Source organism: Pelobates fuscus, chromosome 10 (genome assembly GCF_036172605.1).
Source record: "Pelobates fuscus isolate aPelFus1 chromosome 10, aPelFus1.pri, whole genome shotgun sequence".
Lineage (NCBI taxonomy): Eukaryota > Metazoa > Chordata > Amphibia > Anura > Pelobatidae > Pelobates > Pelobates fuscus.
This window is the reverse complement of record NC_086326.1, coordinates 148,947,683-149,019,618: the sequence shown is the minus strand read 5'-3', so window position 1 is coordinate 149,019,618 and position 71,936 is coordinate 148,947,683. Positions and strand designations below refer to the sequence as shown.

At 45.4% G+C, this 71,936-nt stretch overlaps 2 protein-coding genes across 7 annotated transcripts in view; both read left to right on the top strand.

Annotated features, from left to right (window-relative positions):
* The window catches only part of LOC134575269 (zinc finger protein 239-like), a 14,387-nt gene extending 7,900 nt beyond the window's left edge, over window positions 1–6,487 (top strand). For all 3 annotated transcript variants that reach the window (XM_063434532.1, XM_063434533.1, XM_063434531.1), the window contains exon 2: window positions 4,860–6,487. In XM_063434532.1, coding sequence (XP_063290602.1) covers window positions 4,963–6,141 — 1,179 coding nt within the window. In that variant the 5' untranslated portion in view covers window positions 4,860–4,962 and the 3' untranslated portion in view covers window positions 6,142–6,487. The remainder of the gene's footprint in view (window positions 1–4,859) is intronic.
* Window positions 6,488–47,062: 40,575 nt separating this feature from the next.
* On the top strand, window positions 47,063–64,023 carry LOC134575212 (oocyte zinc finger protein XlCOF22-like). 4 transcript variants are annotated; one of them, XM_063434464.1, is made up of 4 exons: window positions 47,063–47,171; window positions 59,292–59,480; window positions 60,454–60,532; window positions 62,390–64,023. In XM_063434464.1, exons 1-4 carry the CDS (start codon window positions 47,100–47,102, stop codon window positions 63,829–63,831), a joined length of 1,782 nt encoding a protein of 593 aa, XP_063290534.1. In that variant the 5' UTR covers window positions 47,063–47,099; the 3' UTR covers window positions 63,832–64,023. The 4 variants fall into 4 exon arrangements, with proteins under 4 accessions (XP_063290534.1, XP_063290535.1, XP_063290537.1 ...); XM_063434465.1 differs by lacking the exons at window positions 47,063–47,171; window positions 59,292–59,480 and adding an exon at window positions 57,898–58,226; XM_063434467.1 differs by lacking the exons at window positions 47,063–47,171; window positions 59,292–59,480 and adding an exon at window positions 59,541–59,570 and having other exon boundaries at window positions 60,418–60,532.
* Window positions 64,024–71,936: the final 7,913 nt, after the last annotated feature.

Sequence of the window (71,936 nt, the reverse complement as noted above, 5' to 3'; positions counted from 1 at the left end):
ATGTAGTGTGTGTGTGTGTGCTGGGGATGTAGTGTGTGTGTGTGCTGGGGATGTAGTGTGTGTGTGTGCTGGGGATGTAGTGTGTGTGTGTGTGCTGGGGATGTAGTGTGTGTGTGTGTGTGCTGGGGATGTAGTGTGTGTGTGTGCTGGGGATGTAGTGTGTGTGTGTGCTGGGGATGTAGTGTGTGTGTGTGTGTGCGCGCTGGGGATGTAGTGTGTGTGTGTGTGTGTATGTGTGCGCTGGGGATGTAGTGTGTGTGTGCGCGCTGGGGATGTAGTGTGTGTGTGTGTGCGCTGGGGATGTAGTGTGTGTATGCGCGCTGGGGATGTAGTGTGTGTGTATGCGCGCTGGGGATGTAGTGTGTGTGTGTGCGCGCTGGGGATGTAGTGTGTGTGTGTGCGCGCTGGGGATGTAGTGTGTGTGTGCGCGCTGGGGATGTAGTGTGTGTGTGCGCGCTGGGGATGTAGTGTGTGTGTGCGCGCTGGGGATGTAGTGTGTGTGTGCGCGCTGGGGATGTAGTGTGTGTGTGTGTGTGCGCTGGGGATGTAGTGTGTGTCTGTGCGCTGGGGATGTAGTGTGTGTCTGTGCGCTGGGGATGTAGTGTGTGTGTGTGCGCGCGCTGGGGATTTAGTGTGTGTGTGTGCGCGCGCTGGGGATGTAGTGTGTGTGTGTGCGCGCTGGGGATGTAGTGTGTGTGTGTGCGCGCTGGGGATGTAGTGTGTGTGTGTGTGTGTGTGTGTGTGCGCTGGGGATGTAGTGTGTGTGTGTGTGCGCGCTGGGGATGTAGTGTGTGTGTGTGTGTGTGTGTGTGTGCGCGCTGGGGATGTAGTGTGTGTGTGTGCGCGCGCGCGCGCTGGGGATGTAGTGTGTGTGTGTGTGTGCGCGCTGGGGATGTAGTGTGTGTGTGTGCGCGCTGGGGATGTAGTGTGTGTGCTGGGGATGTAGTGTGTGTGTGTGTGTGCTGGGGATGTAGTGTGTGTGTGTGTGTGCTGGGGATGTAGTGTGTGTGTGTGTGTGTGTGCTGGGGATGTAGTGTGTGTGTGTGTGTGTGTGCTGGGGATGTAGTGTGTGTGTGCTGGGGATGTAGTGTGTGTGTGTGTGCTGGGGATGTAGTGTGTGTGTGTGTGCTGGGGATGTGTGTGTGTGTGCGCGCTGGGGATGTGTGTGTGTGCGCGCTGGGGATGTGTGTGTGTGCGCGCTGGGGATGTGGTGTGTGTGTGTGTGCGCGCGCTGGGGATGTAGTGTGTGTGTGTGTGTGTGCGCTGGGGATGTAGTGTGTGTGTGTGTGTGTGTGTGCGCTGGGGATGTAGTGTGTGTGTGCGCTGGGGATGTAGTGTGTGTGTGTGTGTGTGTGTGTGCGCGCGCGCTGGGGATGTAGTATGTGTGTGTGTGTGCGCTGGGGATGTAGTGTGTGTGTGTGCGCTGGGGATGTAGTGTGTGTGTGCGCTGGGGATGTAGTGTGTGTGTGTGCGCGCTGGGGATGTAGTGTGTGTGTGTGTGTGTGCGCTGGGGATGTAGTGTGTGTGTGTGTGCGCTGGGGATGTAGTGTGTGTGTGTGTGTGTGTGTGTGTGTGTGTGTGCTGGGGATGTAGTGTGTGTGTGTGTGCTGGGGATGTAGTGTGTGTGTGTGTGTGTGTGTGTGTGTGCTGGGGATGTAGTGTGTGTGTGTGTGTGCTGGGGATGTAGTGTGTGTGTGTGTGTGCTGGGGATGTAGTGTGTGTGTGCGCGCTGGGGATGTAGTGTGTGTGTGCGTGTGCTGGGGATGTAGTGTGTGTGTGTGTGTGCTGGGGATGTAGTGTGTGTGTGTGCTGGGGATGTAGTGTGTGTGTGTGCTGGGGATGTAGTGTGTGTGTGTGTGTGCTGGGGATGTAGTGTGTGTGTGTGTGTGTGCGCTGGGGATGTAGTGTGTGTGTGTGTGTGTGCTGGGGATGTTGTGTGTGTGTGCTGGTGTGTGCTGGGGATGTAGTGTGTGTGTGTGTGTGTGTGTGTGCTGGGGATGTAGTGTGTGTGTGTGTGCTGGGGATGTAGTGTGTGTGTGTGTGTGTGTGTGTGTGCTGGGGATGTAGTGTGTGTGTGTGTGTGTGTGCTGGGGATGTAGTGTGTGTGTGCGTGTGTGCTGGGGATGTAGAGTGTGTGTGCGTGTGTGCTGGGGATGTAGAGTGTGTGTGCGTGTGTGCTGGGGATGTAGAGTGTGTGTGTGTGCGTGCGTGCTGGAGATGTAGTGTGTGTGCGCGCGTGCTGGGGATGTAGTTTGTGTTCGTGCTGGGGATGTAGTTTGTGTGCGTGCTGGGGATGTAGTTTGTGTGCGTGCTGGGGATGTAGTGTGTGTGCGTGCTGGGGATGTAGTGTGTGTGCGTGCTGGGGATGTAGTGTGTGTGCGTGCTGGGGATGTAGTGTGTGTGCGTGCTGGGGATGTAGTGTGTGTGCGTGCTGGGGATGTAGTGTGTGTGTGTGTGTGATGTTACTGAACCCCTATTAAAGCTCAGTGTGAGGGAGCTCAGACACTGGGTTAGCTCTCACTGTGCCCCTCATTCTGTTACTGAACCCCTATTAAAGCTCACTGTGCCCCTTATGGTGTTACTGAACCCCTATTAAAGCTCAGTGTGAGGGAGCTCAGGTGAAGTGCCACTACTGGATAAAGCATGGAAAATCACCTAGATCTTGCGTCATAACCAACACAGTGGGCTGTAGTGGTTATGATGCTTGGAATAATCCTTTTATAAATGAGTTAATTACATAATCCAGTTCATACCAGGCACAGCAGGGCACACATTGCAGATCACTATAAGAGCTAGAAGCATGTCTTATGTCTTTGTATTGCCTCCCAGATGCAAAGCACAGAGCTAATAACAATGATTGTCAGGTAGTTAAGATGGAGATGCCCCGTTGCAGGACAAAGAGGTGTGGATTTCTTCATTTTATTTTTCACAAATTCATATTTGTTAATGTGCGAGACAAATGTAACATTAAAACTTCTGTGAAGTGACTGTTCCCCTAAAAGGAATGCTTCTGGGATGGGATGTTAACCAATACTTATCATGAATAGAATTTAAAGCCCATATGCTAAATGCATCGGCTTCTATCTTATTAATGTAGTACACCTCTGTTGTTATATTTGTTTAACGTTTCACCTTACACGCGTTGAGCAGTTGGTTGCTGGTTTTTATCGTCCTGACAACTCTGTTGATATATATTGTGTTAACATTACATTCTCTAGGGCAGTGTTCCCCAACCCCCGGGCCGCGGACCGGTACCGGTCCGTGGATCAAACGGTACCGGGCCGCCCAGGGGTGTTCGAGCCTGCCGGCTAATGCAGGGCTGGCTTTGCCCAAGTGCCAGCCCTGCAATGTGCCTGCGGACCGGAGGGGAGATCAGAGATCTCCCTCCCCGGTCTGCAGGCACATTGCTGACAGCCGGCAGGGGAGGGAGTGAGAGAGGACCCGGAAGCTCTTACCTGCAGCTCCTCCGGGTCCTCCTCTCGCGAGATTTGGAGCGTTGCCGCGGTAACCACGGCAACGCTCCAAATCTCGCGAGAGTGAACTCTAGCCCTGTAACTGGGCTAGAGTTCACCTCACCACCACCGGACCACCAGGGAATCCCCACCGGACCACCAGGGAATCCCCACCGGACCACCAGGGACTAAGAAATGTCCCCCCTCCTCCCAGTAAAGGTAAGAAGGGAGGGGGGACATCAATATATTATTTTTAATTAAATAAATAAAAAAAAAGCCTCCCTACCCTCCTTACTCCCCATACACACACTGCCCCCATACACACACTGCCCCATACACACACTGCCCCACACACACACTACACACACTGCCCCACAAACACTCCCCCATACACACACTACACACACTGCCCCCAAACACTGCCCCATACACACACTGCAAACACTGCCCCATACACACACTACACACACTGCCCCACAAACACTGCCCCATACACACACTACACACACTGCCCCACACACACACTACACACACTGCCCCACAAACACTCCCCCATACACACACTACACACACTGCCCCCAAACACTGCCCCATACACACACTGCAAACACTGCCCCATACACACACTACACACACTGCCCCACAAACACTGCCCCATACACACACTACACACACTGCCCCATACACACACTACACACACTGCCCCGCAAACACTGCCCCCCATAGACACACCGCCCCCATACACACACTGCCCCACAAACACTGCCCCATACACACACTACACACACTGCCCCACAAACACTACACACACTGCCCCACAAACACTCCCCCATACACACACTACACACACTACACACACTGCCCCCATACACACACTGCCCCACAAACACTCCCCCATACACACACTCCCCCATACACACACTGCCCCATACACACACTACACACACTGCCCCCAAACACTGCCCCATACACACACTGCAAACACTGCCCCCATACACACACTACACACACTGCCCCACAAACACTGCCCCATACACACACTACACACACTGCCCCATACACACACTACACACACTGCCCCCATAGACACACCGCCCCAAACACACACACACTGCAACTCTCACACACACTGCCACCCTCACATACACACTGCACCGCTCACACACACATACACACAATTTTGAGTCTGTCTTTATGTGACTGTGTTTGTGATTTTCTGACTATGTATGTGTCTGTGTGTTTTTTTAATATATGTGACTGTTTTTTTTTTTTTGTCTTATTAAATCAAAACAAGCGGGCCACGGAAAAATTATCAAATGTTTACCGGTCCGCGGCGATAAAAAGGTTGGGGAGCACTGCTCTAGGGCACACATGTTTTAATAAAATATGAATATTTTTGTCTTCCAGTAACTCTGCTGCATGAAAGCATCCTGCCCTTCCTAATAGTGTAAAGGAGGATACGTTGGAAATCGAATTGGAATCTAAAATTTCCTAAACACAGGAACACACAATGGATGAACACACAGGAAATACAAACGCACAATCAACCTCTTGTGAATATGGTACACTGAACGAATCTGGCATTGTCGTATCCACAGAACATACATCTTATCATATTAAGGAGGAACCAGACTCATACGAGAATGGCCAATTCACAGACACTGAGAATAATACAACCACAGAATGTATGGCTACATCGATTAAGGAGGAATCGTGTGAAGAAGGCAATCTCACGGACACTGACATATATACAAACACAGAACAAAAACAGACAGAATATCCATCTCATTATAAGCAGGAATCAACTCAATGGGAAGAAACAAATATTACTGATGCAAAATGTATTCCACCCATAACGCATGGTGTTATGGAACATACTGCCAGAGAGGGTGATAAAACATTAAGTCCAAAATCAGAGCCTCCAGAAAATGCGAAATGTTGTTTTATATGTAAGAAATACTTTGCCAGTAGCTACGATCTTGTGCAACATCAAGCTGTCCACAAAGGACACAAGCCAATTTGTCCTGAATGTGGGAAACAATTCTTTTATAAATCAGATCTTCTCATCCATTTGAAATATCACAAAGGACAGAAATCCTATATATGCTCAGACTGTGGTAGACGTTTCACTCGACAAACTCATCTTCTCACCCACCAGAAGATCCACACTGAAGAGAAACCATTTTCCTGTTCTCACTGTGGGAAATCCTTCAGCAATAACTCGCATCTCTCCTCCCATCGGAGAATTCATGAGGGAGAGAAGCCATTTGTGTGTTCTGAATGTGGTAAAAACTTTACAAACAGCTTACATCTGGCTAACCACGAGAAAAGCCACCCCAAAGATAAACCTTTCAAATGTTCCGTGTGTGGAATTGGCTTCATCAGTAGTTCGAACCTTGAGGCCCATCAAGAAAATCATAGCTTGCCAGAATCCTTTATATGTTCTCAGTGTGGCGTTTGTTTTCTAGGTTACTCAGATCTTGTGGAGCATTTGAAATGTCATACCGGGTACAAAACTCTCTCCTGCTCTATATGTGAGAGAAACTTTTCGGATACCACTCGGTTTTTCAAACATCAGAAAATGCATGAAGAGAAACCATTTTTCTGTTCTGAATGCGGAAGATGTTATGTTCGTAAAACAGACTTTATACGACACCAGAGACTTCACGAGGAAGAACAGAATGCATAGGTCTAGCAGGGGAAACCATTTGTTGAACGTACATGGCTGATACTGGACAGTTATCCAATTGTTTTCAGTTGAATTATTTTTCCTGTTGACGATGAAACTGGTTCATATATAATATTTATACAAGTGTGTGTTTCTCTTCTTTACCTGGCTCCTGATACTTGTCAGATGCTTTGATTTCCACAGTAGTCCTCAAAAACCATCAATGGTCTGAATGTTCAAGCCAATCCTTGTGGGAATGTAATGGAAACGTTGACTATATGGTAGCCTGTGAGCTCACTCTTTAAAGAGTCACTTGAACAACACTACCATCCATGTTGTTGTGGTTCAATAAATGTCTCTATCTCAAGTCATTAGAATAGCTTTTATAAGAAAACACTGACCATTCTATAATAATTTTTGATTTTCGTGGTGGAAGTCCTATGTGGCCTTAGCTGGCACTAGGAGTTCTTGTCGGAGTCCAGAGAGTTCAAACTAACCACGTTGGAAGGAGAGTGATGTGTGCCAGCAGTAATTTTGAATGTGCTCCAGATAGTGCAGAATGTCTGTTGTGTTGGGTTTCTCTTTTCCTTTGTGTAATAGTTGTACCAAGAATGATCACGTCTGTTTGAATTATTGTGCAATACCAGTATGTGTATGATTGTTTGACTCTTTGTTCCTTATGTTTTAAGAAGTTTACTTTAGTGTGAAATGCTGTTTGAATTCATTTTTTTTTTTTTTTTACCTAGCCATGTTACCAGTTTGACAGGGCCAGGTTTTTCATTTGGCAGAGTAGGCACATGCCCACCAGAGGGTGCTTTTTTCATGTTTCCATGTGCCTTTTGTGAGCCTAGTTGGGCTGGAGAAGGGAGATCGGTACCAGAAGCTTTGATCAGTGTCATCTGTAGTCCAGTCTGCCTCCTATGCTCAGTGCTATCCCAGATCCTCCTGTGTGACAGGGATCACTTCCCATCTAATAACCTCTTGCAAAGTGTGTGCCTTGCAGGAGGAACAAGGATACACCATTGAGTGGTACATCCTGTATAAGAACTTCTGTATCTCTTATCAACCATTGGAGGCTGACTGGACTAAACAGACATAAGAGAGTGAGTACGTCTCAAATATCCTTTTAAACTCCACATGTCCTAAACACCCCCTTTTCCCTTACCCTAAATTTTACTCCTTTCAAAACCTAAGCAAACTCTTTCATTAGTCCCAAGTGCTCAAAGCCTAAACATGAAAAAATCCCTTTACCCTAATCGTAGGTTCAATTCCTCTTAAAAACTAAACACTCACTATACCCCAATACTAAATTGAAACCAAATCTTACCCTAAATTGAATAATTTTAAACAACCCTTGTCCTAAGTTAATCTTTTTAACACTAAACACCCCATACAATCTAATTCTGAAATGTAACTCTTTCAAACACCAATGTACCCCAACCCCTTCTAACATTTTTAACCCTGCATGTGTTTAATTTGTTTAAATATATTTATACACGCAGTTATCATATTTCTATGTATAATGTTTAGAAATTGTTATGCCTGCAATGTCCAGTTAATAAATTCCTTAAAATCACATTAACTGCCGTTTATTGTGGGGAGCCTACAGCCATCTGACATGTAAATCAGGCCCTGCACTTTGAAGGTATACGTGAGGCAGGTCTTGACAATTTTACGTAGAACGCAAGACCCATGGTAAAACTTAGGAGCAGGTTAAGGTTTAATTGATAGGAGCCGCAGACACAATTAATTAACCATACGGTCCGTATTATATCATACCAGTCATTAACCTGTACACAACAAACTAGTTGGGCCATCCCATACACATGCACACTTTACTACACACACAAACACACACAAGTAAATCATCACCAAGTCTCATTATCCTTTGCTGTTCACTTTTTACTTGTGAGGGAGAGAAAGTCAAAGCGTCGGCCCCTCTCTCCTGTGTGTGTAGCTGGTATAGTGCTCTGTGCTCCAGTCGTAGAGAGAGCCCTTTAACCCCTTAAGGACCAAACTTCTGGAATAAAAGGGAATCATGACATGTCACACATGTCATGTGTCCTTAAAGGGTTAAGCAGCTAACGGGATCTGAACAGCGAAAGCCAAACCCTCTGCACAATTTCTTGTTGCCCTGAACATCTGGCACTGTGTGTTTGTCTAGACCTGTTTTTCAGCAAAGATGGGGTCATCCCATGGCCCTTCTTTATGCATACTAACTAATGCATGTAAACGTAATTACCCTGCAGTGTATACAGTCACCTCTCTGAGAATCATTAGATTGGACATCACCGGACGTGGATCCGGAGGCTGCGGCAGATGAGATGATACTTTATTTATAAAGCACCAGCACATTATACATGGATGTACATGAGGATTTAAGGATTAATTTTACGCAGCAGAGGGGTGGATAGTGCTGAAAGACACAGGGGAGCCTAAAGTACCAAGATAATGATTGCTAAAACGAGAGCTATCCTCTTCTGTCTCACAAATAAGAAGATATATAAAATAAAGTGTGTGTGTATATATATATGTATTGAGAGACTTGTTGCCAAAGGGTATATTTGTCGGCCACATTGTTCTTTGTTTACTGCTTTGATGTTGAAAGTGTGTTGAATAAAGATGGTCAAAGAAAATAAGTGAATTATGGTTTTTGGTCACACTAATTACTGTATATATCTAGCAAGGTATCAATCTTAAATGCACACTAAAGTCACCAGAGCAGCTACAGCTAAATGTAGTTCTGGTGTCTAGTATGTCCCTGTGAGCATTTTAATGTAAACGCTGCCATTTCAGAGAAACCTTACTGCCTAGGATCACCTCTAGTGGCAGTCACTCAGATGGTCTCCTGACTCAGTGCTACCCAATATGCCACACTGACGTTCAGCGTCTCCACACGCTGCATGGAGGCGCTGATTGTTCCTCATAGAGATGTATCGATTCAATGCATCTTTATCAGGAGATGCTGATTGGTGCGACGTTTAGCCGTGCATGCGCAATAGCCTCTTTTGTATGGGAAAGCGTTGGATTGGCTGAGATCAAAATTGATTCTCTCAGCCAATGAGGCGGGGCCAGCTGTGATAAGACCAGTGCGAAAATGGTACATAAAATACCCTTTTTACGGGAGGTCTGGGTACATAAATGGTATTTTATGCTTATAGTGTCAGGAATACACGTTTGTTTTCCTGACACTATCGTGTTCTTTTAATACGATTTTCTCATTGCTGGAAGTGATGAAAACAAGCCATAACTACCCCTAAAATTCAGATTATCTTTTCAGTTAACTTCAACAATGTATTCTAATTGGACAATATTCTTCAGGAGTGCTGAGTGAGGCTCCAGGCACTGTGTGACATCACAGGCTTCTCCTAGAGGTTGTAACTATCCCCCAGCTCACATTTGCCGATAACTCTGGATATGCAATGTTTCAAGAAAATCATTATACCCAATACAAGAAACATTCAAGATCTGTAACCGCGGCTGGTTCCCTTATTTACCACTATAATGTCTTAAAGCATAGAACTTAGTAGGGCTAACCATACAGATATCTTAGCCATAATGTTATATAGATAAAGAGATCCTCGATTTAACATATATAAATAATTGAGAATACAAAATAAAATAAGGATGGTCTTGGAAGCAATAGTTTTGTCTTTTAGATATTTATTATATATAAATATAGACATATAAAATCCATTATAGCAGAGTTTATAAGATTAAATTAAATGCTTGCAAATATCATTAATAGGTTAACATACCCTCCTGAACATGTCATCATGTCAGCCTCTCAGTCATTTTAAGATGGAGCAGCGTCTGTCTCCAAGTCTCTCCTCTGTCCCTTAACATTTAAAAGTACACCTATTTATACCTTAGGTGTCTTCATTTTAGGGTTACCGTAGTTCATATATGAAAAAGTAACACTTCTTTTACTTTATTCATTTTAGGACCTCCCTTAACTTGGCAAACATACAAGGCCATAACTAAAGGGTATATACGTCATGGAAATTTTCCTGACTTGGTTCAAGATGGCATCTTAAAGTCTGAACATCCTTATCTACTAAGGTTACCACAGTATATTACGTACTGAAAGAGTCGTAGTATAGCCTTGAAACTTGTTCATGCGTTATTGTTATTGTAATTCGTCTGGGACAAAATGGCGTAAACATAAATATGCACTGAGGTTATTGCTTAAAGAAACATGTATGAAAAACAATATATTCCATTTCTAACACCTTGTCAATTTGCAATATCTCTTAAAGACAAAGTACACAGTTTAAGAAATACAACATTTCATTCTAAAACTTGTAATATTTGCATTTGCCCATAACAGATCAAGATCAAGTGCACTTGTTCACTAAACCAACTTAAAAGCTTCCGCCCCTCCAAAAAAATAAATCGATAATTTTAAAAACCACTAAATATTGGCACAATTTATTTATTTTGTTGGGGAGTTTTCCAAATATTGTTTATTGAAAACCATTTTTAAAATTATTATATAAAACAATATTCAATGTACACACACACAGTATGTAACCTTTATATTAACTTGGAAAAAAAAGCTTGTAAACTTATGTATCAATTAATTATACGTATATAAGAAAAAATAAACTTCTATAACTCTGAAATGGCCCAGTTTCTGTCAAATGCAATGTGCAACAAAAGTCGCAAATCAATAAATGAATAAACAGGGTGAAAATAAATAAATAACAAAATAGGGGGAGGGTATCCATCCGAAGGTATTCTGTCTGATTACTGCTTTCAGAAATCAGAGAAGACCATAGTAATTACATCTTGTTTATTTTAGACTTCTATAAATGTCAAACGGCATACTGCTAAACAAAAAAAGGCTTAACAATACAAAACAATGTCCCCAATAGAGTTAGAGGATTATCGGGCCTTTTATTTAGTAATTAATAGTGGTGTCTCCAGCAATCATAGCGTAGAGAGGATGAGGCCACTACTAATATCAAATGCCGAACATTACTGAACGGGTGGATCTCAAGACTGTGGTATATTCACCATAACAATGTGTCCTGGTCTTTAAAAGCTTGCAGTGTGGGGCGGGGCCTGACTGCTGAGGGGAGCGGACGCATGTTGCTGCTGCTCCCGCTGACCAACTCGCCTAAAGCCGATTATCGTCCACCGGAGGCAGTAAACTGGAGTCCCGGTGCTCCCAAACGATAGGGGACATCGAGACCGACATGATGACACCACGCAAGTGGTTCTGTGTTCCGGACCCGACCCGCGCAAGTTTGCGGCCTACAAGCATGGTAGCGGTGGGAGAGACGGCCGCTCCCCCACTGCAGGCACACACGGCAAGGCAAAACTGGAAACCCCGTTTCCCCCCCTATGGACCGGCGGGGGTTATCCCGGTCCCCACCGAAGCGACACACAGGGCTATGCGGAAGGCACCTGCCCACCCGGGCCTGGGCTCCGGACGCACCGGGCCTAGCAACTCTGCCGAAGTCCCTAGCCTGATAATTCCTGAAACCGCACAAGCCACAAGCCTGGATTTAATATTCCAACAATTCATGGAAAAGCTGGACAGAATCTTTGCAGCACCCCAAGTACACAACGAAGGTACAGAATGTGGGTCGGGGGAACGGAGACGGAAAGGGCCTCCTACGGGCACCACATACCCTTCAGCGCCAATATCTAGTACCGACCGCCCTCCCGGGCCGGGGGTCATCCGGAGGCTACCTCCACGGCATCAACCACATCGCCGGAAGCCTAACCGCCGCTGGCGGCGACGAACCACCGGGGCTATCCGAAGCGCCCACACAGGGAAGAACTCGGCCTCTTGTGGCACCCGAGTTCGTGGAACCAGGATGCAGACCCCACACGGAGCCTGGGGCCAAGGGGAGACCCGACCGCCCCCACACCCCCCCCCGCACTCAACGCACACAGCCCCTCACAGACAGCGGACAGGGATGGCGGTTCTCGTCAGGAATTGCCAGAGAGGACGACTCACTAAGGCATCATCCCGACCACGATACCAGGCCCGTCCAGCCAGCACTCAGAGCCGGCATAGGCTGAGCATATCGAACTGTATGTACGCTACTCCTGCTGACCTCACAGTGGAGGCAAGACTGGACTCTGTCGGACAATATTTCATTTAACGACTTATTAGCAGTATGGTGCTTAAACATGCAGTGTTTACCTTCTTTTGAATATTAATAACAGATACTCACTGATTACAATACTAATGAGTCTTAAGCTCCCGTTTACCAGTATACAATACCTAGACTAGACCTCCAGCTATGACTAACTAAATTTGTATATCGATAATACCTTTAGTATATAGCCTGTTCCATTTGTTAAACGATGCATGCAACCAAAACAGTCTTAGGTCACCTTTTCTATTTGTTCAGCTTGATTGTCTAGGCCTCTCCTTCTACTCTGTTGATGTACATAAACTTGTGTAGCAGTGTTCCATGCCTGATCAGCCTGACACCAGCTCAGAATACCTGTTTAGCCAGGACGTGGGCCCCATAGCCTGTTTATCCTCTGTGGTTTCCTTGCCATACTACGCATAGATTGTATACCGTATGTTACTCATCAGTTATACGCTTGTTCCCTTTACTTTATTGTTGACGGTATCACCGTAAAGCCCTAAGCTACCTTTCTCACTACTATTTTACGCCGGATCTTAACTATTTGGAAAGCGTACTTAATAAAAAATAATGAGGCTCCCAAGCGTAGGAGATGTATTACTGTGCTACAATGATCCCACTATGTATTTTTGCTATGCATCCCCTCCTCTTCCTTCTGTACCCCATTTAACCCTTGCCTCAATAAAAGAAAGATTGACTAAAAAAAAAAAAAAAAGCTTGCAGTGTAACTCACGTTTAACAATATTTACCTTGATTGTTTAGGTAAAGATTAGAAATAGATATGCTAATTTCAGATAGATTGCAAGCTCTTGAGGCCATTCCCTGCAGCCTGTACATACAGATACCAGGACTTGCAATGAAAGACCTCAAGAGCTTGCAATCTCACTCAAGTTAGCATTTCTGTGTATGAAGAACTGTGTGGCGCAGATAAGCAAGGTACCTGACTGACAGCCGTTTTATTCTCCATAGCAGTGGTAACAGTAAACACTTCTTTACTTGGTTGGCACAGTGGCACAGGCAAACGGCCAGTAATCTTAGTGTGTTACTCACGAGACCCAATCATATCAAACTCTGTCACCTCAGCTTCTGAATGGGGTGGGCTGTTGTCTTCCAGCCTATTTTCATACTTGCCATGTCTCATGGCTGAACTGGGGACAGGTGGAGGGGCATAGTCTAGGGGTTACAGGTAGTTGGGATGTCAGAGGGGCACAGTTTGCTAGACTTTATCTCAATGATGTTCCTGTCCTTTTAACCCTGCGATATAAATGTAATGTGCTGTATTGTAGAAACTGCAGTGTTTACAGTACTGGGTTAAGTCCACTGCACTCACCTAGTTGAACTTGGTCATGTGACGTGAAAGCCCCCACAGCAAAGCATGTCCTTTGGGGAAGTTTGAATGCAATCGCCATGCATGTGCATTGTGAGGATATTTATGGGGTGGATGTGGATGTGAGGTGCAGAGGATAAGATGCAATTTTTTTTCTTTTTTTATTTTTTTTTTTTTAAAGGGAGCTAGTGCATTCCAGTTTAAACCCTTTCCTACTTTAAGACTACGCAAACCGTACGCCAGTTTGTAAATTGCAATTTTGGCATAATGTTGCCAGCGTACAAGTGATCAGGCTGTACAGGGTACATTCAGTCATTAAAGGGTTAAAGAAGCAACCTAGAATATGCACGTGTAATTAATGAAAACACAGTAAGATTGAACATTACAAAAATGGTAAAACAAGCTTGGCCTGCAGTGTGTACCAGACTGCCTTGGCCAGTGGCGGCTCTGGACTTTATGAGGCCTTAGACGAAACTCAAGAGGCCCCCCACTAACACTCATAGTAAAAAAAAAAAAAAAAATAGGGGTTGGGGGTTGGGGGTGAGTGTGACAGAATATGAGTGATAGTATTAGGGGATATGGGATTAATTAGTGGATTCGGGGGGCGGAGCTTGACTCCAAGCGGACCAGACGTACCTGCCAAGAGCTCCTGCATCTGGGGCCAAGATTCCAGGTGTACTGACCGACCACTTGGTGACACTGGCTGCAAACAGCAATCAACCAGAACGGAGGACACCACTGGACCCGGGGATACCCGACTCGAGGTTCCCCAAGCTTGTGCTGTCCAAATCGAGGCTTGCGGCCTAAACCAGTGGGAGCCGCGGAGAGATGGCCGCTCTCCCGGTTCTCTGGCTAGCGGAGGGACGCTCACACATCGCTAGCCCCCCCTTGGGACCGGGGGGGATATCCCGGTCCTCCACAGAGTACTCACCCAAACGTTGCTGGGAAGCAGGGGGCATCCGGCAACCAAAACCTCCCGAGCTGTCCACACGAAGCACACAAGTTAAAACGGCCGCCGACATGACTTACACGACATGGGCCCACATTGAAGAGCGCATTGAAAAAGCCTTTAAAATCCTGTGGTCTCGATTACGTGCTGCAATCAAGAGGCAACCGAAACGAGACTTCCCTCCACAGACATCAGCAACACGGCCAGCACTGGCCAGCACACTCACAGTGCAGCCGGCTCAATGGAGGGGAGGAAAGAGGAAGACAGCGCCTCCACCCTGCAGACGCCACTCCAAGATCTGCCGCCACCCACCTAGACCTCAGCCCACACGGGGACACATACCCAGGCATTGCTCACAATCCCGGGTGCTCTATACTCCTCGACAATGCCAGCTACAAGCAGGAGGGTCCCAGGATTCCATCCAAACCGCAGGAAGCAAACGGACTGTCCTGGGCTGTCTCAGAGCATGGGGCTGGCGGGGTGGCCTTGTAGAATCCCAGTACTTGATTGTACCTTGGGGTAGGCTGTAAGGATCAGTGGGCATAGGATGATGATCCTCCTCAACAGGGCCCCACTCCCCACAGGCATCTAGACCAATATGGAGTAGTGCTCATGTCCCTGCACCCCCCATTTTCAGCAACTTACCGGTCCGAACAACAAGTTTAGTTTTAGTTTTACCTTATTTTGTGCTCATAGTTTATTTTAATCTTGCACCAATCTGTGGCATTAATCTAGCACGTATCGCCTAGATGCTCCGCATGGGCACTGTGCCCTCCCTTAACCTTAACATTTAACTACCACTTAGGCAGTCAAGCGAGTTATATCACCTCTTAGCCACTCAGCCAAGCAGGAGCACACTGGTGTAATCTTGTTCATATAATCCTGCATAAGGTCTCTGAATAGTGCCACCTACAAGACACACTATGATGCTTCCCATGTTTTCGTGTAACCTAGTTTATCTCCTCATAGTGTTTGAAGCTTGCTATTGTAATTCATGTTTGATCCTGTTTATACCTAAAAATTGTGCCTGATATGCATGTGTCCCGCATGTAAAGCGGAAGAAAAGCCTGAGGATTGCCTTTGGGGCACCACAGGCCTGCCTGTATCATTTTCATGCACTGCAAAAATAAAAAAAATGTAATAATTAGTGGATTCATGTGATAGGGTGAGTGGGGAAGAGCGAGGGCTGGTAATTGTGGTATGGATGAAGGAATGAGAGTGACAAGATTAGGAGACGTTAATGTGAGTGAGGCTGGATGAAGGGGGCATGACAATGTGTGTTGGAGGGTGACTGTATGTGGAATTGTGACAGTGGGACGGTGAGAGTGTGGGAGGCAGTGTTGCGACGGGTGACAGTGTATGTATTGGTGACTGAGTGTTTGGGACTGACAATATGGGGGCAGTGTGTGAAAGGAGTGTGAAGCGTGGGTGACAGTGGGGGAGAAAGATTACAGTGTGGAGGAAGGTGACGGGGGGTGGGGAGTGTGAAGGATGGTGACAGTATGGGGAGGGGCAGGGTGTGTGGAGGCTGTGACATTTAAAAAAGCAAGTCCCTGGTGGTCCAGTGGTTGCAGTTTATGGTGGTCCAGTGGGATAGCTATCCTGTCTGCAGCTCCCCCCACAAGAGCTGCAGACCTAGTTCTGACGAGCTCCTGTCAGAGTGTTGCCGTGGTTACGCTCTGTGAGAACCACATTACGTGATCTGCAGCTCTGCACTCGGCGGAGCTGCAGATCGGAGGCTCGGCTCTCTCTATGGGCAGACCATGTGGAGGGGCCCCGCACCCGACGGCATACTGGGCAAGCCACCAGGGCCCTCTCACTGTTGGGTCCTCTGTCATGGACCGAAGATCCGACAGTTCAGCCTGCCCCAAGGTGATTTAGGCAGCCGTGAGGCCCCAGCAAGCGCGAGGCCTTAGGTGGCCGCCTCAAATCTCCTAATTAGAGAGCCGCCTTTGGCCTTGGCACTTAAATAGTCCAGCAATGGGAAACCACCACAGCCAGCATGGAGTCTCCAGCAATCATTTTTTAAGTCACGACTCCTTAAAATACTTCTACTCTCAGCCATCATAAAAAGGAAGCTGGACAGAGCCAGGGGGCATGTTGACTACATTTAAGAATGAGCCTTTTACTCTGAAACAGCTGTGACCAAAGTATCCAATGATTTAATCACTGCAAAATCTCGGCCATTACTCTATCCTAATTCTCCTTGATTATCAACAGCTTCTTCTCATTCTCCATAATCTCGGTCTATGAGATACTGCTCTCTCCTGGTGCTCCTCCTACCTCTCCCAGCGCTTTTTCAGTGTTTCTTTCGCTGCTTCTTCTCCCCAACTCCTCAGTTGGTGTCCCCCAAAGTTCAGTCCTTGGTCCCCTACCGTTCTCCATCTATACTGCCTCCCTTGGTAAACTCATCAGCTCCTTTGGCTTCCAATATCATATATATGCAGATGACACGCAAATGTACCCATCCTCTCCTAATCTCGCTCCACCCATCTTGACTCGTCTGACTGCCTCTTCATTATTTCCAAATGGATGACTGCTGACTTCCTTAATAGAAACAGACACAGTCGGCCCATCTAGTCTGCCCAGTTTTCTAAATACTTCCATTAGTCCCTGGCCTTATCTTATAGTTAGGAGAGCCTTATGCCTATCCCACGCATGCTTAAACTCCCTCACTGTGTTAACCTCTACCACTTCAGCTGGAAGGCTATTCCATGCATCCACTACCCTCTCAGTAAAGTAATACTTCCTGGTATTATTTTTAAACCTTTGTCCCTCTAATTTAAGACGATGTCCTCTTGTTGTGGTAGTTCTTCTTTTAAATATAGTCTCCTCCTTTACTGTGTTCATTCCCTTTATGTATTTAAATGTTTCTATCATATCCCCCCGTCTCGTCTTTCCTCCAAGCTATACATGTTAAGATCCTTTAACCTTTCCTGGTAAGTTTTATCCTGCAATCCATGAACCAGTTTAGTAGCCCTTCTCTGAACTCTCTCTAAGGCATGGTTCGTCAACCTGGTCCCTACCGCCCACTAGTGGGCGTTTCAGGATTCCAGGTGGGCGGTAGGGATTTCCAGGTTGAGTGGGCGGGCGGGTGCGAGCCGGCGGTACCCGTGCGACTGGGTACCGCCGTGACCATTTGCGGCTCCGGCCCGCGCGGTAAACCGCCGTGGCCGCCTTCCAAAGTGTCCATCGGGTGGCCCATGCTGTCAGGGCCACCCGATGGATGCGGATTGTAAGGGGGCCCGGTCAGCGCTGGGCGCTTTAACAGCGCGACCGGGCCCCCTGTGATGACATCAGAGCTGGGAGGAAGTGATTCCCCGGTCACTCCTCCCGGCTAAAACTGAGAGCCGCGCGGGAGGAACACCAGGGAGTCAGAGTGGGAACTCTGACTCCCATCCACCTGAGCCACCACTGGACCCCAGGGAAAGTCACCCTCCTGCACCTTAAAGGTAGGAAACAGGAGGGTGACTTAAATATAATGTGTGTGTGTGTGTTTGTTTGTGTGTGTGTGTCTTTGTAGGTATGTCTTGTGTGTGTGTGTGTGTGTGTGTGTCTGTCTGTATGTGTCTGTCTGTGTATATGTGTGTGTGTGTCTGTATGTATGTGTGTCTTGTCTTTGTGTGTATGTGTCATTGTATGTGTGTCTGCATGTGTGTGTGTCTATGTATGTCTTATGTGTGTGTCTGCATGTGTGTGTGCATGTCTGTGTGTGTCTGTTTGTATGTGTGCCTGTCTGTTTGTATGTATGTGTCTTGTGTGTGTGTCGTATGTGTGTCTGTATGTGTGTCTTGTGTGTGTGTGTGTATGTGTCTGTCTGTATATATATATATGTGTGTGTGTATGTGTCTGTCTGTATATATATATGTGTGTGTGTGTGTGTATGTGTCTGTCTGTATATATATATGTGTGTGTGTGTGCATGTGTCTGTCTGTATATATGTGTGTGTATATGTGTCTGTCTGTATATATATATGTGTGTGTGTGTCTGTCTGTATGTATGTATGTATGTGTGTCTTGTCTTTCTATGTATGTGTCATTGTATGTGTGTGTCTATGTATGTCTTATGTGTGTCTGCATGTGTGTGTGCATGTCTGTTTGTGTCTGTTTGTATGTGTGCCTGTCTGTTTGTATGTATGTGTCTTGTGTGTGTATGTGTGTCTGTCTGTGTCTTTGTGTGTGTATGTATGTGTGTCCTGTGTGTATGTGTGCCTGTCTGTGTGCCTGTCTGTGTGCCTGTCTGTGTGTCGTATGTGTGTCGTATGTGTGTCGTATGTGTGTCGTATGTGTGTCGTGTGTGTGTCGTGTGTGTGTCGTGTGTGTGTCGTGTGTGTGTCGTGTGTGTGTCGTGTGTGTGTCGTGTGTGTGTCGTGTGTGTGTCGTGTGTGTGTCGTGTGTGTGTCGTGTGTGTGGTGTGTGTGTGGTGTGTGTGTGGTGTGTGTGTGGTGTGTGTGTGGTGTGGTGTGTGGTGTGGTGTGTGGTGTGGTGTGTGGTGTGGTGTGTGGTGTGGTGTGTGGTGTGGTGTGTGTGTGGTGTGTGTGTGGTGTGTGTGTGGTGTGTGTGTGGTGTGTGTGTGGTGTGTGTGTGGTGTGTGTGTGGTGTGTGTGTGGTGTGTGTGTGGTGGGTGTGTGTGTGGTGTGTGTGTGTGGTGTGTGTGTGTGGTGTGTGTGTGTGGTGTGTGTGTGTGGTGTGTGTGTGTGGTGTGTGTGTGTGGTGTGTGTGTGTGGTGTGTGTGTGTGTGTGTGGTGTGTGTGTGTGGTGTGTGTGTGTGGTGTGTGTGTGTGGTGTGTGTGTGTGGTGTGTGTGTGTGGTGTGTGTGTGTGGTGTGTGTGTGTGGTGTGTGTGTGTGGTGTGTGTGTGTGGTGTGTGTGTGTGGTGTGTGTGTGTGGTGTGTGTGTGTGGTGTGTGTGTGTGGTGTGTGTGTGTGGTGTGTGTGTGTGGTGTGTGTGTGTGGTGTGTGTGTGTGGTGTGTGTGTGTGGTGTGTGTGTGTGGTGTGTTGGTGTGTGTGTGTGGCGTGTGTGTGGCGTGTGTGTGGCGTGTGTGTGGCGTGTGTGTGGCGTGTGTGTGGCGTGTGTGTGGCGTGTGTGTGGCGTGTGTGTGTGTGTGTGTCGTGTGTGTCGTGTGTGTCGTGTGTGTCGTGTGTGTCGTGTGTGTCGTGTGTGTCGTGTGTGTCGTGTGTGTGTCGTGTGTGTCGTGTGTGTGTCGTGTGTGTGTCGTGTGTGTGTGTGTCGTGTGTGTGTGTGGCGTGTGTGTGTGTGTCGTGTGTGTCGTGTGTGTCGTGTGTGTCGTGTGTGTCGTGTGTGTCGTGTGTGTCGTGTGTGTCGTGTGTGTCGTGTGTGTCGTGTGTGTCGTGTGTGTGTCGTGTGTGTGTCGTGTGTGTGTCGTGTGTGTGTCGTGTGTGTGTCGTGTGTGTGTCGTGTGTGTGTGTGTCGTGTGTGTGTGTGGCGTGTGTGTGTGTGGCGTGTGTGTGTGTGGCGTGTGTGTGTGTGGCGTGTGTGTGTGTGGCGTGTGTGTGTGTGGCGTGTGTGTGTGTGGCGTGTGTGTGTGTGGCGTGTGTGTGTGTGGCGTGTGTGTGTGTCGTGTGTGTCGTGTGTGTCGTGTGTGTGTGTGGCGTGTGTGTGTGTGGCGTGTGTGTGTGTCGTGTGTGTCGTGTGTGTCGTGTGTGTCGTGTGTGTCGTGTGTGTCGTGTGTGTCGTGTGTGTCGTGTGTGTCGTGTGTGTCGTGTGTGTCGTGTGTGTCGTGTGTGTCGTGTGTGTGTGTGTCGTGTGTGTGTGTGTCGTGTGTGTGTGTGTCGTGTGTGTGTGTGGCGTGTGTGTGTGTGTCGTGTGTGTGTGTGGCGTGTGTGTGTGTGGTGTGTGTGTGTGTCGTGTGTGTCGTGTGTGTCGTGTGTGTCGTGTGTGTCGTGTGTGTCGTGTGTGTCGTGTGTGTCGTGTGTGTGTGTCGTGTGTGTGTGTGTCGTGTGTGTGTGTGTCGTGTGTGTGTGTGGCGTGTGTGTGTGTGGCGTGTGTGTGTGTGGCGTGTGTGTGTGTGGCGTGTGTGTGTGTGGCGTGTGTGTGTGTCGTGTGTGTGGCGTGTGGCGTGTGTGTGTGGCGTGTGTGTGTGTCGTGTGTGTGTGTGGCGTGTGTGTGTGGCGTGTGTGTGGCGTGTGTGTGGCGTGTGGCGTGTGTGTGTGGCGTGTGTGTGGCGTGTGTGTGGCGTGTGTGTGTGGCGTGTGTGTGTGGCGTGTGTGTGTGGCGTGTGTGTGTGGCGTGTGTGTGTGGCGTGTGTGTGTGGCGTGTGTGTGTGGCGTGTGTGTGTGGCGTGTGTGTGTGGCGTGTGTGTGTGGCGTGTGTGTGTGGCGTGTGGCGTGTGTCGTGTGGCGTGTGTCGTGTGGCGTGTGTCGTGTGTGGCGTGTGTGTGGCGTGTGGCGTGTGTGTGTGGCGTGTGTGTGGCGTGTGTGTGTGGCGTGTGTGTGTGGCGTGTGTGTGTGGCGTGTGTGTGTGGCGTGTGTGTGTGGCGTGTGTGTGTGGCGTGTGTGTGTGGCGTGTGTGTGTGGCGTGTGTGTGTGGCGTGTGTGTGTGGCGTGTGTGTGTGGCGTGTGTGTGTGGCGTGTGTGTGTGGCGTGTGTGTGTGGCGTGTGTGTGTGGCGTGTGGCGTGTGTCGTGTGGCGTGTGTCGTGTGGCGTGTGTCGTGTGTGGCGTGTGTGTGTGTGGCGTGTGTGTGTGTCGTGTGTGTCGTGTGTGTCGTGTGTGTCGTGTGAGTCGTGTGTGTCGTGTGTGTTGTGTGTGTCGTGTGTGTCGTGTGTGTCGTGTGTGTCGTGTGTGTCGTGTGTGTGTGTCGTGTGTGTGTGTGTCGTGTGTGTGTGTGTCGTGTGTGTGTGTGTCGTGTGTGTGTGTGTCGTGTGTGTGTGTGTCGTGTGTGTGTGTGGCGTGTGTGTGTGTGGCGTGTGTGTGTGTGTCGTGTGTGTGTGTGTCGTGTGTGTGTGTGTCGTGTGTGTCGTGTGTGTCGTGTGTGTCGTGTGTGTCGTGTGTGTCGTGTGTGTCGTGTGTGTCGTGTGTGTCGTGTGTGTCGTGTGTGTGTCGTGTGTGTGTCGTGTGTGTGTCGTGTGTGTGTGTGTCGTGTGTGTGTGTGTCGTGTGTGTGTGTCGTGTGTGTGTGTGTCGTGTGTGTGTGTGTCGTGTGTGTGTGTGGCGTGTGTGTGTGTGTCGTGTGTGTGTGTGGCGTGTGTGTGTGTGGCGTGTGTGTGTGTGGCGTGTGTGTGTGTGGCGTGTGTGTGTGTCGTGTGTGTCGTGTGTGTCGTGTGTGTGTGTGTCGTGTGTGTGTGTGGCGTGTGTGTGTGTGGCGTGTGTGTGTGTGGTGTGTTCGTGTGTGTCGTGTGTGTCGTGTGTGTCGTGTGTGTCGTGTGTGTGGTGTGTGTCGTGTGTGTTGTGTGTGTCGTGTGTGTCGTGTGTGTCGTGTGTGTCGTGTGTGTTGTGTGTGTGTGTGTCGTGTGTGTGTGTGGCGTGTGTGTGTGTGGCGTGTGTGTGTGTGGCGTGTGTGTGTGTGGCGTGTGTGTGTGTGGCGTGTGTGGTGTGTTCGTGTGTGTCGTGTGTGTCGTGTGTGTCGTGTGTGTCGTGTGTGTCGTGTGTGTCGTGTGTGTCGTGTGTGTGTGTCGTGTGTGTGTGTGTCGTGTGTGTGTGTGTCGTGTGTGTGTGTGTCGTGTGTGTGTGTGTCGTGTGTGTGTGTGTCGTGTGTGTGTGTGTCGTGTGTGTGTGTGTCGTGTGTGTGTGTGTCGTGTGTGTGTGTGTCGTGTGTGTGTGTGTCGTGTGTGTGTGTGTCGTGTGTGTGTGTGTCGTGTGTGTGTGTGTCGTGTGTGTGTGTGTCGTGTGTGTCGTGTGTGTCGTGTGTTCGTGTGTCGTGTGTGTCGTGTGTGTCGTGTGTGTCGTGTGTGTCGTGTGTGTCGTGTGTGTCGTGTGTGTCGTGTGTGTCGTGTGTGTCGTGTGTGTCGTGTGTGTCGTGTGTGTCGTGTGTGTCGTGTGTGTCGTGTGTGTCTGTCTGTTATAGTGGACTATAGTAAGTGGGCTACCTACTGGGCTCAGCCTTCCTACTGGGCATTGTTATAAGGACGGTTGGTGGGGAGGGGAATTGAGGAGGGAGAGGAGATGAGCTGACGCACAAATGAGAAATCATATTATGCGCAAACAGAGAAGTCGTCTGAATATCACTGAAAGAGACCTTTGTTTGTTCCTTATGAAAATCGAACCAGATATCAAATATTTAGTCTCGCAGCATCAACCTCAAGGATCTCATTAATCACTAGTAAAGGTAATTTCAATTTACTTTATTGTTTTCTCATTAAACTTTATAAAGTTAAAAACCTTATAAACCTGCATTAAGTAGAAATAAAAAGATAAATGTACGTACATTTATTTTTTGTAAAACACCCTCCTTTCTAAAAAATATTCTGCATTTGCGCGAAAACTGGTGGGCGGTAAGGAAATTTTTTCAACCAAAAAGATGCATTAGTGGGCGGTAGGTAGAAAAAGGTTGACTACCACTGCTCTAAGGTATCAATATCCTTCTGAAGATACTGTCTCCAGTACTGTGTACAGTACTCCAAGTGAGGTCTCACCAGTGTTCTGTACTATGGCATGAGCACTTCCCTCTTTCTACTGCTAATACCTCTCCCTATACAACCAAGCATTCTGCTAGCATTTCCTGCTGCTCTATTACATTGTCTGCCTACCTTTAAGTCATCAGAAATAATCACCCCTAAATCCCTTTCCTCAGATGTTGAGGTTAGGACTCTATCAAATATTCTGTACTCTGCCCTTGGGTTTTTACGTCCAAGATGCATTATCTTGCACTTATCCACATTAGATGTCAGTTGCCACAACTCTGACTATTTTTCTAGTTTACCTAAATCATTTGCCATTTGGCTTATCCCTCCTGGAACATCAACCCGGTTACATATCTTCGTATCATCAGCAAAAATACATACCTTACCATCAAGACCTTCTGCAATATCACTAATAAAAATATTAAAGAGAATGGGTCCAAGTACAGATCCCTGAGGTACCCCACTGGTGACAAGTCCATGCTTCGAATATACTCCATTGACTACAACCCTCTGTTGCCTGTCACTCAGCCACTGCTTTACCCATTCAACAATATTGGAATACAAACTTAAATATTGCAATTTATTGATAAGCCTTTTATGTGCAACAGTATCAAAAGCCTTACTGAAATCTAGTTAAGCAATGTCTACTGCACCACCCTGGTCTATTTCAGTTACCCAACCAAAAAAAAAAAAAAACACAATAAGATTAGTTTGGCATGATCTCCCTGAAGTAAACCCATGTTGTCTCTGATCTTGAAATCCACGTGTTTTTAGATGTTCAACAATCCTGACCTTTAACATGGTTTCCATTACTTTCCCCACTACTGAAGTAAGGCTTACTGGCCTATAGTTGCCCGACTCCTCCCTACTACCTTTCTTGTGAATAGGCACAACGTTCGCTAACTTCCAATCTTCTGGGACTACTCCTGTTAATGATTGGTTAAATAAATCTGTTAAATGGTTTAACTTCTGGTCTTGCAACTCCCGTGTCTGTCTCCCTCCAAGTCAACGGCGCCACCATCCCCTCTACCTCGCAGGCTTGCTGCCCAATTGTCTGACACCGACCTCTCCTTCACCCCTCACGTCCAGTCGACCACCAAATCCTGCCGCTTCCATTTAAAAAACATAGCTCACATCTGCCCCTGTTTAACACCAGACACGGCTAAGGTAGTGGTCCGTACGGTTCTCTCTCGTCTTGACTGCTGCAATCCCCTTCTCAGTGGTCTTACGTGTTCCCAGATTACACCGCTGCGATCTATTATGAACATGGCGGCGAGGCTCATTTTCCTGTCTGCCCGCACCTCCCCCCTGTGTCAGTCCCTACATTGGCTTCCAGTTAGATATAGGACTCATTTTAAGATTCTGGTGCTTGCTTACAAGTCATCCCAGATCAGAGCAAGGGTTCACAAGTTTTGTGCAAGTCTCTTTTGACCGACCACACGCATGATTTCATCCCCATGGGTATGGGAAATGGGCATAGTTAGAGAAAGAACATGCTGAAAGATACAACAGATTGAAAGAGTAAATTTGCTACGTAATTACCATTCTTACAGTGGTATAAAATTCATAATAATGATTAAGATTTATATGAAGAACTATATAATTTTAAAATGGTTTAAGAAGTCTCCTCCATCTATAGTCTCTATCGCAGGAAATTATGGTTAAGGGTTTTATGTTTTGTAAAGTATGTTATGTTAAATGTGGACTTGCTAAATGGGCTTGTTATAATTTTAATAAAGATGACACGCAATATATAAAATATGTAAACTAGAAGAAGATATAGCATTGTATAATATATACAGAGGCTTACATTGATGGATGTAAATATGGTATGATATATAGTGAGGACTATAGGTATGTGATGTTTTTTCAAAAATAAAAAAATTAAACATTATAAAATGAAAATATAATTTATTGTGACAATAATAATAAAAAAATATATGTAACATGCGTGACAATAATCAGTAAATATTTAGATATAACATAAGCATACAATATGGCAGTGGTTTAACACAATCTAAATCGCTAAAACAACAGTTATATGCGTTAGTTGTCAATAAGATTTATGATAGGACACTGCTTAGAAACCAAATACACAAAAAATACAGAACTTCACTTAATTAACTCTTCCACTGCTGGCTACAATCCTCATAGGCAAGATATCCTATTAGATTGCAATTTTACAATTAAAGTAATCCTCATACCAGATCATTCACCATTCCTAGGACCATCCAATAAGAATAATTCTACCAGATTTTACGTTTGCCGAATTGTAACTTTCCTAAAGAAGATTCACGATCTTATATCAGAACAAGTCAATACCTCTGGATAAAAATTTGGTATGCTAACATTTGGCAAATTTACCATTAATATCATTATCTTTATTCCACCTGCAGGAATGTTTTTTTCATAACCATATATTCCTTAGCTAATTATGATTTCTGATAATTGAGATCTGACCAATATTTATCCAGAAATATATTCATGCTATGAGGAAAATTTTTATTAATCTAATTTAATTAAATAAAATGAGCATAGTTACCAGTTAGGTTGTAGATTTTCTATCAGATGTGTAGATATGTCCCGGGAATTTTGAATGCAAGTATTATGAGAATTGTGGAAAATGGAAACGTTTTCAGAGTTCTGAAGTTGTGTTAGTTGGAAAAGAAAATACTAAGAATTAGGTGTGTCCAAGAGAGTGTTTGAGAGTCTGGAAGTGGGAGCCTTGAGTGCAGTCCAAGAGTCAGAATGTAAGTCCCCGAGAGTTTGAGAGTGTCCGAATGTGTCCTCTTCCCTTGTCCTTACTTTTTAAAGGGGAAAATTCTCTGCACATCACTAGCTGATAGGAACAATAGCGAACTGTGGGTGTGTCTTCCCTACAGACTATCATCTAGATTTTGGTCACTAGGTGGCGCAATTACATTGGCCATTTACCTTTTTGTATAATGGGTTAACTATAATTTGTGATGCTTTTTACGTCATTTTGTTATCTCTTATGACCACTATTCATCACAGAACCTGCCAATTTCAAAGCTTTTTGGTTCACTTCTACAAGACATAGCGTCTTCAGTTTCGGTCGTAATTTTAGATTTGACACCTCCTAACCTTGATTTCTCCCTTTCTCTTACAATGGAACTAGTAATGTTCTGTTAATTTTTTAGAAAGTAAAATTAATTACTTAGTGTTACCTGTTATTTGGTGTCTGTCTGGTTTTCTTGTCTTGTTTACATAAGTCGCATTCCTTAGCTCAGACCTGAATGAATAGAGTGATAGAAAGAGAAATCTTGTGTCTGTCTTAGCCTTGTAATACAAAATGGGGTCACCTCTATTCCGTGGGTGACTGGCAGTATACACTTTTAATTTCTGTCTTAAAGCAAAATGTCTACCAGTATAAATATACTGACAGCATTAGGGTCCCTAATGCCTCCTCTGTGACATTGTGGGAGGTGGAGAGATAAGCTCTGCTACCTCCAGTTTAAATGCTATCTATACATATTGTAACCAATTGTTAAAGGAACACTGGAGTGCAGGAGTTGCTGTTTAGATCCTGGGTTCCCTCTCCATCCAGATTAAAGGTGATTTTACTAAGCTTTTTTCCCTCGCTGTGGTTAGCTCCGCCACCCTGGCAGATATCAGTCTGAGACCCATATTGCCATATCAAGTGTACCCCCTGATGGTTAGCCCTTCTTCTATACAATTATAGGACTGCACAGTCTTGATGAACCCACACGAAACGGATAGGCTGCAAAGTAGGGACCTTCTTACTATTTATCATTTATCTAAATTTGAAAATTAACAGATTTTATAGCATGATATTTTTGTTCTGGTGTTGTGCAAGAAAATACACAATACTCTATTGACATTGTATATTTACATGTCCATGTGGTGTGCTCATTTCAGCACTGTCTGAGCTTAGCAAGGCTAGTGATCAGTTGTACAGTGCTAGAGCCCTCATTTTTACTCACATGTTGGGGTTGTCACAGACACACACACACGCACAACCTTACACTCTAAGGATTAATCACAAAGTACAATAAATCAATCAGCACTTAGTAGATGGTTCCCTTATCTACTCAATAATTTAAACTCAATTTAAACACACATAGTGGACTAAAGAGAGTGTCTGCTAATATGTAGCTGCTATGGCAAAACATAACAATGTCTGACACTGTTAGTGAAGTTTCGCAGGCAGTATCATGTTACGGGCCTTGGGATTTTTCAGGCCAATTTCTCTGCAGTGTAGTCTTTGAAAAATGGTGCAATCACCATGGAAACCAGTGAAAGAGTCTACACTTTTATATGTTTGCACCATTTCTTAGAACAGCACTCTTTGATAATACTCCCCCGACATTTCTGTCATCGGACTGCTTTCCATTATTTGGTTATGGCTGTATTCACGTCAATACTTACAGGGCCAGACTTGGACTAACATCCAGCCCGGGCAGTTAAAGGCAGAGGGGTGGGCCAGAAAGGGGGCGGGTTATGCCATCACCAATGACAAGCTCCCCTCCCGCCAAATATGAGTATGCATGTGTGTTTGCTAGAGTCTAGTGTCTAGTGTCCCCAATAGTGAGATACCAGAGAACAAAAGTGGAACATAGCTGTTAAAGTGTGTTTGGCATCTTATTATATTTATACTTTGATATTTAATATGTCCGTGAATAAACCCCTAGACTACGTTTCAAAGTTTTAGCATAGTAAGCTTTTTGGTTGTTTAAAAGTTTGAACTTACAGGGAATTATAATAACATAATATTTTTATAAAGGGGTGGGGAAGATAATATTAACCCCTTAAGGACGCATGACATGTGTGACATGTCATGATTTCCTTTTATTCCAGAAGTTTGGTCCTTAAGGGGTTAAACACAAAACATCACATCACACACACACACATCGGAAACAGGGTGACTTAAACATAGGAATAGTCTAGGGTCCTACATAAAATGTCCATATGAAACCCCAGGCGATGGTGACTACCGTCACAAACGTTAAATTGTGATTTATGTCTCACTTTGTTTTAACCCTTACCCCAAGGTTAAAATAGCTTACCTAACCCTAATTTGGGAACCATTAGTTTCTTTAATGGTTGGATATTATGACATTTTGTTTTGCTTTGTTCACGGTGTCGCCAATTGAAATGCCCTTGATTTCGTTGTTATTTCTGATTCTTGCTGCCAAAGGTTCTAGGGTCATAATGTAAAGAAGGGGGGCCAATGACAGCCCTGTCTGGTACCATTCCTAAATTTAAACCATTGGGAGGAAAAGTCCTGCCCCACTATTTTGACTGATGGTTCAGAATACAAGGCCATAATAAAAGGATTAAAGGTTGCATTATAGATAGGATTATGGGTAGGATTAATGGTTGTCAGGGTACCTGTGGTCTCTACCTCCGAAAGAGGTAGAGACTTAGCTGTTCCTCCATCCAGACGGTCTGATGGCTCCCTTCCCCGCGGTCTATCCGGTCATGCTAGGCCGGCCGCGAGGGAGTGACTGCCTTTTACACCATCTAGGCAGGAAGTTGTCATCAGGACACTCCTCCGGAACGACCTGTCACTCAATTGCTGCAGGACCAATCAGGACGCCTCGGAGGCGTGGTTACTGCTCTGAACAGGGTATTTAACAGAGCTTCCTTCATTAGCTCATTGCCCTGTCGTGGTTCTAGCTTGTTCTAGTCACTCAGTGCTTGTGTATTCTATTATCCCTTTTGGTTTTGACCCGGCTTGTTTACCTTACTCTGCTTATCTCTGTTACCCTTGATTCGGCTTGTCTCTCGCTTACCTGTCTTCCGTTACCCTCGACCTCGGCTTGTCTTTGACCATGCTATACTGTACTACTTACGTTAGTCCGGCCATTCTAAGGTCCGGTATACGTATCTGGCTACTGTTTGTACTCTGCGTGTTGGATCCCTGTCCCGATCCTGACATTACGACAGGGCCAATGGATCCTGCAAGTACAAACAGTCAGCTGGCTTCTCCTGATCCTAGGTTTGAAGCCATGGATCACAGAATGGATCAGATGGCGCTTGCGCTACAGGCTCTGTTATCTCGTGCCAATAACCCACCAGAGGAGATACGTAATACCCCTGTTTCTCCTGTCGGTTCAGGTCTAGAGGTAGCCACAGTGGGTGCTTCTTCTCGCATTACCCCCCCAGTACGCTATGGTGGGGCTCCTGAGAAGTGTCGTGGTTTCTTAAACCAAATTAGTATCCACTTTGAATTGCAACCTCGCTCTTATCCTACAGATAGGGCAAAGGTAGGATTTATTATCACCCTACTTATTGAGAAAGCTCTGAGATGGGCCAACCCATTATGGGAGAACGATAACCCATTAGTTTATAACTATAACGCCTTTGTAACTGCTTTTAGAAGAACATTTGACCCTCCAGGTAGAAAGGTTAATGCAGCCAGATTACTGTTGCGTCTGAAACAGGAGAACCAAACACTGGTGGATTATGCACTAGAGTTCAGGTCTCTGGCGTCAGAAGTCAAGTGGAATGAGCAGGCGTATATGGATGTATTTTTGAATGGCTTATCTGAAGTAATCCTTGATGAGGTTGCTACCAGAGAACTCCCTGAGAATTTAGAGGATTTAATTTCGTTCATCTCTCGTATAGATGAACGTTTAAGAGAGAGACAGAACACTCGAGAGAGGAACCGGAGACCTTCTTTTAGGTTAGCCCCCTGCTTTTCCAAGTCCTGACTCCACGGTATCTTTGCTTCCTGAACCTATGCAGATAGGGTATACCCGCCTCTCTGAGGAGGAAAGACAGTACAGGAGAAGAGAGGGTTTGTGTATGTATTGTGGAGCTAAGGGTCATTTACTCTCGAACTGTTCTAACCGCCCGGGAAACGCTCGCACCTAAGTCTCTCTAGAGGACAGGCCTTGGGTGTTTCTATTTTGTCCTCTACTCCTAATTATAAAGATCACAGGCTTCTGCTACCAGTTTCCTTAACTTGCGGGAGGGAAGTAGTAAGGGCTATGGCTTTGATAGATTCCGGTGCTGCTGAGAATTTTATCGACCAAGCCTTTGCTAGTAAAAACAATTTCCCATCCCAGCTAACGGCCCTTGGCCGTTGAGGCCATAGATGGTAGACCACTACTAGACCCTGTTATCTTTCGTGAGACCATACCCATTGAGTTAAATGTTGGTATCCTACACGTGGAGAATTTATCTCTTCTGCTCATTTCGTCTCCTTCCGTTCCCATAGTTCTGGGGTACCCATGGTTGAAAGAACATAACCCTATTATCGATTGGGAGTTAGGGGAGATACTCTCGTGGGGCCAGGGTTGCCAGGATCGGTGTTTGTGCAAGGTTTCTCCATTAGCTAATATTAACATACAGGAGAATCCTACTCAGTCCACAGAGAGACAAATACCAGACCTTTACCTAGACTTAAGGGCAGTGTTTGACAAGAAGAATGCCGATTCTTTGCCGCCACACAGGTCATTTGACTGTAAAATTAAGCTTCTACCCGGGACTATGCCTCCGAGGGGCCATGTATATCCTTTGTCTGTTCAGGAAAACTCGGTTCTAGAGGAGTATATTCAGGAGAATTTAGAAAAGGGATTTATCAGGAGGTCTTCTTCTCCGGCCGGGGCGGGGTTCTTTTTCATTAAGAAGAAGGATGGCACGCTGAGACCTTGTATCGATTACCGAGGCTTGAATAAAATAACTGTCAGAAATGCCTATCCTATCCCACTGATTACCGAGTTATTTGATCGTCTTAAGGGCTCCAAAATCTTCACCAAGTTAGATCTCAGAGGGGCTAACAATTTGGTGAGAATCCAGCAAGGTCACGAGTGGATGACGGCATTCAATACCCGGTATGGCCATTACGAATACACTGTTATGCCATTTGGACTATGCAATGCTCCTGCAGTATTTCAAGATTTGATTAATGAGGTACTTAGGGAGTTTCAGCATGATTGTGTTATTGTGTACCTGGACGACATACTAATACACTCTAAGGAGATTGAGACTCACCATAGACAGGTCAGAAAGGTGTTACACAAACTTCTGCAACATGGTCTATACTGCAAATTGGAGAAGTGCAGTTTTGATCAGTCTCAGACAGACTTTCTTGGGTACGTGATTTCTGGGGAAGGTTTTAAAATGGATCCTGTAAAACTCCAATCTATTTTAGACTGGCCTTTGCCCAAAGGACTCAAGGCTATCCAAAGGTTTCTTGGTTTTTCCAACTACTATAGGCGCTTCATTAAGGGTTACTCCTCTATCATTGCGCCTATTACCAATATGACCAAACAAGGGGCTGATACTAAGTTCTGGTCTGAGGAAGCTCTTGGTGCTTTTAAGACTGTCAAGGAACTTTTTGCCTCAGCTCCCATTCTAGTCCATCCTGATACGACTCTGCCTTTCTTGCTCGAGGTCGATGCTTCTGAGACAGGAGTTGGGGCTATTCTGTCTCAAAGGTTAGGGGTGGATAAACCGTTACACCCTTGTGGTTTCTTCTCTAAAAAAATTTCTGGGCCTGAGAGCAGATATGACATCGGGGAGAGGGAACTGTTAGCGGTCATTAAGGCTTTAAAGGAGTGGAGACATTTACTGGAAGGGACACTACACCCTGTTACTATTCTAACAGATCATAAGAACTTGTCTTATATTGGGGAGGCGAAGCGCTTGTCCGCCAGGCAGGCTCGCTGGGCCTTGTTCCTCACTCACTTTAATTATGTACTTACGTATAGACCTGGTTCTAAGAACTCTAAAGCCGATGCATTGTCTCGTCAATATGAACCATCCACTATAACTGAACCACTTCTGTCCTCCATAGTTCCTAAGGGGAATATCATCGCGAACACGAATCTCAGGATTCACTCTCCTTTGCTTTCTGAGATCATGAAGTTTCAGCATTTGGCACCCAAACAGACCCCTGGGGATCGACACTTCGTTCCTGCCGCTCTCCAACTGGAGGTGCTACGCTGTCTCCATAACAGCAAGGTGGCTGGGCATCCTGGCATCCGCAAGACTTATGCGCTGGTCTCTAAAGATTTTTGGTGGCCTGACTTACGCAAGGATATTAAAGAATTCATCGGGGCATGTGAAGTTTGTACCAAGACCAAGCTACCCCATTCGCTTCCATGCGGATTTCTGCACCCTTTAGAGGTTCCTGAAAAGCCTTGGTCCTGCCTGGCAATGGACTTCATTGTTGATTTGCCTATCTCTAAGAAGCAGACTGTCATCCTCACTGTGGTAGACAGATTTACTAAAATGGCTCACTTCATTCCCTTACCTAAACTCCCATCTTCGCCCGAATTAGCGGAGATATTCGCCAGGGAGATTTTCCGTTTGCATGGGATACCTTCCCAGATTGTCTCTGACAGAGGCTCCCAATTTGTTTCCCGTTTTTGGAGATCATTCTGCTCCCAACTAGGCATCAAATTGAATTTCTCCTCTGCCTATCATCCTCAGTCCAATGGAGCTGCTGAACGCACTAACCAAAAGGTTGAACAATATTTACGTTGTTTCGTTTCAGAACACCAGGACGATTGGGTCGGTTTGATTCCTTGGGCGGAGTTTGCACATAACAATCTCATTTGTGATTCTACGCATTCTAGCCCTTTTTTCTTGAATTATGGCTTTCATCCTTCCATCCTTCCTTCGGAGTCTTCTTCTCAAGGGATACCGTCGGTGGATGTTCATGTTGCCAATTTAAGAAAGTTGTGGGATCAAACTCGACAAATCCTTCTGCACAATTCTACGCTGGTTAAAAAACACGCTGACAAACGTAGAAGGGCAGCACCGTTGTTTGTTGCAGGCGATAGAGTATGGTTAAGTACTAGAAACATTCGGTTAAAAGTGCCGTCCATGAAGTTTGCTCCTCGATATATTGGACCTTACAGGGTACTGTCTCAAATTAACCCAGTTGCGTATCGTTTAGCGTTGCCTAATGCCTTACGCATTCCTAATTCATTTCATGTTTCCTTGCTAAAACCATTAATATGTAACAGGTTCTCCTCCACAATCGCCCCTCCCCGCTCAGTTCAGGTGGAGGGTCAGGAGGAGTATGAGGTCAATTCCATCGTTGATTCTCGAATCTCCCGGGGGAAACTGCAATATCTGGTCGATTGGAAGGGTTATGGTCCTGAGGAGAGAAGTTGGGTACCTCAGGAGGAGGTGCATGCTCCCCGTCTCCGCAGGGCGTTTCACTCTCGATTCCCTTCTCGCCCTGGTGTATTCCGCCCGGTGGGCGTATCTGAGAGTGGGGGTACTGTCAGGGTACCTGTGGTCTCTACCTCCGAAAGAGGTAGAGACTTAGCTGTTCCTCCATCCAGACGGCCTGATGGCTCCCTTCCCCACGGTCTATCCGGTCATGCAAGGCCGGCCGCGAGGGAGTGACTGCCTTTTACAGCATCTAGGCAGGAAGTTGTCATCAGGACACTCCTCCGGAACGACCTGTCACTCAATTGCTGCAGGACCAATCAGGACGCCTCGGAGGCGTGGTTACTGCTCTGAACAGGGTATTTAACAGAGCTTCTTTCATTAGCTCATTGCCCTGTCGTGGTTCTAGCTTGTTCTAGTCACTCAGTGCTTGTGTATTCTATTATCCCTTTTGGTTTTGACCCGGCTTGTTTACCTTACTCTGCTTATCTCTGTTACCCTTGATTCGGTTTGTCTCTCGCTTACCTGTCTTCTGTTACCCTCGACCTCGGCTTGTCTTTGACCATTCTATACTGTACTACTTACGTTAGTCCGGCCATTCTAAGGTCCGGTATACGTATCTGGCTACTGTTTGTACTCTGCGTGTTGGATCCCTGTCCCGATCCTGACAATGGTTGGATTATAGATAGGATTATGTGTAGTATTAAAGGTTGGATTATAGATAGGATTATGAGTAGGATTAAAGGTTGCATTATAGATAGGATTATGGGTAGTATTAAAGGTTGGATTATAGATAGGATTATGGGTAGGATTAAAGGTTGCATTATAGATAGGATTATGGGTAGTATTAAAGGTTGCATTATAGATAGGATTATGGGTAGGATTAAAGGTTGCATTATAGATAGGATTATGGGTAGTATTAAAGGTTGGATTATAGATAGGATTATGGGTAGTATTAAAGGTTGGATTATAGATAGGATTATGGGTAGTATTAAAGGTTGGATTATAGATAGGATTATGGGTAGTATTAATGGTTGCATTATAGATAGGATTATGGGTAGTATTAAAGGTTGCATTATAGGTAGGATTATGGGTAGGGTTAAATGTTGGATTATAGATAGGATTATGGGTTGGATTAAAGGTTGGATTATAGATAGGATTATGGGTAGGATTAAAGGTTGCATTATAGATAGGATTATGGGTAGTATTAAAGGTTGCATTATAGATAGGATTATGGGTAGTATTAAAGGTTGGATTATAGATAGGATTATGGGTAGTATTAAAGGTTGGATTATAGATAGGATTATGGGTAGTATTAAAGGTTGGATTATAGATAGGATTATGGGTAGTATTAAAGGTTGCATTATAGATAGGATTATGGGTAGGGTTAAATGTTGGATTATAGATAGGATTATGGGTAGGATTAAAGGTTGCATTATAGATAGGATTATGGGTAGGGTTAAAGGTTGCATTATAGATAGGATTATGGGTAGGGTTAAAGGTTGCATTATAGATAGGATTATGGGTAGGATTAAAGGTTGGATTATAGATAGGATTATGGGTAGGATTAAAGGTTGGATTATAGATAGGATTATGGGTAGGATTAAAGGTTGGATTATAGATAGGATTATGGGTAGGATTAAAGGTTGGATTATAGATAGGATTATGGGTAGGATTAAAGGTTGGATTATAGATAGGATTATGGGTAGGATTAAAGGTTGGATTATAGATAGGATTATGGGTAGGATTAAAGGTTGGATTATAGATAGGATTATGGGTAGGATTAAAGGTTGGATTATAGATAGGATTATGGGTAGGATTAAAGGTTGGATTATAGATAGGATTATGGGTAGGATTAAAGGTTGGATTATAGATAGGATTATGGGTAGGATTAAAGGTTGCATTATAGATAGGATTATGGGTAGGATTAAAGGTTGCATTATAGATAGGATTATGGGTAGGATTAAAGGTTGCATTATAGATAGGATTATGGGTAGTATTAAAGGTTGGATTATAGATAGGATTATGGGTAGGATTAAAGGTTGGATTATAGATAGGATTATGGGTAGGATTAAAGGTTGCATTATAGATAGGATTATGGGTAGGATTAAAGGTTGCATTATAGATAGGATTATGGGTAGGATTAAAGGTTGCATTATAGATAGGATTATGGGTAGGATTAAAGGTTGCATTATAGATAGGATTATGGGTAGGATTAAAGGTTGCATTATAGATAGGATTATGGGTAGGATTAAAGGTTGTATTATAGATAGGATTATGGGTAGGGTTAAAGGTTGGATTATAGATAGGATTATGGGTAGGATTAAAGGTTGGATTATAGATAGGATTATGGGTAGGGTTAAAGGTTGGATTATAGATAGGATTATGGGTAGGGTTAAAGGTTGGATTATAGATAGGATTATGGGTAGGATTAAAGGTTGGATTATAGATAGGATTATGGGTAGGGTTAAAGGTTGGATTATAGATAGGATTATGGGTAGGGTTAAAGGTTGGATTATAGATAGGATTATGGGTAGGATTAAAGGTTGGATTATAGATAGGATTATGGGTAGGATTAAAGGTTGGATTATAGATAGGATTATGGGTAGGATTAAAGGTTGGATTATAGATAGGATTATGGGTAGGATTAAAGGTTGGATTATAGATAGGATTATGGGTAGGATTAAAGGTTGCATTATAGATAGGATTATGGGTAGGATTAAAGGTTGCATTATAGATAGGATTATGGGTAGGATTAAAGGTTGCATTATAGATAGGATTATGGGTAGTATTAAAGGTTGGATTATAGATAGGATTATGGGTAGGATTAAAGGTTGGATTATAGATAGGATTATGGGTAGGATTAAAGGTTGGATTATAGATAGGATTATGGGTAGGATTAAAGGTTGGATTATAGATAGGATTATGGGTAGGATTAAAGGTTGGATTATAGATAGGATTATGGGTAGGATTAAAGGTTGGATTATAGATAGGATTATGGGTAGGATTAAAGGTTGGATTATAGATAGGATTATGGGTAGGATTAAAGGTTGGATTATAGATAGGATTATGGGTAGGATTAAAGGTTGCATTATAGATAGGATTATGGGTAGGATTAAAGGTTGCATTATAGATAGGATTATGGGTAGGATTAAAGGTTGCATTATAGATAGGATTATGGGTAGGATTAAAGGTTGGATTATAGATAGGATTATGGGTAGGATTAAAGGTTGCATTATAGATAGGATTATGGGTAGGATTAAAGGTTGCATTATAGATAGGATTATGGGTAGGATTAAAGGTTGCATTATAGATAGGATTATGGGTAGGATTAAAGGTTGCATTATAGATAGGATTATGGGTAGGATTAAAGGTTGCATTATAGATAGGATTATGGGTAGGATTAAAGGTTGCATTATAGATAGGATTATGGGTAGGATTAAAGGTTGCATTATAGATAGGATTATGGGTAGTATTAAAGGTTGGATTATAGATAGGATTATGGGTAGGATTAAAGGTTGTATTATAGATAGGATTATGGGTAGGGTTAAAGGTTGGATTATAGATAGGATTATGGGTAGGGTTAAAGGTTGGATTATAGATAGGATTATGGGTAGGGTTAAAGGTTGGATTATAGATAGGATTATGGGTAGGATTAATGGTTGGATTATAGATAGGATTATGGGTAGGATTAATGGTTGGATTATAGATAGGATTATGGGTAGGATTATGGGTAGGATTATGGGTAGGATTAAAGGTTGGTTTAGGGTCAAGATTAGAGATCAGGTTATACATGTGGGGTATCATGGTAGTTGAGAACAGAAGCAGAATACAAATATAGAGTGTTTGCACTAGTGGAACACGAGTGGAATTCCCCCCAAATAAAACAGACTGCAAGAAAATGAAATCATTTGACCTAGGTTTTTTATTAAATGGTGAAATGAGAAGTGTGAAAGTGCTCTTAGACACATAGCCTGGGGGCTGGATGTTCTACAAATATACACTTTGTGTAGCGGTTTGGGATACTGTTACTGCTATAAAAGTTGTAATCTCAGCATTGCCAAATACTGCAATGTTTTAGCGTTAAAACTATATTCCATTCTTTGTTGTATAGTTTTAAATACCGATCCGAGATATATGTTGGGCATTTAACCATCATTTCTAATTAGTGAATTTATATTTAGTTAGTTCTCTTTAGTGGCACTTTGTGGGTAGAAATTGAGTATTTGTTGTCTTTTAATATGTAATTCCCATTTATTACTGCTTAATAAATACATATAGGGTTTAAACAGAAGCCCTATTTCTCCTTTATGAAATGGCACTATACGTGGTAAGTGGTAACGCGTTTCAGGTCTCCGGTTACAAAGTTATTTAATTTACCCTTATTGCAGTGCTGCCCAACTCGTCGCGGCTGGCTCCACCCACATTCATTGGCTGAGATTATCATCAAATTTGACCATCTCAGACTATCCCACGGGAAGGCACTGGGAGGCTATTGCGCCTTTGCGGTATAATGCTGCGTCAATCAGCATCTCCTCGAACAGATACATTTAATCAATGTATCTCTATGGGGAGCGGTCAGGGTCTCCATGCAGAGCATGTACCTTCCAACAGCACATAGAACTCATACATGACCAAACCATGACAGAGACACTAACTGGCTCTGTGTTATTATTATCTGCCATGTCTCATTATTACCCAGCACATAGAACTCATACATAAGGTGTTACTTACCTTCCAGGACCTGGCTGTGTTACTTACCTTCCAGGACCTGGCTGTGTTACTTGCCTTCCAGGACCCGGCTGTGTTACTTACCTTCCAGGGCCTGGTTGTGTTACTTACCTTCCAGGGCCTGGCTGTGTTACTTACCTTCCGGGACCTGGCTGTGTTACTTGCCTTCCGGGACTTGGCTGTGTTACTTGCCTTCCAGGACCTGGCTGTGTTACTTACCTTCCAGGACCTGGCTGTGTTACTTGCCTTCCAGGGCCTGGCTGCGTTACTTACCTTCCAGGGCCTGGCTGCGTTACTTACCTTCCAGGGCCTGGCTGCGTTACTTACCTTCCAGGACCTGGCTGTGTTACTTGCCTTCCAGGACCTGGCTGCGTTACTAACCTTCCAGGACCTGGCTGTGTTACTTACCTTCCAGGACCTGGCTGCGTTATTTACCTTCCAGGACCTGGCTGCGTTACTTACCTTCCAGTACCTGGCTGCGTTACTTGCCTTCCAGGGCCTGGCTGCGTTACTAACCTTCCAGGACCTGGCTGTGTTACTTACCTTCCAGGACCTGGCTGCGTTATTTACCTTCCAGGACCTGGCTGCGTTACTTACCTTCCAGTACCTGGCTGTGTTACTTGCCTTCCAGGGCCTGGCTGTGTTACTTACCTTCCAGGGCCTGGCTGCGTTACTTACCTTCCAGGGCCTGGCTGCGTTACTTACCTTCCAGGACCTGGCTGTGTTACTTGCCTTCCAGGACCTGGCTGCGTTACTTACCTTCCAGGACCTGGCTGCGTTACTTACCTTCCAGGACCTGGCTGTGTTACTTACCTTCCAGGACCTGGCTGTGTTACTTACCTTCCAGGGCCTGGCTATGTTACTTACCTTCCAGGGCCTGGCTGTGTTACTTGCCTTCCAGGACCTGGCTGTGTTACTTACCTTCCAGGACCTGGCTGTGTTACTTACCTTCCAGGACCTGGCTGCGTTACTTACCTTCCAGGACCTGGCTGTGTTACTTACCTTCCAGGACCCGGCTGTGTTACTTACCTTCCAGGACCCGGCTGTGTTACTTACCTTCCAGGACCTGGCTGTGTTACTTACCTTCCAGGACCTGGCTGTGTTACTTACCTTCCAGGACCTGGCTGCGTTACTTACCTTCCAGGACCTGGCTGCGTTACTTACCTTCCAGGACCCGGCTGCGTTACTTACCTTCCAGGACCCGGCTGCGTTACTTACCTTCCAGGACCCGGCTGTGTTACTTACCTTCCAGGACCCGGCTGTGTTACTTACCTTCCAGGACCTGGCTGTGTTACTTACCTTCCAGGACCTGGCTGTGTTACTTACCTTCCAGGACCTGGCTGCGTTACTTACCTTCCAGGACCTGGCTGCGTTACTTACCTTCCAGGACCCGGCTGCGTTACTTACCTTCCAGGACCCGGCTGCGTTACTTACCTTCCAGGACCTGGGTGTGTTACTTACCTTCCAGGACCTGGCTGCGTTACTTACCTTCCAGGACCTGGCTGCGTTACTTACCTTCCAGGACCCGGCTGTGTTACTTACGCTGTGGAGGAGTAGCCCCCTAATCTTCTGTAATGGCTTCTTCCCAAATCCAAAATGGCGGGTCCGGACATCATACGTCATAAAGCTGCGCCGAGCGGCTGTTCCGTGTGGCGGGCGGTGAGTAAATATGTGTATCGGCAATCACTGCTACACAGGGCGGCCAGTCCTGGATTACTAATAGACTACAACTCCCAGAATTCCACGCAGGGCAGAGACTGGCAGAAGATTGTGGGAGTTGTAGTCCATGAAGGCCGAGGTTGGACACGGGGGGGGGGGGGGGGCACTTCAACAAATAGAAGGGACTTTCTCTTATACAACAAAGATACAATGGAGACCCAGAGTAAATAGAATTATATAGTGCGAGAACCAGGGACTGTGTGTGTAAGGTATAATGTGTGTGTGTGTGTGTGTGTGTGTGTGTGTGTAAGGTATAATGTGTGTGTGTGTGTGTGTGTGTAAGGTATAATGTGTGTGTGTGTGTTATAATGTGTGTGTGTGTGTGTGTGTAAGGTATAATGTGTGTGTGTGTGTGTGTGTGTGTGTGTAAGGTATAATGTGTGTGTGTGTGTGTGTAAGGTATAATGTGTGTGTGTGTGTGTGTAAGGTATAATGTGTGTGTGTGTGTGTGTGTGTTATAATGTGTGTGTGTGTGTGTGTGTGTGTGTGTAAGGTATAATGTGTGTGTGTGTGTGTGTGTGTGTGTAAGGTATAATGTGTGTGTGTGTGTGTGTGTAAGATATGTGTGTTTGTTATAATGTGTTTGTGTGTGTGTAAGGTATAATGTGTGTGTGTGTTATAATGTGTGTGTGTTATAATGTGTTTGTGTGTGTAAGGTATAATGTGTGTGTGTGTGTGTGTGTGTGTAAGGTATAATGTGTGTGTGTGTGTGTGTGTAAGGTATAATGTGTGTGTGTGTGTGTGTGTGTGTGTGTAAGGTATAATGTGTGTGTGTGTGTGTGTAAGGTATAATGTGTGTGTGTGTGTGTGTGTGTGTGTGTGTGTGTAAGGTATAATGTGTGTGTGTGTGTGTGTGTGTAAGGTATAATGTGTGTGTGTGTGTGTGTAAGATATGTGTGTTTGTTATAATGTGTTTGTGTGTGTGTAAGGTATAATGTGTGTGTGTGTGTGTGTGTGTAAGATATAATGTGTGTGTGTTATAATGTGTTTGTGTGTGTAAGGTATAATGTGTGTGTGTGTGTGTGTGTGTAAGGTATAATGTGTGTGTGTGTGTGTGTGTAAGGTATAATGTGTGTGTGTGTGTGTGTGTAAGGTATAATGCGTGTGTAGCGGAATGCATTAAGCCTGTCCTGTACCATTCCTATGTAACTGTGTGTAGCGGAAACCCTGTTGTTGGCTGTCCCCTCTCTGTATTGTTTTATTGCCCTCATCTACCCTACCTTGTCCCTAAAGACAAATACTGTTCCTGGCCCTTGGATTACTTCGGAGCAGTGTTGCAACTTTAAATGGGCACTTCGGATACAGTCGAAGTGCCGAAGTAGTCGAAGTTGTCGAAGTGAACGGCATCGAACAAAGGACCACGTGGCGGCGGCCATTTTAACGTCAAACACCGCTGACCCTTACCATCACCTCCACTTCGACACTTCGACTAAAGTCGAAGTACAGGCCACACTTCGAACGGGACTTAGCCGTTTTTATGCCAGAAATTGACCGACCGCACAGCCCAAATCCATTGAACTGGTTTGGGCAGGAAAATGTGCTTGCGGTCGGTCATAAAGGGACCTCCAGCTAACTTTTTATCTACTGGAGGGATTGGGATGATTTTTGAGAGTGTTCCTAATTGATGTATGCCGATTAAGAAAATGTATGTTTTATGTTTGTGACACAAATATTGTAGAAGTTATAAATATTGTGTAAAAGTTATGTTTTAACTGTATGAATAAGTGGATTACCTCTCAGGCTATTTTACACCTCCCCTGTGGGCGGTCTTATATGTGTAAGATGGAAATAAAAGCCAGACTGGATGTGCCAGCCAGCAGTTCTGCTCCTGATACTGTGTGTCGTCCAGTTATTGGGAGTGCTGTTGGGATATTGCTGTATTGTTTTACCTGCTGGAAGTACTACTCTATGGATCTATAATACTTGTTCCTGAGCCTCACTGGGATCTTAAGTGGAGAATAGCTGTGGGATATCAGCTCTCCGCTACAGTGTGTGTGTGTGTGTAAGGTATAATGTTTGTGTGTGTAAGGTATAATGTGTGTGTGTGTGTAAGGTATAGTGTGTGTGTGTAAGGTATAGTGTGTGCGTGTGTGTGTAAGGTATAGTGTGTGTGTGTGTGTAAGGTATAGTGTGTGTGTAAGGTATAATTTATGTGTGTGTGTAAGGTATAGTGTGTGTGTGTGTGTGTTATAATGTGTGTGTCATGTAGTGTGTGTAAGGTATAATGTGTGCTTATGTCATGTATGTTGTGTGTGTATATGTCATGTATAGTGTGTTTGTGTCTGTATAGTGTGTGCGTGTAAGGTATAATGTGTGTGTCGAGTATATTGTGTGTATAGTGTATGTCATGTATAATGTGTGTCTGTGTGTAAGGTATAATGTAGGGTGTGTGTATAGTGTGTGTATGTCATGTATATTGTGTGTGTGTGTGTGGCGTTCCACCGCCACAGAGTACCATGCCCACTAAGTGTTCGTATAGTTTTTTTCTTTGTATTTAGTGTTTCCAATGTTTATTCTCACGATTTTACCTTGTACTTTGTGTTTCCCCATGTATCTATATGTAATTGTGTTGTATTCGTGTGTTTTACCTGCTCCCTGTTCGGGAGAGCTCGTACGAAGGGGTTCTGTTTGGCTCCCTAATGATACCCCATTTAGAATGTCAATTTAGAACGTTCACACCTCGTAATGAGGTGTGAAAACCGCAATCTGCAAGGGAAACGAGCGGCGCATGCTTCCCCTGGGTGGCCGCCGGTTCATATAACCGAACGCCAACCAGGGCAGCAATTGTATCCCGAACCAGTGTGTGCACACTGTTGCAGATCACCTTACCTGCTCTCAACGGAGCTATGGTCACTGTTTCTCTTACCTCCCCCCCCTCCCGGCCAGGAGATACGAGGCTGGACCCGTGGAAGCCCAGGAGAGCGCTCTCTGCGGTGTATACCTACGTGGGGATATCCACCGGAGAGGGGGCCGAGCACCAGCAGGGAATCTCTGGAGCTGTGAGTCGGTCTCCATTCAAACTGGGTTTGTGCCATTCTCCTGATGAACGAACACTGTGCGCTGATTGTTTGCTGTGGGGCACAGGTGACCAATCTGAGAAAGAGCGCTCTTTCAAATGAGGTTTTGGGCAGGGAAATACCCCTCTCCTCCCCGAGCACAGATTGGTGCAACCGAGTTTCGCGCCCTTTCTTCGGATTGGGCGGCAAAACTCTTCTCCTCCCCTGAGCGCTAATTGGCACGATTTTGGTTTTGCGCCTTTTCAGCTGATCGAAGTTTGAATTCACTGGACTCTGGACTAAACCAAGAAACTTCATGGAACTCATTTCGGGGATGTACAGAGCCTCGAGTCCCAGACTCGACAATAATTTCTCGGGCTCTGTACATCCGATCTCCCTGTTTTTGCAGGGATCCTAGTGGACCTATCTAGCGATGTATGTTTCAACCATGTAACCCCTTCCCAGGGAGCCGGCCCCAAAGGTTACCCCCCCGTATGGAATATGTTTTAATGTGTGTCCCTGTGTACTGTGGTATCTCCCAGAGCGGGTGATTGCTATCGGTAACCCAACCCCCTTCTGCCTGGGATTGTATTGTACTGAATGGAGACCCCCTGCGGGGTCTGTGCATAAAAGCTGTGTGTTCCAAATAAAGATTGGCAGTGTTTTAAACCTCCAGAACGGTGTGGTGTCTGGTTACTGGAGGGAAGGAAGATTTAACCCCCGTGTCTGCTGTTCCAGCTTGCAGGGGATGCAGCGGGGAAAGTCCTTGTAAGGACTAAAAGAGCTAGTTTGCCCAGCAGTTTCCCAGTTCCAGCTAGGAATCAACCCCTCTGGCAGAGTTACCCAGCTGGGGTACAGGGAGCTCCGCTACAGTGTGTGTGTATGTATAATGTGTGTGTGTGTAAGGTATAATGTAGTGTATGGAATGTATAGTGTGTGTGTGTGTGTGTGTATGTAATGTAATGTATAAGGTGTGTGTGTGTGTGTGTGTGTATATATATATATATTCTGTCTATTTATATTGGCATAGGAAAAGTCTAAACATTTAGTATTTGATACTCCTACTTCTCACAGGAGTGTAGACACTAAAAAAAAATCTACTTGTTCCTCACGACAAATTATATGTTCTAACACACAAAATAATTTCAATTCGAAAGTATTGTGTGTTGTTTGCTGGCTGTGTGGTAATGTGTGCTGCCTGTGTACAATATGTGTGAGCGTGTGCTGGCTATGTACAGTGTGTGAGCGTGTGCTTGCTGTGTACAATATGTGTAAACGTGTGCTGGCTGTGTACAATATGTGTGAGCGTGTGCTGGCTGTGTACAATATGTGTGAGCGTGTGCTGGCTGTGTACAATATGTGTGAGCGTGTGCTGGCTCTGTACAATATGTGTGAGCGTGTGCTGGCTGTGTACAATATGTGTGAGCGTGTGCTGGCTGTGTACAATATGTGTGAGCGTGTGCTGGCTGTGTACAATATGTGTGAGCATGTGCTGGCTGTGTACAATATGTGTGAGCGTGTGCTGGCTGTGTACAATATGTGTGAGCGTGTGCTGGCTGTGTACAATATGTGTGAGCGTGTGCTGGCTGTGTACAATATGTGTGAGCGTGTGCTGGCTGTGTACAATATGTGTGAGCGTGTGCTGGCTGTGTACAATATGTGTGAGCGTGTGCTGGCTGTGTACAATATGTGTGAGTGTGTGCTGGCTGTGTACAATATGTGTGAGCGTGTGCTGGCTGTGTACAATATGTGTGAGCGTGTGCTGGCTGTGTACAATATGTGTGAGCGTGTGCTGGCTGTGTACAATATGTGTGAGCGTGTGCTGGCTGTGTACAATATGTGTGAGCGTGTGCTGGCTGTGTACAATATGTGTGAGCGTGTGCTGGCTGTGTACAATATGTGTGAGCGTGTGCTGGCTGTGTACAATATGTGTGAGCGTGTGCTGGCTGTGTACAATATGTGTGAGCGTGTGCTGGCTGTGTACAATATGTGTGAGCGTGTGCTGGCTGTGTACAATATGTGTGAGCGTGTGCTGGCTGTGTACAATATGTGTGAGGGTGTGCTGGCTGTGTACAATATGTGTGAGGGTGTGCTGACTGTGTACAATATGTGTGAGCGTGTGCTGACTGTGTACAATGTGTGTGAGCGTGTGCTGGCTGTGTACAATGTGTGTGAGCGTGTGCTGGCTGTGTACAATATGTGTGAGCGTGTGCTGGCTGTGTACAATATGTGTGAGCGTGTGCTGGCTGTGTACAATATGTGTGAGCGTGTGCTGGCTGTGTACAATATGTGTGAGCGTGTGCTTGCTGTGTACAATATGTGTGAGCGTGTGCTTGCTGTGTACAATATGTGTGAGCGTGTGCTTGCTGTGTACAATATGTGTGAGCGTGTGCTTGCTGTGTACAATATGTGTGAGCGTGTGCTTGCTGTGTACAATATGTGTGAGCGTGTGCTTGCTGTGTACAATATGTGTGAGCGTGTGCTGGCTGTGTACAATATGTGTGAGCGTGTGCTGGCTGTGTACAATATGTGTGAGTGTGTGCCGGCTGTGTACAATATGTGTGAGCGTGTGCTGGCTGTGTACAATATGTGTGAGCGTGTGCTGGCTGTGTACAATATGTGTGAGTGTGTGCCGGCTGTGTACAATATGTGTGAGCATGTGCTGGCTGTGTACAATATGTGTGAGCGTGTGCTGGCTGTGTACAATATGTGTGAGCGTGTGCTGGCTGTGTACAATATGTGTGAGCGTGTGCTGGCTGTGTACAATATGTGTGAGCGTGTGCTGGCTGTGTACAATATGTGTGAGCGTGTGCTGGCTGTGTACAATATGTGTGAGCGTGTGCTGGCTGTGTACAATATGTGTGAGCGTGTGCTGGCTGTGTACAATATGTGTGAGCATGTGCTGGCTGTGTACAGTATGTGAGTGTGTGCTGGCTGTGTACAATATGTGTGAGCGTGTGCTGGCTGTGTACAATATGTGTGAGCGTGTGCTGGCGCAGACCCTCATTTGGACCTCCTTTGCAAAGTAAATTATTAATGTACTCTTTGCCCTTTAATAGCGTGCGTGTGCTATGGAATTTTTTAAAGCAAGTACCGCGCTGTAATACAGGAACTTGTGACCATCCCACTGAAATCATCAGAAAACCGACCCAAACCCACACATGTTGTTTTGGACATGTTTGATTTCTTACTTTTGTTGGGCTGCACATGAAATGTTCTGCCATGCGGTATGTAGTCTCCATATGCAGGAAGGAAAGGAAGGCCACTCTTTTGGGATTCCTGCAACATTTGAATTCTACATTCTGGAGGGCAGCACTTTTAACAGATGATGCCTCCATCTCACCATAGACATCAGTGTGTCACTAATTAAAATACCCATAATCCATCACATCTATCCCTTTTACTCCATGGTGACGCAGATAGAAATTACCAAAGGTATACAAGCAAAAAAAGGCGCTTACAATAAAATAAATGGTAAAACAACGTGATCATATAGAAATGTTAAAGAGGTACAAAAAAGGTAAAATAAACAGCTGCGCCTTTTAGTGAAATAGCTCAAAAGACACCAAAGTATTACATCAAAAGTTTATAAAAGTGCGCTGTACCTTTAAGATATATAGTGAGTAGATCTGAGGAAGCCGCCGAGGCGAAACGCGTCATCACATGGTCGTACAACGCTCGTATTCCAGGAAGTACTCCCCATTGCTACTGCAGCTTGGAAACTGCAAGTTTTTAAAGACTTCTTTGGGGTGAAAGAGCTGAATCACTTGATGTGATTTTTTTTCTCTTGTTTATAATAAAGAGAGAATTTCTTCATATCCAGTTGCCATCCTGGTCATCTACAATCTCTCAGTCCTAAGTACGAGGACCAAAGCCAGACAAGTTAGAGCAGACTTTCACTGCGCTCTCCTTGGGAGTTTATATCATTTGCTTACATTACCTTCTGTGGTGTTACAATATTACACTATATTTTCTCTGTTCTTCATCCATTATGTCTCAATGTAACTCTGGGAGATAATCAAGAAGTTCCCATTTTAAATATTCCTAGTAAGTGTTTTTTTTTTTTTACTATTATCACCTTTTGCACTTGGTATTCATGTGTCCTTTATTGTACTTATTATATATATAATATAGCACTCTAATAGTGCACAGTCACTTGCACTGTGTCTACTTGTACTCACTGTATATCTTAAAGGTACAGCGCACCTTTTTTACTTTTGAGATAGAATTTACCCACAATCTTTCACACCTGACCCTCGCTACAGGAGTCCATTTCTCACTATGAAAAGTCAGTTTCTCTGTATACATTACTTTGCATACTTGTTATTAGAGAAAGACCATTTTTATTTACAGAAAAGCAGAGATAAATTATAAGTGCAACTTCGTCCACGAGGTCCAGAGACGGATGCATTCTCGGATGCAGACTGGTTCACTTATCTGCCTCGTTGAAGATGAACAAGGATCAGACTACCAAAAGGATCCTAGATCTAACCCTGGAGATCATCTACCTGCTGACTGGAGAGGTGAGGGATTCTGGGTAATGTCATTATGGAGATCATCTGCCTGCTGACTGGAGAGGTGAGGGATTCTGGGTAATGTCACCATGGAGATCATCTACCTGCTGGCTGGAGAGGTGAGGGATTCTGGGTAATGTCATTATGGAGATCATCTACCTGCTGACTGGAGAGGTGAGGGATTCTGGGTAATGTCATTATGGAGATCATCTACCTGCTGGCTGGAGAGGTGAGGGATTCTGGGTAATGTCAGTATGGAGATCATCTACCTGCTGGCTGGAGAGGTGAGGGATTCTGGGTAATATCAGTATGGAGATCATCTACCTGCTGACTGGAGAGGTGAGGGATTCTGGGTAATGTAATTATGGAGATCATCTACCTGCTGACTGGAGAGGTGAGGGATTCTGGGTAATGTCAGTATGGAGATCATCTACCTGCTGGCTGGAGAGGTGAGGGATTCTGGGTAATGTAATTATGGAGATCATCTACCTGCTGACTGGAGAGGTGAGGGATTCTGGGTAATGTCAGTATAGAGATCATCTACCTGCTGACTGGAGAGGTGAGGGATTCTGGGTAATGTCAGTATGGAGATCATCTACCTGCTGACTGGAGAGGTGAGGGATTCTGGGTAATGTCAGTATGGAGATCATCTACCTGCTGACTGGAGAGGTGAGGGATTCTGGGTAATGTCAATATGGAGATCATCTACCTGCTGACTGGAGAGGTGAGGGATTCTGGGTAATGTCACCATGGAGATCATCTACCTGCTGACTGGAGAGGTGAGGGATTCTGGGTAATGTCACCATGGAGATCATCTACCTGCTGACTGGAGAGGTGAGGGATTCTGGGTAATGTCACCATGGAGATCATCTACCTGCTGACTGGAGAGGTGAGGGATTCTGGGTAATGTCACCATGGAGATCATCTACCTGCTGACTGGAGAGGTGAGGGATTCTGGGTAATGTCATTATGGAGATCATCTACCTGCTGGCTGGAGAGGTGAGGGATTCTGGGTAATGTCAGTATGGAGATCATCTACCTGCTGACTGGAGAGGTGAGGGATTCTGGGTAATGTCAGTATGGAGATCATCTACCTGCTGACTGGAGAGGTGAGGGATTCTGGGTAATGTCAATATGGAGATCATCTACCTGCTGACTGGAGAGGTGAGGGATTCTGGGTAATGTCACCATGGAGATCATCTACCCGATGACTGGAGAGGTGAGGGATTCTGGGTAATGTCACCATGGAGATCATCTACCTGCTGACTGGAGAGGTGAGGGATTCTGGGTAATGTCAGTCTGGAGATCATCTACCTGCTGGCTGGAGAGGTGAGGGATTCTGGGTAATGTCACCATGGAGATCATCTACCTGCTGACTGGAGAGGTGAGGGATTCTGGGTAATGTCATTATGGAGATCATCTACCTGCTGGCTGGAGAGGTGAGGGATTCTGGGTAATGTCAGTCTGGAGATCATCTACCTGCTGGCTGGAGAGGTGAGGGATTCTGGGTAATGTCACCATGGAGATCATCTACCTGCTGACTGGAGAGGTGAGGGATTCTGGGTAATGTCAGTATGGAGATCATCTACCTGCTGACTGGAGAGGTGAGGGATTCTGGGTAATGTCAGTATGCAGATCATCTACCTGCTGACTGGAGAGGTGAGGGATTCTGGGTAATGTCACCATGGAGATCATCTACCTGCTGACTGGAGAGGTTAGGGGTTCTGGGTAATGTCACCCTGGAGAGCATCTACCTGCTGACTGGAGAGGTGAGGGATTCTGGGTAATGTCAGTATGGAGATCATCTGCCTGCTAGCTGGAGAGGTGAGGGGTTCTGGGTAATGTCAGTATGGAGATCATCTACCTGCTGACTAGAGAGGTGAGGGATTCTGGGTAATGTCATTATGGAGATCATCTACCTGCTGGCTGGAGAGGTGAGGGATTCTGGGTAATGTCAGTATGGAGATCATCTGCCTGCTAGCTGGAGAGGTGAGGGGTTCTGGGTAATGTCAGTATGGAGATCATCTACCTGCTGACTAGAGAGGTGAGGGATTCTGGGTAATGTCATTATGGAGATCATCTACCTGCTGGCTGGAGAGGTGAGGGATTCTGGGTAATGTCAGTCTGGAGATCATCTACCTGCTGGCTGGAGAGGTGAGGGATTCTGGGTAATGTCATTATGGAGATCATCTACCTGCTGACTGGAGAGGTGAGGGATTCTGGGTAATGTCATTATGGAGATCATCTACCTGCTGGCTGGAGAGGTGAGGGATTCTGGGTAATGTCAGTCTGGAGATCATCTACCTGCTGACTGGAGAGGTGAGGGATTCTGGGTAATGTCATTATGGAGATCATCTACCTTCTGGCTGGAGAGGTGAGGGATTCTGGGTAATGTCAGTCTGGAGATCATCTACCTGCTGGCTGGAGAGGTGAGGGATTCTGGGTAATGTCACCATGGAGATCATCTACCTGCTGACTGGAGAGGTGAGGGATTCTGGGTAATGTCAGTATGGAGATCATCTACCTGCTGACTGGAGAGGTGAGGGATTCTGGGTAATGTCACCATGGAGATCATCTACCTGCTGACTAGAGAGGTGAGGGATTCTGGGTAATGTCATTATGGAGATCATCTACCTGCTGGCTGGAGAGGTGAGGGATTCTGGGTAATGTCAGTCTGGAGATCATCTGCCTGCTGACTGGAGAGGTGAGGGATTCTGGGTAATGTCATTATGGAGATCATCTACCTGCTGACTGGAGAGGTGAGGGATTCTGGGTAATGTCATTATGGAGATCATCTACCTGCTGGCTGGAGAGGTGAGGGATTCTGGGTAATGTCAGTCTGGAGATCATCTACCTGCTGACTGGAGAGGTGAGGGATTCTGGGTAATGTCATTATGGAGATCATCTACCTTCTGGCTGGAGAGGTGAGGGATTCTGGGTAATGTCAGTCTGGAGATCATCTACCTGCTGGCTGGAGAGGTGAGGGATTCTGGGTAATGTCAGTCTGGAGATCATCTACCTGCTGGCTGGAGAGGTGAGGGATTCTGGGTAATGTCACCATGGAGATCATCTACCTGCTGACTGGAGAGGTGAGGGATTCTGTGTAATGTCAGTATGGAGATCATCTACCTGCTGGCTGGAGAGGTGAGGGATTCTGGGTAATGTCATTATGGAGATCATCTACCTGCTGGCTGGAGAGGTGAGGGATTCTGGGTAATGTTGCCATGGAGATCATCTACCTGCCGACTGGAGAGGTGAGGGATTCTGGGTAATGTCAGTCTGGAGATCATCTACCTGCTGACTGGAGAGGTGAGGGATTCTGGGTAATGTCATTATGGAGATCATCTACTTGCTGACTGGAGAGGTGAGGGATTCTGGGTAATGTCAGTATGGAGATCATCTACCTGCTGACTGGAGAGGTGAGGGATTCTGGGTAATGTCAGTATGGAGATCATCTACCTGCTGACTGGAGAGGTGAGGGATTCTGGGTAATGTCACCATGGAGATCATCTACCTGCTGACTGGAGAGGTTAGGGGTTCTGGGTAATGTCAGTATGGAGATCATCTACCTGCTGACTGGAGAGGTGAGGGATTCTGGGTAATGTCATCATGGAGATCATCTACCTGCTGACTGGAGAGGTGAGGGATTCTGGGTAATGTCAGTATGGAGATCATCTACCTGCTGACTGGAGAGGTGAGGGATTCTGGGTAATGTCAGTATGGAGATCATCTACCTGCTGGCTGGAGAGGTGAGGGATTCTGGGTAATGTCAGTATGGAGATCATCTACCTGCTGACTGGAGAGATGAGGGATTCTGGGTAATGTCACCATGGAGATGATCTACCTGGTGACTGGAGAGGTGAGGGATTCTGGGTAATGTCACCCTGGAGAGCATCTACCTGCTGACTGGAGAGGTGAGGGATTCTGGGTAATGTCAGTATGGAGATCATCTGCCTGCTAGCTGGAGAGGTGAGGGGTTCTGGGTAATGTCAGTATGGAGATCATCTATCTACTGGCTGGAGAGGTGAGGGATTCTGGGTAATATCAGTATGAAGATCATCTACCTGCTGACTGGAGAGGTGAGGGATTCTGGGTAATGTCACCATGGAGATCATCTACCTGCTGACTGGAGAGGTGAGGGATTCTGGGTAATGTCACCATGGAGATCATCTACCTGCTGACTGGAGAGGTGAGGGATTCTGGTTAATGTCACCATGGAGATCATCTACCTGCTGACTGTAGAGGTGAGGGATTCTGGGTAATGTCACCATGGAGATCATCTACCCGCTGACTGGAGAGGTGAGGGATTCTGGGTAATGTCAGTATGGAGATCATCTACCTGCTGACTGGAGAGGTGAGGGATTCTGGGTAATGTCACCATGGAGATCATCTACCTGCTGACTGGAGAGGTGAGGGATTCTGGGTAATGTCATTATGGAGATCATCTACCTGCTGGCTGGAGAGGTGAGGGATTCTGGGTAATGTCAGTCTGGAGATCATCTCCCTGCTGGCTGGAGAGGTGAGGGATTCTGGGTAATGTCACCATGGAGATCATCAACCTGCTGACTGGAGAGGTGAGGGATTCTGGGTAATGTCAGTATGGAGATCATCTACCTGCTGACTGGAGAGGTGAGGGATTCTGGGTAATGTCAGTATGCAGATCATCTACCTGCTGACTGGAGAGGTGAGGGATTCTGGGTAATGTCACCATGGAGATCATCTACCTGCTGACTGGAGAGGTTAGGGGTTCTGGGTAATGTCACCCTGGAGAGCATCTACCTGCTGACTGGAGAGGTGAGGGATTCTGGGTAATGTCAGTATGGAGATCATCTGCCTGCTAGCTGGAGAGGTGAGGGGTTCTGGGTAATGTCAGTATGGAGATCATCTGCCTGCTAGCTGGAGAGGTGAGGGGTTCTGGGTAATGTCAGTATGGAGATCATCTACCTGCTGACTAGAGAGGTGAGGGATTCTGGGTAATGTCATTATGGAGATCATCTACCTGCTGGCTGGAGAGGTGAGGGATTCTGGGTAATGTCAGTATGGAGATCATCTGCCTGCTAGCTGGAGAGGTGAGGGGTTCTGGGTAATGTCAGTATGGAGATCATCTACCTGCTGACTAGAGAGGTGAGGGATTCTGGGTAATGTCATTATGGAGATCATCTACCTGCTGGCTGGAGAGGTGAGGGATTCTGGGTAATGTCAGTCTGGAGATCATCTACCTGCTGGCTGGAGAGGTGAGGGATTCTGGGTAATGTCATTATGGAGATCATCTACCTGCTGACTGGAGAGGTGAGGGATTCTGGGTAATGTCATTATGGAGATCATCTACCTGCTGGCTGGAGAGTTGAGGGATTCTGGGTAATGTCAGTCTGGAGATCATCTACCTGCTGACTGGAGAGGTGAGGGATTCTGGGTAATGTCATTATGGAGATCATCTACCTTCTGGCTGGAGAGGTGAGGGATTCTGGGTAATGTCAGTCTGGAGATCATCTACCTGCTGGCTGGAGAGGTGAGGGATTCTGGGTAATGTCACCATGGAGATCATCTACCTGCTGACTGGAGAGGTGAGGGATTCTGGGTAATGTCAGTATGGAGATCATCTACCTGCTGACTGGAGAGGTGAGGGATTCTGGGTAATGTCACCATGGAGATCATCTACCTGCTGACTAGAGAGGTGAGGGATTCTGGGTAATGTCATTATGGAGATCATCTACCTGCTGGCTGGAGAGGTGAGGGATTCTGGGTAATGTCAGTCTGGAGATCATCTGCCTGCTGACTGGAGAGGTGAGGGATTCTGGGTAATGTCATTATGGAGATCATCTACCTGCTGACTGGAGAGGTGAGGGATTCTGGGTAATGTCATTATGGAGATCATCTACCTGCTGGCTGGAGAGGTGAGGGATTCTGGGTAATGTCAGTCTGGAGATCATCTACCTGCTGACTGGAGAGGTGAGGGATTCTGGGTAATGTCATTATGGAGATCATCTACCTGCTGACTGGAGAGGTGAGGGATTCTGGGTAATGTCATTATGGAGATCATCTACCTTCTGGCTGGAGAGGTGAGGGATTCTGGGTAATGTCAGTCTGGAGATCATCTACCTGCTGGCTGGAGAGGTGAGGGATTCTGGGTAATGTCAGTCTGGAGATCATCTACCTGCTGGCTGGAGAGGTGAGGGATTCTGGGTAATGTCACCATGGAGATCATCTACCTGCTGACTGGAGAGGTGAGGGATTCTGTGTAATGTCAGTATGGAGATCATCTACCTGCTGGCTGGAGAGGTGAGGGATTCTGGGTAATGTCATTATGGAGATCATCTACCTGCTGGCTGGAGAGGTGAGGGATTCTGGGTAATGTTGCCATGGAGATCATCTACCTGCCGACTGGAGAGGTGAGGGATTCTGGGTAATGTCAGTCTGGAGATCATCTACCTGCTGACTGGAGAGGTGAGGGATTCTGGGTAATGTCATTATGGAGATCATCTACTTGCTGACTGGAGAGGTGAGGGATTCTGGGTAATGTCAGTATGGAGATCATCTACCTGCTGACTGGAGAGGTGAGGGATTCTGGGTAATGTCAGTATGGAGATCATCTACCTGCTGACTGGAGAGGTGAGGGATTCTGGGTAATGTCACCATGGAGATCATCTACCTGCTGACTGGAGAGGTTAGGGGTTCTGGGTAATGTCAGTATGGAGATCATCTACCTGCTGACTGGAGAGGTGAGGGATTCTGGGTAATGTCATCATGGAGATCATCTACCTGCTGACTGGAGAGGTGAGGGATTCTGGGTAATGTCAGTATGGAGATCATCTACCTGCTGACTGGAGAGGTGAGGGATTCTGGGTAATGTCAGTATGGAGATCATCTACCTGCTGGCTGGAGAGGTGAGGGATTCTGGGTAATGTCAGTATGGAGATCATCTACCTGCTGACTGGAGAGATGAGGGATTCTGGGTAATGTCACCATGGAGATGATCTACCTGGTGACTGGAGAGGTGAGGGATTCTGGGTAATGTCACCCTGGAGAGCATCTACCTGCTGACTGGAGAGGTGAGGGATTCTGGGTAATGTCAGTATGGAGATCATCTGCCTGCTAGCTGGAGAGGTGAGGGGTTCTGGGTAATGTCAGTATGGAGATCATCTATCTACTGGCTGGAGAGGTGAGGGATTCTGGGTAATATCAGTATGAAGATCATCTACCTGCTGACTGGAGAGGTGAGGGATTCTGGGTAATGTCACCATGGAGATCATCTACCTGCTGACTGGAGAGGTGAGGGATTCTGGTTAATGTCACCATGGAGATCATCTACCTGCTGACTGTAGAGGTGAGGGATTCTGGGTAATGTCACCATGGAGATCATCTACCCGCTGACTGGAGAGGTGAGGGATTCTGGGTAATGTCAGTATGGAGATCATCTACCTGCTGACTGGAGAGGTGAGGGATTCTGGGTAATGTCACCATGGAGATCATCTACCTGCTGACTGGAGAGGTGAGGGATTCTGGGTAATGTCATTATGGAGATCATCTACCTGCTGGCTGGAGAGGTGAGGGATTCTGGGTAATGTCAGTCTGGAGATCATCTCCCTGCTGGCTGGAGAGGTGAGGGATTCTGGGTAATGTCACCATGGAGATCATCAACCTGCTGACTGGAGAGGTGAGGGATTCTGGGTAATGTCAGTATGGAGATCATCTACCTGCTGACTGGAGAGGTGAGGGATTCTGGGTAATGTCAGTATGCAGATCATCTACCTGCTGACTGGAGAGGTGAGGGATTCTGGGTAATGTCACCATGGAGATCATCTACCTGCTGACTGGAGAGGTTAGGGGTTCTGGGTAATGTCACCCTGGAGAGCATCTACCTGCTGACTGGAGAGGTGAGGGATTCTGGGTAATGTCAGTATGGAGATCATCTGCCTGCTAGCTGGAGAGGTGAGGGGTTCTGGGTAATGTCAGTATGGAGATCATCTGCCTGCTAGCTGGAGAGGTGAGGGGTTCTGGGTAATGTCAGTATGGAGATCATCTACCTGCTGACTAGAGAGGTGAGGGATTCTGGGTAATGTCATTATGGAGATCATCTACCTGCTGGCTGGAGAGGTGAGGGATTCTGGGTAATGTCAGTATGGAGATCATCTGCCTGCTAGCTGGAGAGGTGAGGGGTTCTGGGTAATGTCAGTATGGAGATCATCTACCTGCTGACTAGAGAGGTGAGGGATTCTGGGTAATGTCATTATGGAGATCATCTACCTGCTGACTGGAGAGGTGAGGGATTCTGGGTAATGTCATTATGGAGATCATCTACCTGCTGGCTGGAGAGTTGAGGGATTCTGGGTAATGTCAGTCTGGAGATCATCTACCTGCTGACTGGAGAGGTGAGGGATTCTGGGTAATGTCATTATGGAGATCATCTACCTTCTGGCTGGAGAGGTGAGGGATTCTGGGTAATGTCAGTCTGGAGATCATCTACCTGCTGGCTGGAGAGGTGAGGGATTCTGGGTAATGTCACCATGGAGATGATCTACCTGGTGACTGGAGAGGTGAGGGATTCTGGGTAATGTCACCCTGGAGAGCATCTACCTGCTGACTGGAGAGGTGAGGGATTCTGGGTAATGTCAGTATGGAGATCATCTGCCTGCTAGCTGGAGAGGTGAGGGGTTCTGGGTAATGTCAGTATGGAGATCATCTATCTACTGGCTGGAGAGGTGAGGGATTCTGGGTAATATCAGTATGAAGATCATCTACCTGCTGACTGGAGAGGTGAGGGATTCTGGGTAATGTCACCATGGAGATCATCTACCTGCTGACTGGAGAGGTGAGGGATTCTGGTTAATGTCACCATGGAGATCATCTACCTGCTGACTGTAGAGGTGAGGGATTCTGGGTAATGTCACCATGGAGATCATCTACCCGCTGACTGGAGAGGTGAGGGATTCTGGGTAATGTCAGTATGGAGATCATCTACCTGCTGACTGGAGAGGTGAGGGATTCTGGGTAATGTCACCATGGAGATCATCTACCTGCTGACTGGAGAGGTGAGGGATTCTGGGTAATGTCATTATGGAGATCATCTACCTGCTGGCTGGAGAGGTGAGGGATTCTGGGTAATGTCAGTCTGGAGATCATCTCCCTGCTGGCTGGAGAGGTGAGGGATTCTGGGTAATGTCACCATGGAGATCATCAACCTGCTGACTGGAGAGGTGAGGGATTCTGGGTAATGTCAGTATGGAGATCATCTACCTGCTGACTGGAGAGGTGAGGGATTCTGGGTAATGTCAGTATGCAGATCATCTACCTGCTGACTGGAGAGGTGAGGGATTCTGGGTAATGTCACCATGGAGATCATCTACCTGCTGACTGGAGAGGTTAGGGGTTCTGGGTAATGTCACCCTGGAGAGCATCTACCTGCTGACTGGAGAGGTGAGGGATTCTGGGTAATGTCAGTATGGAGATCATCTGCCTGCTAGCTGGAGAGGTGAGGGGTTCTGGGTAATGTCAGTATGGAGATCATCTGCCTGCTAGCTGGAGAGGTGAGGGGTTCTGGGTAATGTCAGTATGGAGATCATCTACCTGCTGACTAGAGAGGTGAGGGATTCTGGGTAATGTCATTATGGAGATCATCTACCTGCTGGCTGGAGAGGTGAGGGATTCTGGGTAATGTCAGTATGGAGATCATCTGCCTGCTAGCTGGAGAGGTGAGGGGTTCTGGGTAATGTCAGTATGGAGATCATCTACCTGCTGACTAGAGAGGTGAGGGATTCTGGGTAATGTCATTATGGAGATCATCTACCTGCTGGCTGGAGAGGTGAGGGATTCTGGGTAATGTCAGTCTGGAGATCATCTACCTGCTGGCTGGAGAGGTGAGGGATTCTGGGTAATGTCATTATGGAGATCATCTACCTGCTGACTGGAGAGGTGAGGGATTCTGGGTAATGTCATTATGGAGATCATCTACCTGCTGGCTGGAGAGTTGAGGGATTCTGGGTAATGTCAGTCTGGAGATCATCTACCTGCTGACTGGAGAGGTGAGGGATTCTGGGTAATGTCATTATGGAGATCATCTACCTTCTGGCTGGAGAGGTGAGGGATTCTGGGTAATGTCAGTCTGGAGATCATCTACCTGCTGGCTGGAGAGGTGAGGGATTCTGGGTAATGTCAGTATGGAGATCATCTACCTGCTGACTGGAGAGGTGAGGGATTCTGGGTAATGTCACCATGGAGATCATCTACCTGCTGACTAGAGAGGTGAGGGATTCTGGGTAATGTCATTATGGAGATCATCTACCTGCTGGCTGGAGAGGTGAGGGATTCTGGGTAATGTCAGTCTGGAGATCATCTGCCTGCTGACTGGAGAGGTGAGGGATTCTGGGTAATGTCATTATGGAGATCATCTACCTGCTGACTGGAGAGGTGAGGGATTCTGGGTAATGTCATTATGGAGATCATCTACCTGCTGGCTGGAGAGGTGAGGGATTCTGGGTAATGTCAGTCTGGAGATCATCTACCTGCTGACTGGAGAGGTGAGGGATTCTGGGTAATGTCATTATGGAGATCATCTACCTGCTGACTGGAGAGGTGAGGGATTCTGGGTAATGTCATTATGGAGATCATCTACCTTCTGGCTGGAGAGGTGAGGGATTCTGGGTAATGTCAGTCTGGAGATCATCTACCTGCTGGCTGGAGAGGTGAGGGATTCTGGGTAATGTCAGTCTGGAGATCATCTACCTGCTGGCTGGAGAGGTGAGGGATTCTGGGTAATGTCACCATGGAGATCATCTACCTGCTGACTGGAGAGGTGAGGGATTCTGTGTAATGTCAGTATGGAGATCATCTACCTGCTGGCTGGAGAGGTGAGGGATTCTGGGTAATGTCATTATGGAGATCATCTACCTGCTGGCTGGAGAGGTGAGGGATTCTGGGTAATGTTGCCATGGAGATCATCTACCTGCCGACTGGAGAGGTGAGGGATTCTGGGTAATGTCAGTCTGGAGATCATCTACCTGCTGACTGGAGAGGTGAGGGATTCTGGGTAATGTCATTATGGAGATCATCTACTTGCTGACTGGAGAGGTGAGGGATTCTGGGTAATGTCAGTATGGAGATCATCTACCTGCTGACTGGAGAGGTGAGGGATTCTGGGTAATGTCAGTATGGAGATCATCTACCTGCTGACTGGAGAGGTGAGGGATTCTGGGTAATGTCACCATGGAGATCATCTACCTGCTGACTGGAGAGGTTAGGGGTTCTGGGTAATGTCAGTATGGAGATCATCTACCTGCTGACTGGAGAGGTGAGGGATTCTGGGTAATGTCATCATGGAGATCATCTACCTGCTGACTGGAGAGGTGAGGGATTCTGGGTAATGTCAGTATGGAGATCATCTACCTGCTGGCTGGAGAGGTGAGGGATTCTGGGTAATGTCAGTATGGAGATCATCTACCTGCTGACTGGAGAGATGAGGGATTCTGGGTAATGTCACCATGGAGATGATCTACCTGGTGACTGGAGAGGTGAGGGATTCTGGGTAATGTCACCCTGGAGAGCATCTACCTGCTAGCTGGAGAGGTGAGGGGTTCTGGGTAATGTCAGTATGGAGATCATCTATCTACTGGCTGGAGAGGTGAGGGATTCTGGGTAATATCAGTATGAAGATCATCTACCTGCTGACTGGAGAGGTGAGGGATTCTGGGTAATGTCACCATGGAGATCATCTACCTGCTGACTGGAGAGGTGAGGGATTCTGGGTAATGTCACCATGGAGATCATCTACCTGCTGACTGGAGAGGTGAGGGATTCTGGTTAATGTCACCATGGAGATCATCTACCTGCTGACTGTAGAGGTGAGGGATTCTGGGTAATGTCATCATGGAGATCATCTACCTGCTGACTGGAGAGGTGAGGGATTCTGGGTAATGTCAGTATGGAGATCATCTACCTGCTGGCTGGAGAGGTGAGGGATTCTGGGTAATGTCAGTATGGAGATCATCTACCTGCTGGCTGGAGAGGTGAGGGATTCTGGGTAATGTCATTATGGAGATCATCTACCTGCTGACTGGAGAGGTGAGGGATTCTGGGTAATGTCAGTCGGAGAGAATAGCAACGAAATAAGTCTAAATTCTCACTTTCATGTTAAAGGATTACATTATGGTGAAGAAGTCTGGGGACAGTGACACACAAAGCATCAGGATCCAAGTGTCAGAAAATTTTAACAGGACCCAGAGCCCCAGCACGGTGCCTCCACCTCACTCACTGATACATGAGAGAAACAATGACCAGAAGGTCCTGAAACTGACCAATCAGATCATCCACCTGCTGACTGGAGAGGTGAGGCTGCTGGGAATGGGACATCATAGAGTAAAACCAAGGAATGTGTGTGGATGGTGACTGTATCATTGTGTGTCAGGTTCCTGTTAGGTGTGAGGATGTGTCTGGATGGTGACTGTATCATTGTGTGTGCCAGGTTCCTGTTAGGTGTGAGGATGTGTCTGGATGGTGACTCTATCATTGTGTGCAAGGTTCCTGTTAGGTGTGAGGATGTGTCTGGATGGTGACTGTATCATTGTGTGTGCCAGGTTCCTGTTAGGTATGAGGATCTGTCTGGATGGTGACTGTATCATTGTGTGTGCCAGGTTCCTGTTAGGTCTGAGGATGTGACTGGATGGTGACTGTCTCATTGTGTGTGCCAGGTTCCTGTTAGGTGTGAGGATGTTTCTGGATAGTGACTGTATCAATGTGTGTGCCAGGATCCTGTTAGGTGTGAGGATGTGTCTGGATGGTGACTGTATTATTGTGTGCCAGGTTCCTGTTAGGTGTGAGGATGTGACTGGATGGTGACTGTATCATTGTGTGTTCCAGGTTCCTGTTAGGTGTGAGGATGTGTCTGGATGGTGACTGTATCATTTTGTGTGCCAGGTTCCTGTTAGGTGTGAGGATGTGTCTGGATAGTGACTGTATAATTGTATGTGCCAGGTTCCTGTTAGGTGTGAGGATGTGTCTCGATGGTGACTATATCATTGTGTGTGCCAGGTTCCTGTTAGGTGTGGGGATGTGCCTGGATGGTGACTGTATCGTTGTGTGTGTCAGGTTCTTGTTAGGTGTGCCGTTGTGTCTGGATGGTGACTCTTTCATTGTGAGTCAGGTTTCTGTTAGGTGTGAGGATGTGACTGGATGGTGACTGTATCATTGTGTGTCAGGTTCCTGTTAGGTGTGAGGTTGTGTCTGAATGGTGACTGTATCATTGTGTGTGTCTGGTTGCTGTTAGGTGTAAGGATGTCACTGTTACTTTATAACGTTGCAGGAGTGGGAGAATCTGGGAAGTCCTGAAGAAAACTGCAAGGACATGATGCTGGAGACTCGCAACCCTCGTAGGTCACTGGGTAAGTTGCATCACTGCAAAGTGAAGGTTTTTCACTACACTGGGAATTGTTGGAAATCTACCTGTTAATTGAAGATTTGGGGCCAAAGTAACAAGTTTTGCTAATATGATCTAAAATGTGCAAAGGTGACTCAAGGTGACTAAAACCCCTAGTAACCCCCTACCAACCCCCCTTACCCTAAAAATAATGAGGGGGGGACCTTTAACTAAGTACCTGTAAAAAAAATAAAACTTACCATTTGATGTCTTCTTTCTTCTAAAATCTTCTTTTTTCAGCCCCAAAAAAGGCCAAATAAAAAATCCATTATAACCGACACAATAAAAAAAAAACTAGCGTTAAAAAAATTAATCCATCTTCAGCCTTGCCCCGCCCTGCAATTAGGCTCAGAGCACTCTGATTAGTGGGTTTAAGCCATCCAATCAGAGTGCTCTGACAGGTAAATGAAGAGACTGATTGGTTGATTTGAAATCCACCAATCAGAGTGCTCTGTGTCATTTTACACAGCGTGGGAAAGTTCTTTAGAATTTTCCCACGCTGAGTAATTTGACTCATAACATTCTGATTGGTTACTTAATCCACCAATCAGAGTGTTATGAGTCTAAAGCCTTCCCCCGCCCTGCAGAGCTCAGTGTGCGCGGAGCCCTCGCCGGGTGAAGATGGATTATTTTTTTTTGCGCTCGTTTTTAAAAAAAAAAAAATTTCATTGCGTCGGTTATTATGGATTTTTATTTGCCCTTTTTTGGGGTTGAAAAAAGAAGATTTTAGAAGAAAGAAAACATTGAATGGTAAGTTTAATTTTTTTTTTACAGGTTTTTAGTTAAAGGCATTCAATGTTTTCTTTCTTCTAAAATCTTCTTTTTTCAGCCCCAAAAAAGGCCAAATAAAGGCCCTCATTATTTTTAGGGTGAGGGGGGAAGGTAGGGGGTTAATTTTTTTTTTGGGGGGGGGATGACTAGAGGTTTTGGGGACCCCTAGTCACCTGGGGGGCTAACATTTTTATTTAGGGCTCCCACCCGCCACTCAGGGGTGGGGGCTGTGGGGGAGGACAATAGGTCCCCCCCCTATTGGTATTTAGGGCCCCCACCCGCTGCTCAGGGGTGGGGAGGACATTAGGTCCCCACCTTATTAGTATTTAGGGCCCCCACCCACCGCTCAGGGGTGGGGGCCAGAGGGGAGGACCTTATGGGTCCCCCCTTATTAGTATTTAGGGCCCCCACCCACCTCTCAGGGGTGGGGGCCATGAGGGAGGACATTAGGCTGAAAGACCAATTTAGGTCTTTCAGCCTTTTAGTAGATAGCTCCCTAATACCTTGGGAATTAGGGAGTTATTTACTTATTCATTCCTGTCATTACATTGACTGGCTAAGTAACTTACATTTTATATGAATGTGTGTTACTTGATTGTTGTAAATGTTGCAAATGCTTACAGCTGAATCCTGGCTATATTTGTATACTTTTTATTTAAAATTGTATACAGTGTAACATTCTTCCATTGGGTAAGTATATTAGTACTTAGGCGAAGTTGCTTCGGAACTGCTTCACTTTGACACTTCGCAACTTCGGGACCCTGGCAATTCGGACATTCAGAAGTACCTGAATGCCCGAATTGCCCGAAATTCGTCCGAATTCATATTCGGACCAAAACGAATTGCACATGTCTATGACATGTCACACATGTCATGTGTCCTTAAGGGGTTAAACCGTGCATGTTGCTCATTGTGAGGCTCATGTCGTCTGTACATTCACGTAGGTACAGATTACAAACTGCGGGACTCTGCATGTCTGTGTTGATACTCGATTAGGTTGAAATTAATCGATTGGTTATATCTTTTTTAAATATATACTTATTTCCTACAGATCGGTCGGTAAAAAGAAAGATTCGTACTACTTCACCACTTCATGGAAATAAAGACATATTGGAGTCTCCATTAAAACATGGAGGAGACCATCAATCTCCTATTAAACAAACTACAACAATATTAAGGAAATCTGTGAAAGACGATGCAAAGCAAATGGCCTCCCATACATACACTAATATTCGAACAAGAGATTATACGCAACAATCAAATCATCATATAATAAGGAAATCCATTTCTAGTGCAGAATCAGATTCGATAAATGCTGATAAAGTTAAACTGATCGACTGTACATCTTTTCAGATTAAGAACGAACGGGCATCTTATGATGGTGGTGAACTCACAGACGAAAAGTCAGATTTTTTAGCTATTTGCATTAAGGAAGAACCGGATTCAAGTGTAGAAGAAAATCTCAAAGATACTGATATTTACACACCTGTAGAATATACACAGACAGAAGCATATCGGTCTTCTGATATGAAGGAGCAATCGGAATCATGTTATGTTGCAGATCTTACAGAGTCAGACTATATAACCGTTCGTATTAAGGAAGAGCCAGATTCATGTGATGAACACACTCTCACAGATACAGAGATGTACACAACACAAACAGACTATTCTGATCCACATGTGGAAGGTTATGGCGGAGGACATATTAGTATTGAGAAAATATATAAAAACACAACACAAACAAACTCTAACAAACATAAAAATAAAATGGCAATCAAACATGCAGATTCAGCAGAAAAAGAGCAAGTTGGATGTTCAGATCGTAGAAATATTTCGACCTCAAAATCAAAGCTAGCTTCTCGCAAGCAGTTGCAAACAGGAGAAAAAACATTTTCATGTTCTGACTGTGGTAAATATTTTATGGAAAACTCTGCCCTCATTAATCACCAAAAGACTCACACAGGGAAAAAGCCACTTTCGTGTTCCGTTTGTGGAAAAATGTTTGCTTATAGCTTTTTTCTCATTACGCATCAGAGAATTCACACTGGCGAGAAACCGTTTGAATGTTCAATCTGCGGGAAGTGTTTTAGCCAGAGCTCGCATCTCTTTATACATCAGAGGGTTCACACTGGAGAGAAGCCGTACTCGTGTTCACAATGTGGTAAATGTTTTACACACAGCTCATCGCTTGTTAAACATCAGCGCATTCACACCGGTGAAAAGCCATTCTCATGTTCTGAATGTGGAAAATGTTTTACACACAATTTTTCTCTCATAAGCCACCAGAGAACTCACACAGGAGATAAGCCATTCTCGTGTTCTGAATGTGGGAAATGTTTTACAGAGCGGTCTTCTCTGGTTAAGCATCAAAGGACCCACACTGGAGAGAAACCATTTTCATGTACTGAGTGTGGAAAATGTTTTACACAAAGATCTGCTTTAAACAAACATCATAATATTATACATATGAAAGCAAAAGAACGCGTGATATAACCATGTGCATTAATAGAAAACTATAGGTGAAAGTTGACATGCCAGTAAGTTTACTGAAATCTCAGCTCGGTCCTTTAATCCAAACAGTAAAGGAAGTTTTAATGGGTCATATAATTTCTTCGGTCAGCGAGGAGTCCATGAACTACCATTTTGCTGTTAGCATTCCAAAAATTGATGAGACGATTTCTGTAGCACTTTAAAAAAAAAAAAACAACTTTTATTTTAGTTTGATTTTACTCTATATGGGCTTTATGCCCAAATGCAGACCTTTGTTTTACATTTTGTTGCCCTTTCAGTAAGCTATACTGTTCGTCAGGGTCCTTACAAATGCCTATAAGCAAGCTTTTTGACCATTTTTATTTATCTATTTTTGTCACATATACTGTAAGTCAGAAAAAAGGTGCAACTTTACTTTTATACTAGCATTTCAGACCTTGTGTGAAATATTAGAAGATAAAGGACAATGCATACTATCAGGTTTTCATTTCTCAAAAATGTTTTTTTGTAAAGCTGTGCAATGTTATTCTTTAATTCACTGGTTATTCAGTTACTTTCCAGGAATTTGCAAATGTTGTGGCAATTATATGTGCTTGCTGGCTGAATGTAAATGTAGACATCGTGTGATGGATCGGAGTAATTCTGATGCTGAATGTAAGTGCTGTATATTCTTTCTGTGTAGTCGTTTTCGATGTATATCATATGCATTTCAACTGTTTGGGTTGTTATGGATTTAAAGGGACACTACAGTCACCAAAACAACTACCGCTTATTGCATTAGTTCTGGTGTGTAGAATCGTTACCTTCAGCCTTTTTGCTGTAAACTCTGTCTTTTCAGAGAAAATGCAGTGTTTACATTACAGCCTAGTGATAACTTCACTGGCCACTCCTTAGATGGCTGTTAGAGATCCTTCCTGGGTCATGGCTGCCTAAAATGCATCCAAACATTCAGTATCTCCTCCCTCTGCATGCAGACACTGAACTTTCCTCATAGATTCACTGATTCAATTCATCTCTATGAGGAGATGCTGATTGGCCAGGGCTGTGTTTGACTCATGCTGGCTCTGCCCCTGATCTGCCTCTTTGTCAGTCTCAGCCAATCCTATGGGGAAGCATTGTGATTGGATCAGGCTACCACTTCTGATGATGTCAGCAGGCAGTGGGCAGGTCTAAAGGAAACAGAGCCAGAGCTAGCAGCTTCAGGCTTGAATACAAGTAAGTTTTCTATTTTTAGGGAGGCATGAGGTGCCCGGGGGGGCTAGATGGTGGTTTTAACACTATAGGGTCAGGAATACATGTTTGTGTTCCTGGCCCTATAGTGCTCCTTTAAGATACTTTATTCTATTACTATTGTTCATATCACTTGTTAACAGTACCTCTCGTACAAGCTCATGATCCCCAGGACTTACAGATGACCCAGGGCCAATGGGGAATGATAACACTTAGTCTGTTAAGGGTCATTAATTAGTTCATAAAATGCTACAAGGTAACAACATGTGTAATTAAGTGATTACATCAGCCCCCAAACCAAAATGCATTACAATATGTTGAGATTTTTAAAACAATTCGGCCACAACCAACATTCCGTACGTGTTTTGAAACCGATGCCTAAATTACAATGTGCCCATAAACCGAGAGTATGTGAATAGCCACATAACACTTATTGGGAAGGGGCGCTCCAGGCTTGAATTAACGTATATTTTTATTCATATTTATTTTATTTATATTTTGGCTTCCAATATCATTTCTATGCAGATGACACGCAAATCTACCTGTCCTCTCCTGATATCTCCCTGTACCTCTTGACTAGTGTCTCTGACTGCCTCTCTGCTGTTTCTAACTGGATGGCTGCCCACTTCCTTAAAGGGAAACTCCAGTGCCAGGAAAACGATCCGTTTTCCTGGCACTGGAGGGTCCCTCTCCCTCCCACCCCCCACTCCCCAGTTGCTGAAGGGGTGAAAACCCCTTCAGTGACTTACCAGAGGCAGCGACATGTCCCACGTCGCTGCTTCCTCCTCCCCGCCGCTCCTCCTTCTGCTTACGTCGGCCGGTGGGCGAGACTGATCTCGCCCGCCGGCCAAGGAGACCTAATGCGCATGCGCGGCAATGCCGCGCATGCGCATTAGCGCACCCTATAGAAAAGCATTGAAAATGAATTTCAATGCTTCCCTATGGGGAATAGAGCGACGCTGGAGGTCCTCACACAGCGTGAGGACGTCCAGCGATGCTCTAGCACAGAAAACCTGTGCTATAGAGCAGGAAGTTCCCTCTAGTGGCTGTCTAATAGACAGCCACTAGGGGAGGACTTAACCCTGCAAGGTAATTATTGCAGTTTAAAAAAAACTGTAATGATTACACTTGCAGGGTTAAGGGTAGTGGGAGTTGGCACCCAGACCACTCCAATGAGCAGAAGTGGTCTGGGTGCCTGGAGTGTCCCTTTAAACTAAACTTGACCAAAACTGAAATTCTGGTCTTTCCTCCCTCAAGTGTTGCTATTTCTGTGTCTGTCTCCCTCCCAGTCAATGCTGCTACCATCAGCTCCACCACGCAGGCTCGCTGCCTAGGTGTTCTCTTTGACTCCGCCCTCTCCTTCAAGCCTCATGTTCACTCTATCGCCAAATCCTGTCATTTCCATCTCAAAAACATTGCGCGCATCCGCCCCTACTTAACGCCAGATGCATTTAAGGTGTTGGTCCATTCCATTGTCCTTTCTCACCTTGACTACTGTAATCCGCTTCTCAGTGGTCTTACGTGCTCCCAACTTGCGCCGTTACAGTCCATAATGAATGCGGCAGCGAGGCTCATCTTCTTGTCCGCCCGCACCTCCCATGCCTCACCCTTCTGTCAGTATCTACATTGGCTTCCTATAAAATATAGAGCTCAATTTAAAATTCTGGTTCTTGCTTTCAAATCTCTACATAATGCTACTCCCACCTATCTATCTTCCCTTATACACAAGTATGTCCCGTCTAGGCCCTTACGATCTGCTGAAGACTTACGTCTATCTTCTGTCCGTACTCCCACCTCTGATGCTCGCCTTCAAGATTTCTCGAGGGCTGCACCGTTCCTGTGGAACTCGCCTCCCTCCTCTGTTAGATGCTCACCCAGTCTCCACTCCTTCAAAAAATCGTTAAAAACCCACTTCTTCATAAAAGCGTATCAATTAAACTGTTAATAGCTCCCAACTGATTCCTTTTTTGCAACTGTCACTAGTCTAATACTATCCTTACCTTTTGTGTCATTTTACCCCACTCCCTCTAGCATGTAAGCTCATTGAGCAGGGCCCTCAACCCCTCTGTTCCTGTGTGTCCAACTTGTCTGGTTACAACTACATGTCTGTTCGTCCACCCATTGTAAAGCGCTGCGGAATTTGACGGCGCTCTATAAATATCATAATAATAATTCACGATTTTCGGGCTTTGGATTCCTACTCTCTATGGTTCATAGAGATGTTCTAATATTCTGTTATTGTTTACTCTTCGTGATAATATAAAACTTTTGGCAACTTTTCTTCTATGCATGTTGCTTGGAAATGCCTTGCTGTACCTTCCTGTAAATAATAAATATATATAATTGAGTGAAGTTCAAAATGAAATGTGTAAGTCACCTTGAGGCCTGTAGTGTCTATTAGGCTTGAGGCAAGGGTCTATTAGCCTGTTTAAAAAAAAAAAAAAAAAAAACTGGAAAAAAATGATTTCGTTACTAGGCTCAGGCTGCCAGGAGAACTTGGCCTGGTTATGTTAGTGGTGCACAAGTCAGTTGCGGTGTGCCGAAACCGACATTCGGGTAGGCCTGTATAAAAAAAAGGGCCCACTAATTGGCCACCAAATGTAAAGGGAGTGGTGGGTGGGGTGAACCAGACAGTCTCTGCCCAGAGGAAGGGACGACCTTTATTTATAGCAATATCTCCTCCCACAACTACAGGATCAGCCTTTCCATTTGTGGCCTGGGAAAATAAGCAGAGTTATGATAGTGGTGCAATTGGTTTTGGTGTGCCAAAACTGACATTTGGGTAAAAAGAGGGCAAAAAGTTAATAGTTTAACACTTTAATACGTGTCTACATTACGCCATCAATAATTTACGTTTCTTCAGCATTTATAACCATACCTGAAAGAGAAAATTTGTTAGTGGGAGATACTGTATAACACCAAGATACTGGCTGACCTATGTTATGCCAAGTGGCGATAAAACTAAGCTAAATTAGTGACTTGGGAACCTAACTAGTTGCCAAGTGGCAATGAGCGTTTATACCTAGGATTTAGCCCGTTGGGAATGTTTGCCACCGAGCGTTGTGGCGGGGTGTTGGCCTCTCGGTGAGGATTAAAGATATTCAAAATAAGTTGTCCGTGACCGTTGAGGCCCTAACTGCTTTTGCCAAGAGGGCAGAAATGCGAGGCAGTAACTATGATTTGGCCCGAGTGGTGAATACCTCCGTAGTTGAGGATGGGAGTTGGCCTCACTAGACAGCTATATAATGGCACAAGAAGCCGAAAACTACCAATGGCCACTTAGGGTACCCTAACAGCCAGTCCAAGCTAAATAAGTTTGTAGAGCGAGTGGTTGTTGTAAGAAGGGAGGTAGTATCGTAAAGCCAGTCACTTAGGTGGTGACTTAAAAAACCTAAATGTAAAACAATAAATGTGTCATGATTAGACATACACCTGGCAGATAAATGAAAGCTATGCTAGAAGTTGATGGTAAGAATAGGTGAATAGAAAGTGGAGGGAAAAAGAAAATCTTTACAGAGATCCAAACCCAAATTCCAACCAGAGAGAGACCCAAGAACTTAGTGTTCATAATTCAGAACTCCGCCACCAACACTAATGAAAATACAACAGAGATTGCCGGTAAGGTAGGTAAAGTAAGTGCATGAGCCCAGGACACAAAATACTCTATTAATATCTGTTACCAAACTTACCAAAGGAAATTGAACAGTATAATAAATGACTCCGTTAACCATACATGCAGAAGTACCCCCCTGATATGCAATGGTCGGTATAAAGTATACCTGGTGAGACTTTGCATAATAATATAGGCCGTTAAGGAGGCGACCAGAACAATTGAACAACAAGACCCCTGTGAAGTATATGTCAGGAGGTGAGGGTACAATTTTACAAATTATGAAGTTGAGGATAACCAGCCACAAGTGGCATAGTGACAGAAAGGCAACAGTTTACATCAGAAGCTGGTACCTGATACCTGATTGTACCGCATTTAGGCATGAGTTCCCACTGCACATCCTTCCACTAGAAGGACCTGAACTATGTATGAGAAAGAACACCCTAAAAAAAAAACAACCATCACATTAATCAAATCCCATAGTGTACTGCAGAAAGTGACATGCCAGAAACTTCTGGGATAAAAGGGGATCATTACATGTCACACGTCATGTGTCCTTAAGGGGTTAAAGTGGAACTTACTAAACAGTTAAAATAGTGACAGTGTTTGTGACTAAGTGGCTACTAAAATTACTGGACATACCCCATTTGCGATACCTTGGGTTGTCTAATTTTGCAAATGGTATGCCATCATGGGGGTAATTTTCATTCCTGGACTACCATATGGCCTCAAAGGCAACGTAACCAACCTGGCGAATTTCAATGTGAAAAAACTGAAACGCAAGCCTTATATTTGACACTGTAACTTTTGAAAACACCATAAAACCTGTACACGAGGGGTACTGTTATACTCACGAGACGTCGCTGAACACAAATATTAGTGTTTCAAAACAGTAAAACGTATCACAACAATTATATCATCCGCGCCATTTGTGTGTGAAAAATGCAAAAAATTTAATTTTCACTGACGATATCATCGTTGTAATACATTTTACTGTTTTGAAACACTAATATTTGTGTTCAGCGAAGTCTCCCGAGTAAAACAGTACCCCCCATGTACAGGTTTTATGGTGTCTTGGAAAGTTACAGGGTTAAATATAGTGCTAGCAAATTAAATTCCCTGAACTTTCAGCCTGGGTTGTTCGGCAGGTCCCGCAAATTGTAATTAATAAAATGATGTAATTATGTCATATACTATATATATATAGTGTGTATATATATATATACGTAGAATTTTATATATATATATATATATATATATATATATATATATATATATATACACATACACGTGTGTGTGTGTGTGTGTGTGTATGTATATATATTTGTGCTCGGAATTTAATACGTAATGGATAGTATCTGAAAAGTCAAAGTTGGTTGTGGTGTGCCGAAACCAACGTACGAGTGGGCCTGTAAATAAAAGGGGGCCCACCAAGGAGAATGTAATGCTAACAGGGTCAAGGTGGGTGGGGACAATCAACTGGATCGGCAGAGGTGAGTAGGGGCTGGGAGTTTAAGTAGGGGACTTACTCCTCCCACAAATTCAGGCCTAATGGCCTTTCTACTTGTGCTCGGAATTTAATACGTAATGGATAGTATCTGAAAAGGCAATGTTGGTTGTGGTGTGCCGAAACCAACGTACAAGTGGGCCTGTAAATAAAAGAGGGCAAAAGAGAAGTTCGAGAAAATACACACTTTATTGCATTTTTACATAACCAAGTTCCTGAAGGCTTGACAAAGCTCTCTTTCTGGTCGTGGTATATATGTATTGTATTTGTATGGTATATGGAGGACCCAGTCTCTTGATGATGTGGACCGGGGTGTTTGTGCTAGAGGCTGATGAAGCGGCTCCTATGCGGAAGGAGTGCCCCGAGAATGAAGCCGGATTGTAACCCAGTTTGGATAGTAATGTTCTGACGTGTGCCGTGAATTTAGCTGTGGTGAGCGGGTGTCCTTGTAGTGATAAGAGCGGAGAGTCTGGTAAGTGCGCATGATGGGTTGACCGTAGGTGGTCTAGCGCCTTGACCGGACACCAGGCGTTATCGGTGGGAAAGAGAGGAATGATGGTGGGGTGTTGTGAGTGATTAGTTTTAGTTGATGGGAGCGTAAGTACGTAGTGATCTTCCACCTTAGTGAGGTGTGAAGCTTTTAGGCTGTGCGTGATATCTCCTTGGCAAACAACGGTGAACTCTCTGGGTCTGAGAAAACCGTACAAAGCAAGATAGATAGCAGATTTAATCACCGGGTTTGTGTTGGGATCGAACGGGGATTTGTCAAGGAGATTGCTGAGTGATCTAAAGATAGACCCATCTATAGGTAGTCTTGTAGTGGTGAGTGGAACAGAAACCTCTAATATACCTTTCAAGACCTTTTTAATGGGATATGATGACAAGAAGGGGGTGTTGTTAGGAAAATTGGTGAGGCTATGGTGCTGGACCCCGGTGAGGTAAAGTTTAATGGTGTTGTGAGAAAGTTTAAGATGTAAGTGGCACCTGTCCTAAAGAAAGATATCATGGCACTAGAAAAAGTGCAGAGACAAGCTACAAAATTGATAAAAGGAATGGAGCATTTTAGTTATAAAGAAAGGTTAAAAAAATTTAATCTGTTTAGTTTGGAAAAACGGCGTCTGAGAGGGGATATGATAACATTATACAAATATATTCGGGGCCAGTACAAACCTTTATCTGGAAATCTATTCATAAACAGGGCTATACATAGGATACGAGGTCACACATTTAGGCTGGAAAAAAGGAGATTTCATCTAAGGCAAAGAAAAGTATTTTTTTTACAGTAAGAGCAATAAGGATATGGAATTCTCTGCTTGAAGAGGTGGTTTTGTCAGAGTCATTACAGATGTTTAAACTGCAATTGGATAAATACTTGCAAAAATATAACATACAGGGATATAATTTCTAATTAGTGGGGTAATAGCTACTTGATCCAAGTTGACATCTGACTGCTATTTTAAGGTCAAGAAGGAATTTTTTCCTAGTTTGTTGCAAAATTGGAAAAGCGCTTCAAACTGGGTTTTTTGCCTTCTTCTGGATCAACAGCAAAAACAAATGTGAGGAAGGCTGAACTTGATGGACGCAAGTCTCTATTAAGCTATGTAACTATGTCACGGGATGGAGGAGGGGGCGAGGCTTCGACCCAGCACCAAGGGACATCGGCGCTGGGATAAGGTAAGTAAATAAAGGGTTTTTACTCTTTATTTACTGGTGGCGCCAGGGAGGGACGAGGCAGAGGGATCGGTAGTGCCTGGAATACAG

Excerpts from the sequence above, each read along its gene's own strand:
- LOC134575212 (XM_063434464.1), top strand. The coding sequence starts at position 47,100 with ATGAACAAGGATCAGACTACCAAAAGGATCCTAGATCTAACCCTGGAG. Across the intron at positions 47,172-59,291 it reads TCTACCTGCTGACTGGAGAG|GATTACATTATGGTGAAGAA; the intron begins GTGAGGGATTCT and ends TTCATGTTAAAG. Across the intron at positions 59,481-60,453 it reads TCCACCTGCTGACTGGAGAG|GAGTGGGAGAATCTGGGAAG; the intron begins GTGAGGCTGCTG and ends ATAACGTTGCAG.